The sequence below is a fragment of the Vipera berus genome (genome assembly GCF_964194415.1).
Source record: "Vipera berus genome assembly, chromosome: 4".
NCBI lineage: Eukaryota > Metazoa > Chordata > Lepidosauria > Squamata > Viperidae > Vipera > Vipera berus.
The window spans coordinates 81346510-81418598 of record NC_138206.1 but is presented as its reverse complement, the minus strand read 5'-3'; the positions used below and the strand labels follow the sequence as shown (position 1 = coordinate 81418598).

The window sequence follows — 72089 nt, the reverse complement described above, 5'->3', positions numbered from 1 at the left end:
TGAGCTGCTGGAATAGCTTAGAAAATGATTTTATTTACCATAACAATTCTCTGATCATTTTCTGGATCCTTTTAACTTAGTCTCTGTGGGTAGCTGCCATAATGATAAAAGGTAAAGGTAAAGGTTCCCCCGCACATGCGTGCTAGTCGTTTCCGACTCTAGGGGCCAGTGCTCATCTCCGTTTCAAAGCCGAAGAGCCAGCATTTGTCCAAGGACGTCTTCCGTGGTCATGTAGCCGGCATGACTAGACACCAAAGGCGCATGGAACGCTGTTACCTTCCCACCGCAGTGGTCCCTATTTTTCTACTTGCATTTTTACGTGCTTTCGAACTGCTAGGTTGGCAGAAGCTGGGACGAGTAACAGGCACTCACTCTGTTACACGGCACTCAGGATTCAACCCACCAAACTGCCGACCTTCTGATCGACAAGCTCAGCGTCCTAACCCACTGAGCCACCGTGTCCCTAGTGCCATAATACCAAAGTTATAATATGAAATTGCTATTTATTATGTACACTAACTGCTAGTTTTTTTTAAAAAAAGCCCCAACACCTAAGATATAAGAAATCCAATTTCAATAAGGTTTATTTCTAACAGATTTTGTTTTTAATTCCTAAACTCCTATAGATTATATATTTATAATTCACATTTTATTAAAGAAAAATAACACACATGTACTAGACTTAGAATATATCTATAAAGGTAAAGACTAAATGAAGTCAAATTGATGTATTTGGATTGTGGTGCTGGAGGAAATGAAAATTCTTGAGACCGGAAAAGAAGATATTGTTCAGAACACAAGAAAAACCAGACACACTAACAACAAAGCCAAAGTTTAAATATTTGGGACAGCTTATGATGCTTGGGGGAAAAAACAGGCCTAGAGGAGAGAAGATAGCTAAATGCTATCTGATGACACAAAACAAGAATTTTCAAGCACTCCCATAAACAGTTATTGGCAGACAGTTCTGGTGATGTGATGTTGATCAGGTCACCTAGAGTTGGAAGCAAATAAGCAACTGAACATCATCACCACCAAAATCTCAATAAAGTTGATGTGTCTCTCCAATGTTTTGGCAACAGCATGCACAAGACAAAGTTTAATATTTATTCTCTGCATGATTACTGATATTGTTAATAGTAGTATGAGCATAAATTTGACATGAAATTGAATTTTCTAAGTTTCACAAGTACAGATAGTCCTTGACTTACAACAGAGGCCAAAAATTGTTGCTAAAGCAAGGCAGTTGTTAAGTGAGTTGTACTTCATTTTATGACTTTTTTGCCACAGTTATTAAGCAAGTCACTACAGGTATTTATTTAGTGTATGGCATATCATACATGGACTAGCAATATATATTAACATTTCACCTAGATTAGTAAAACACACAAAAAATGAATGTTAAAAAGACCTATGTTCCAATACCAATGTCTAGAGAAGGGGTCCCCAACCCCTGGTCTGTGGACTGGCACTGGGCCATGGCATGAAACTGGACCAAGCAAACAAGCAAAGCCACATCCATAGGATGCAGGCAGCATGCAAAACCACGCCTCCTCTGGTCCATGGAAAAACCTGTCTCCATGGAAATGGTCCATGGTGCCTAAGAGGTTGGGGGCCACTGGTCTATACTCTAGACCATCTAACCATTGAAGTGCAGCATCATTTATATTAAAGAAATCAGATACTGAACTGTATATGCCCTCAGCTTACAGCCGGTCATGATGTGATCTACAGTTTAAATCACTGTAGTAGCACTACCCATTGACTTTGCTTGTTGGAAGCTGGCTGGAAAGGTTACAAATGGTGATCACATGATCCTGGGACAGTGCAACTGTCATAAATACAAGCCAGTTGCTAAGTGTCTGCAACAGTCATTAAGTGTGAAAATGATCATAGGGCACTTTTTTCAGTGCTGTTGTAACTTCAAATGGTCACCAAACAAGTAGTTGTAAGTCAAGGATTATCTGTACTTAAACTACCGTGTTTTCCTGAAAATAAGACCTGGTCTTTTTGTTTCCTCCATAAGAGGTACCAGGTGTTATTTTTGGGTTTGTGTGTGTGTGTGTCTTTTCCACTTAACCCCAGCACTGATTGCCCTGCCTAGCTGGCCCACTTCTGAAACTGAAGGAGCAGCTTCATTCTGCAGGTGAGAATAGAGCTCGGCTTGCATTTCCATTTCCAGTCCATAGCTTGGTTCTCGGCTGCAGTGGCCTTCCGGAAAGGCCTCCGACTGTGAAATGCAGGCCTGGGGATGCTGCAGCAGAGGTGGGCCAGTGAGGAGAGGCCTGGTTGCAAGGTAAGTGGGTGTGGGATGGGTGGGGCAGCTTCACTCTCCACCCCCACCCTAGCTTGATTTTTAGGTGTGTGCCTCGCCCCAAAACTAGGACTTATTTTGGGGGTAGGGCTTACATTAGGCCCATCCCCAAAAATCAAGCTAGGGCTTATTTTGGAGGTAGGTGTTACTTTCGGGGAAACATGGTATATCAATTATTTAGTTGAGGAACATCATAAATGGTTTAAATCAGGATCTGAGAGTAGATGAAAGCTGTTTGTGTGGTCAAGGGAAAACATTTGGATTATCATGACATTACAGCTCTGCTTTGAACTACAAGCAGAGAATTTCTGTAGGGATGTGTCCACAATTATAGTTCTCCAGATGAATGCATTATTTGTGATGAAAAAGCAGAGCCTACGCCAGATACTCTCAGCTATTGCCGTATCTCACAAAGTGTAGAAAGAAAACAGGCATATTGGAAAACAGAGCGAGAATTTAGTTTCGTAGATTGGGCTTGGTGCAATAGTAAACAGCTAATGGGACAGGGTCTATGTGTAGATACATAGTTCATGGGCATGCAAGTTCAACATGAATAAAGAAAAAGACAACAGACTTTTGGAGATATGAGTAATCTCTCTTCTTTTGGTCACTATACAATCTGCATGATGGCTTTTCCTGTTGCAGAAGTTTCTCTCTCCATTAGTGCTGTTTTTCCTACCAGCTACCTCCTCCATATACAGTACTTGAAGGGAGATAGGAAGAGACCTATAATAAAAAAGATATTCATTCATTCATTCATTCAGTATGGCCGCCCAGCTCCACCAATGACTCTGAGCAGCAAACAATATTAAAATAAATGTTAAAAATATATTGTGTAATTGTCACAATCAACAGTCACTAGCAGAGTCAGGAGATGGGACCCTTCACAACACTCAGAGCCCAGGACCTGGTTATTTTGAAAAATCAGGAGAATTGGGGCCATCTGATCAGAAATGCTCCATAGGGTGGGTGCTATGACAGAAAAGGCACATATTCTGGGGCCCACCAACCATCCATGTGACCTGGAACATGCCCTTCCTGCCATAGATTACATTGGGGAGAAACAATGGCTTTTTTACCAGTTTCTCTGTACTTGTCAGTTCCAATCACTTGACCCCAAAGAAAGAAACATACAGTCGGGCCAGTTTAAGTTCAACTACTGTATAGGACCTTGCTGTTTGTACAATCAGAACAGTTTGTCTCCCTCCTCACCAAGGCTATTTCTGCTTTAGTGTCCAGTCCACACTTATGTCACTTTGTTTTAAATTGGGAGGTGTCCAAACAGGACGTGCGAGGAGGCTTAAGCAAACCAGTCTAGAAAACTCCTGAAAAAACTCTTCCTCCCTATCCCATTCATCCTGCAGTGTCCCTCCACTTTTCCCTACTGGCTGGTGAAATCCCAAAAGTGGCCAGCAGCAAAGCCACAGGAGGCAGACACCCACCATTGCTTATTAGAGTGCTGTTTTTAATCCCAAATTATGGATTTGGGGAGTTTTCCACAGTATCTATAAACCTTGCAAATAAATAAATAAACTGGCACCGTCACCAACTCATTCGACAAGGATGAAAAATTTGGAACTGGCAACTGTAACCAGTGCTTTAATTTAATTGTGAGGAAATAATAGAGCAGGCAATCCCCACCTCACCTCTGCTCACCTGTCCAGCTGTTAGCTGCCTTTCATGCTCCTGACTAAGGAATTAGTGGGACTCCCCCACTTTCAATCTCCTGGATTCGACTTTGCACCATCCCAGAAAAGCGAGGTGAAGGTGTCCGCTGCCAAGACCTGGAAAGAGCAGGTCAGCAGGGCCTTTGGCAAAGGCGAGGATATGAAGTTTCTACCAGAAACAGGCATTTCGGGGGATTTTGAAACTAGCAAGGCCCCGAAAGAAAACTTCCACTTGACTGCCCTCCAACTATATCAAAAAGCCTGCTTTGGGGGGCGGGGGTGTCCTTCGGCTGCTTTAGAAGAGCCGGCGAGCTTTCTCCGTTCATTCGCTGGCAAAGGAATTCAGAAGAAAAACTCGCCCTGTTTTTTCCCGGGAGTGTCTGGCGGTTGTGGCAGTTCGATCCCATTGCCTTCATGAACACCTGGCGGCGGCTTAGAGTGCCGCGCGTGGAACTCGTTTGGCGGAGTGCGATAAAGCTACACGTTTGAATCAGGACTGAAGCGCGCTTTTGCTGCTCGGGTCCCAACACTACGGCGTCCTTGCTATCGTAGAGATGATAAAGAAAGGGCTTGGAGACTGGAGATACTCCAGGCAGAGCTGAATGCTGTACCAACAACTCTGCAGGCTTGATTGCAGTTACAAAAAAAAAGGACCATTACGATTCTTAACTAAGGAACACATTTCAGTGAAGTCTAAGTGAAGAGTAAGATATTATGGATATGAAGTAGATAAGGAAGCATTTTTTCCCCTACAATACTTCAAAGGTGTTTCAGAATTGTTTTTCTGGTATTGCAGATCTAATCTTAGAAGCCATGTCTATTCGCAAACAATTACTTGTTCAAGATCACAATTCCTACTGGTCGTCCGTATTAGTATGGCATCCATGGTCAGCATAAACAGTTTCTAAAACTAATAATTGTTAAAAATGTCTCAAGGCAGCTTGTATGGAAAACCTAATACAGAGGGGTTATTTCTACCTACAAGAATACAATAATCCCGAGCAATGTTCCTTATTTGTAGACATGGAAAGGATAGTTAATTAATTCTATGGGATGCAAATAGGGCATACATCCATTGGAATCAACAGGGCAAAGCTGTGATGTAACTAAGAGGTCCGTTGCTTTTAATGAGACTTATTTGAAAGTGATCTGGGTGGTTGTCCACATGTGTTGGAGACTAAAAAGAACTGGGACCAGTAAATTTTGAACCTAGAATTCTCACTTTCTTTTCTGAAAAAGGAAATGAACATTAAGTTTAAATTTATTTTTTTAAAAAAACATGCAGTGGCATTATTTCCTCAAATGTGCTGGTCTATTTATCCTGTCCAAATTGAATTCTGACTTAAAGAGAAGAAATCCAATTTGCAAACTCTTCCTAGCCAATACTCCCAGGAAATCGACAAAGCAGAAGGCACCCCCTAGAATATGCTAAACATGTCCTATTTGACTTTTGGCATTAAGAAGTCCTTTGGAAATATTTTGTGTCCTATAGTGATGGGTCTTCTTTTCTGAACTCCAAGTTCAGCTGACTTCAGGTGGCAGAAGGTTTGGTCAAAACAGAGGAATCCACATTGCTTAATTCCAATTCCTTTATTGTAGTATTTTTAGACAAGCGTTTTTTATCATACTGGCTAAAAATTAGAGTAGCACCTGTCTATGCATAAATCTGAAAGCTTAAAAATCCACCCTATTAACTAATGTCCAGGGCAATGAGATCCTGAACAACTCAGTACATGAGAAGTGCCCCTTTGCCTCAGTTTATGAACATTGAATGCTGCTTGCTGCTTCTCTCATTTCCTTCACCATCGCACAAAAGCATTCCAATAGAGCGACCAAGTTTCATGACCAAAATTATGCGGGTTCACCCAGAAGCAACTTTCAGTAAAGCTTAGAGTACTCCCATAATCTTTTGCATATTGGCTTGGAAGGAAGCCCCACTATGCTCAGCGGAAACTATTCCTATTCAGATCAGAACTAATTTCTTTAAATCTTCCCGACCCCAAAGACAAGGAGCAAGATCCCATTCTATGTTGTACTTAGTGGTCCTCTCCTCTGAATAGATGCTATGCCGAAATTTAAAACCGCTTGACCCATCTCCTTCTAAAAATACAGTTCCAGGGGAAGTCAGGATCCCCCAGAACGAATGGGACCCTTTGCTTCCAATAAAATAAAGATAGGATCAGGATCTTAAGAGATTTCCCTGAGCTCCCTTTTTTCGGCTGAGTTTTTATATTTCTTCATTCTTCTGTCAGCCAGAGAGGGGTCTCATTCGCTTGCCCTAATTTCAACAATGAAAAGCCTCGCTCTGTACTCTTTAACAGCACCATCTCTTCGTCTGGCAGAGCAACAGAAACCCTTAGGTTAAAGGGCAGAAAGGAACATACAAAACATCGAATAGAATTCTGAGTGCCATTCCCGATTCTAACAAGGCTGGACAGACTTTCGGTAGCAAGACTGCGTTCAGCTGACTTTCTCATCCCTCGCCCCAAGTGAAAAGGGCTGATCTCTCCTGGTTGAACTCAGTTCCGAGGCAGAAACCCCTTAATAATTCCAACGAACTATTATCTAATTTCAAGACAGCTTGCTTTAAACACACACACACACACACACACACACACAGAGAGAGAGAGAGAGAGAGAGAGAGAGAGAGAGAGAGAGAGAGAGAGAGAGAGAGAGAAACTAACAAGACCATTCAATACCCACACCTCCTTCGGTGAAGTTGATTGGTGAATATAATCATTCACCAATGTGAAATATAGCTATTTGGGAGGAGGAGGGAAGGTCAAACTGGCGAGGCAGCAAATTGTATACTGCCTAGGTATTGTGTATATGGGGGTGGGAACTCAAGGAGTTTCTTGAAGGGAAGATCCCTAGTTTAAGGTACAATTAAGTTTCTTTAAAAATCGAAGTCGCCCCCGGAGCAAATTTCTTCTCGTTTCTGGTGGATGCTACATTGGAAAGAACAGAAATTTATATGTGTATCCAAGGGTTAAGCACTACCTACAGGTATCCAAAGAGAGCTCTGAGAATGTCCTGGAGTTAAAAGCATTTTTTTGGCTGAGCCCATCTCATATTCATGTGTAGTCAGATGGATAGAGCCCTATTAGAAGGTGATTAGATTGACTTCTATGTAGCCAACCAACCTACTAAACCCATTTTCTTAAACTAGCTAAATTGTCAAATTGTTTATCTGGTTTGATTTCAGTATGCTGCAGTAGGAATCCAACAGTTGTGACATATACACAATAATTTGTAAGCTAGGGGTGGATGTTAATTCAATTAAGAGTTACTCAAACCTTAATGAAGCAAACTATAGAGGCTGTGTGAACCAGGTACCTGGTTATCATCCAGGAAGAGACAAAAAAGAGTTCTGTATCATTTTGAAGTTTAATTCAGAAGTATTGTTAACAGATTCTTAATGACAACAAGAAGTGAAGAACCACCAAACTGGTTTACTTAAACTTGATTTGGCTGTTGACCAAAACCATTACTTTTCAGGCCTATCATACCATGGTTAACAAAACTCTCCAGCAGTGTTAAATTCCACAATGTCATGTCTAAGCCAATCAACGTCTCTGGGAGGAGCAACCACCAATCCAGCTGCTTCTAGAATAGAGACAAAGTGCAAGACTGGACCTTAAAACCTGGCCATCTGGCTCATGAGAAAGGGAACTGGTGCTGGACAGGAATGTGGATGGTCCTCTCCCTTCAGTTAATTAAAACTTTCTTCTCCAGAGATTGTTATGAATTATTTCTGCATATATGAGCATTGACCTCTGCCCAGTCTACAAATGTATTTCCTGGAGGAATTGCATGGAAGATGATGTGGATGATGATAAAGACTATGTGTCATGTCCATTGTGATGGTTTTGCCTCTTGCAAAGAGGAATGTGGTGCATGAAGCTGTACTAACATACAGATAGCAATCAGTTTCTAGCAGATTTTTTTCATAACTTCTCACCCATCAAATTTGTATTGAGAAACATAAGAAAACCTGTTGCCCCAATATTAAAACTCCAAAGCTTGAGTCAAAGAGTGATGTTAGTGTAAATGGAACATTCATACTCAAAAGGACAGTTGGACAGAGGAGCTGTTGCTTTCATTTCCTTTCCAACCACTTTTGGAAACAGGATTGACTATCACTGACAAATCTTTCTATTGCAGAAATCAATGAATATTCCCACCATCCCTCCACTATTAAGAACAATAATACAGCATGTCTTCGTTTTTGTTCTTTGAGGTTAGGCTCAATCAAGAAAAGGCTGCCTTTCAATCTCTGTTAATTAATCTGTTCTTCCTGGCATTGGAAGGAGAATAGGGAGACTCTTAATGAGGATTCATCAGGTGAGCAGGAAAATGTGTGGAATACAATGGCTGTGTGTAATTAGAATTTTAAAGCATCTTAAAGATTTTAACATTGCCATTTCTGTGAACTGAAAGTCTATTTATACGATGCACTCCTCTGTACATTTCAGAACTAGCCACTCTGGTCATCATGGCTAATGCAGTCTTCTGGAAGTTGTAGTTATGAATGATATAGGGAACCTACAGGTTTGCCACATAAGTGTTTGTCATGCCAGTTTGTCGTGTCAGAATTTTTGAACCCCAATTAACCAATGGAAAGGGACTAAGAGATTTATAGTCCAAAACATCTGCAAGGCAGAGGTCACCCATCTGCAGTTAGAATGCTATATGGCGTTAGAACTGGTAATAAGGATTGGAATTCCCTGTCAGCCAGAGAACCTATTTGCTGATTAGAGACCAATTATTTCTCGCTAAGTTTTTTCCTTATGTTGTTGTAAGGTTTTCCTTATGTTGTTGTAGGGGTTATATAAAAAAACAGAAAACCCCTGTCTTGAAATCTTGGGGGAGAGAGCAAAACATAAGAGCAATTAATTGATTATGAAGTGGCTCTAGACAATTGCTGCCTTGGGTACCTTAGGGCTTACCCACAGTTAAATGAAAAATGGTTTGCTTCATCAAATTTTCTGATTAGCAGTTAGGCTAAAGTACTGCTGGTTTGTGGTTTACTGGCTGAAGGAAACCCAGCTCCTAGCTATCCCACTTGAATGGACATCAGGAAATTTTTCAGAGGAAGGAGAATGTGCAATGTCTTTGGCTCTTTAGAAGAAAGGTGCAAAGTGGAAGTAATAATCACGGCTTTAGCATGAAATAAATTCTAATACTAATAGTGATAGTGTGTCAATTTGCCTGCGGCAGAAGAGTAACATCTCCGTCTAGCTAGATTGAAGAGTTATGAGAGCTCAATTAAGGCTTAAAAGATTTGCTGTCTGGGATATATTTTTACTTTGGTTTCCAAGAAACCTCGAAAGCCAGGTCTGAATAGTCCTGGCAAAATCACTTAATCACTTTTATTAAATATTTCAATGGGCGCTCTGTTCTAGGAGACGGTGATTTCCTTGATAGCCAGAGCAAGACATCCCGAAGTGCTGAGTGGGTGACATCTGAATCTGGGGCGGAGCGCAACGCAAGATCATCTTCGGGGGACCTGATTCTCTCCTTCGCTCAACTGCAGAAAGAGGCCGGAGAACCCGAGAACTGTGCCAGAGCCTCGGGGAGAAGGAGCCAACCAGCCTCCCCGCTTTAGCAAACACCCGACCCTCCTCGCTAGAAGAGCTTCTCCCCCGGCCGGGCAAAGGAGGCTGCAGGGGGCGACGGACGCGTGAGCCGAGCCAAGCGGCCGTCTGTTTCTTTTCGCCCTGAGCTTCGCCTGAAGCCAGAAGCCCCTGAAGAGGGGGAGGAAAGGAGCGGCGCCCGAGCTCCGGCCGGCCAGTGGCTGCAGCTGGATCCCGGCGTCTCAATTAGATCGGCCGGAGGCCAAGCGAGCTCTCCCGCTGCCCCCGGCATTGACTGCGCCAGCCGAGGGAGATCGAAAGCAGATGGGCCGAGCCCCGCTGCCTCCTCGCCCGGCCCCGCCTCCTTGCCTTCCCGGCCGCTGCCGGTCCTCCGGGGCCGAGATAGACCTGCCGCGCCAGGCGCCGGACTTCTTCCCGCTGAGCCCCTACCACAAGCGAAGTAGCGAGGCCGGGGGCTAGCGCCCAAGAGTAGGCTCCTTACCGAAGGCTGGGCGGATGCACACCCGGGCTATCGCGGCTGGGTCATCGCCGCAGGGTAGCCTTACCGCACATCACGGGCGAGAGATGGGACCAGTTAAGTTGGAGCAAACTCAAAAGTGAGCTCCGGGAGAAGCAGGTGATGCCGGCGGACTGAGCAGGGAAAGACAACGAGCGCGTCCACTGGCAGCCTGTGGGACAATCAGCGCTTAGCGGCGATCCTAAATGCCTCAATAAAACCCAAACCATTAGTTTTTAGGGACGTCTTGAGTCAGCCTTTGGCTAAATTCTATACTGTAACCGCTTAAACCCAAAAGATTAACTGCAGAAGAGCTGGACTCCTGCGAAGGTATTTTTGCACAGTTTTCTTGCCAACAGTAATTAAGCGGTTTTTCCTCGAGTTCTTTCAGGAAGTTTTCGGAGCTCTCAGATTAACTCACAGACTGGGGTTTCCTCATGGTCTCCCATCCAAGTACTAATTAGGTCTAAGCCTGCTTAGCTTCTAAATCTAAGCTTGATCCATCAGGATCTTCTCCTTGCAAGATTGACACACTTGCCTGAGAGTAAGCCCTACTAAATTCATTAGACTGACTGCTGTATAAAACTTTCTGAGAGGGCACTGGTAAGTCCATAGCCATGATTTTTGTCTCCACATCCACAAACATAGGTGTGACTGGTTTGCGTTTTTGGTTTTCTGGTGAACCCTGACATTTGAGATTCATACTGCTACTGACTAAACGAGGGGTGGCTGGCTCAGGAATTCTGGGAGTTGAAGTCCACGAGTCATAAAAAAGCCAAGGTTGCCTACCCCTGGACTAAACAAACCCTACATAATTTGTATAAAAATTGTATGCATTGATTATGGGTGCTAAAATCTCCACTACTAAAATGAGGAATGAAAAGGTATCTCTACCATCTGTAAGGACCCACCCCAATCCACGTCTTAAGAAAGAAGAACTCTTGGAGACAGAATTGTCCAAAAAGGAACTTTTACTGAAACATAATTGTCAGTGGGAAATCTAGACAGGATCTGAAAACTGTGTTGCAGGTTGGTACTTTTAAAGTCTCCCCAAGTGAAACCCCCCTCCCCTCAGTCCATTTGGTCAGTTCCGGATCAATTAAAGTTCAGGTGTCAAAACCTTCCAAGGGAAAAGGGATCTTCCATGCCTTTACAACATTTCCTTCCTCCCTTTCAGATTCTAATCGGAGATACAAACCAGATCTCTTCCCCCCCCCCTTTCTTTCAAAGGTTCTTCCCCTGGTCTAATGACGGCCTCCAGGCAGGCTGAAATAAACACCCTTGCAACAAATGGATAAGGATAGCCAATTAACATCTTCTCTTCTCCTCCTTGGGAATGGCAGAATCCAGTGAGGGATGTAAGATTTTAGAACATACAGATAGAGATTATGAATGGGATATAAATGGATTCTGACACCATCATTGCCTTCCACCACATAATGATTTCAGTCCTATAATGTAGCCTGACATCATGTTAATGGTCCTACAAACAAGTAGTTGACTATCAGTTCTTATGCTTCACAGTTATATTGGACAAATGAGAAAGTCAGTAAGCAAGAAGCAAAAGGAAGTTATTCCCTGGTAACTCTAATGGCCTCTTTAGAAACAGTTCAGATTAGCACCATCTCTTCCCAATTGCAGTGACATAATCTGTCCATCCTTTCTAAAAATATATCATGCTTGTTTGTGTATCCTCAGTGGTATAAAGAACAAATACAGATCAACTTTTATAGCATCAATTCTACAGCCATGAAGGAGAGAGTGAGGTGGACTATCATTTTTACTGAACCAGATATAATAAGGAGTTTGATTTCAAATGTAAGTGCACAAGGCAGTGTAGGCTCTCCCCCACCCACATGGCCCATGGCAGATTTCTATTTTAGTGGGGATAGAGAAAGTCACCCATTTTACTTTGACTTAAATATCTGGAAAAGAGAATCCACTTCCCTAAAGCTGCTGGGAGGTCAGATCTTCCATACAAAAAATAACTATCCTGCCAAGAGAGTACCTTTCTCTTTGGGAGAGTAAAGGTAACTCTGACCAACCAAATTGTCAAGATCAGCTGGAATATCTGGTTTCAGCTTTTTGGTATCAACACCACTAAAACTTTCGGCTCCAGGGGAAACCGTCTTGGTCTGATAATGATAGGCATAATGTGGCCTTTCAGGTTTGCTACACGTTCTAAACTGAGAGAGGGGTATGGATTACAATTACAAGGATTTCCACATACTTTCTACATGGGAAAACTCTCTCTCCTCATCTCATAAATGTATGTGAAGAGGTAATTTTGTGGCCAAAGAAAGGCTACTGCAGTTGCTTTAAGTAACCTTTGTTGTGAGGTTCTCAGGGCTGGACCCAGTTCATGCTATGGAACTGAGCACAGAGTGGTTCTGCTCATAAGAAAGCAAAGGAATAAAATTAAGCTTTGTGGGTGTGCTGTCATATAATTACAAAATGGGCATGTGGATACTCACAAACTGATAGAAGTCCCTAGCAGAATTTTGAATTGGCTGCCTTCTAAATTAAATTAGATTTTCACAATCTAATTAAAATGAGGTGCCATTGGAAATGAAGGGAGTTCCATACAAGGCTCCTCAAATAATCAGCGACATTAACTACTATCTTAAACAGACTGTGACCAGGGAATAACATCTTGAAAACACTGTGTGGTTCTACCTGGGGCTCCTCAGCTTCCACCTTGTGATCTTCAACTCTTGGCCACATCTTTTCTACAGCAGAATATTGTTCCCCAGTCTGGATAAATAGTAGCCATACCAGATTGATCAACACACAGCTGAATCATACCATGTGCATCATATGGGGCACAATAAGGATTATCTCCACTTTCTGGTTACCAGTTTTGAGCCATATTCCTTCACCATGTCTACAAAGAGAAAATGCTTTACTGTAAGAGCATAAGAAAATAATTAGTAACATTCACCTGCCTATCAATGCAGATACTATGATGCTATGAATAAGGCCTTTGCTCTAGACATCCATCTATTAGGACAGCTAGAAACTTACAGATAACAACTTCAATCTGCTTCAGGTCTGGGCACAAGAATGGTCCTCTATTGCTCCTCTATTGCATTCTTCATAGTGACACAACATTCCCCACTTTACAGCCAAAACAAAAGAATCAATTTAGCTGATAAAACTAGACTGGCAATTTAATCTCAATCCTCAATAGGATTAAGACTAAACATGACAGGTGTGCTAATTCATAAATGGGAAAAACTCTCCTCTTTGGACTTCAGCAGTGGTGCTCCAAAGCAGACAGTGCAACCCTCTCAGCACATACCAGGGAAACCCTGGAGACTTTCTGTATGCAAGTCCATCATGAATTGACTATATAAATAGTCTACCTTTGAATTTATAAATAGAGTAAATAGTTTCATATTTGATCATTGGGAATGTAATTGTGATATGTTTTGTTAACATTTTCACCATATGCCAAACAAACAAACAAACTACCTTGGAAAAATACACAATTGATTGTTTATGATGATCCGTGTTTTCGTTGCCAGCCAAAACTAACTCTGGTGGTCCTGAGTGAAATGATTCCCATCCTGGTTTCCTCCTATATTCCTACATTTCGTGGAAAGAAAGTGTAGAATTTCAGACTTCAAAATAAATCCAAACCATTCACATTGCTTGGATCTCACCCTGCAGGCTAATATTTGCCAACAGGACATGTTGCACTCAGGTGATCCTCGAAACTTCTGGATAAATCCTCCTCCTGTACTTACGTTCTCCCTACAAAAAGAAAAAAAGAAAGCCCTGTGTATTGGTCATCTCAAGTTGCAGTAGATATCTCACAAGGCCTCAACTGTCTTTTTAAACAAGGAGGGGGCATCTGGTTATCTCCTAAAAGAAAGAAGATAAGGGGATAATGTTCCAAAAAAGAAAGAGAGAAACGACAAGTCAGCCAGAATTAAGTGTGATTCTGAGGGGAGAAAAATGTGCAAGAGCAAATTAGCTCCCTTTCAGGGGGAGACTGAGCTCCAGGCCTTCCCTGCCAGCTCCAGAGCATCCCCCCCCCCAACTTCACCTTGGGGCGTTGGTTCCTCCCACTGCATTTCCCTCCTGTGGTGATCACAGGATCACTCTGGGATCACAGAAATGGTTTAATTTGGGTTGTGGGGAGATTGAGAGGAGAGGAACCACAGGCGGAGGAAGACACATTTCGCTCTCTGTAATCGCACCTTCTTATTACATTTTATGGATGGGCAATGTGGCCGGGGTGGATCAATCCAATCCATTCATAATCAGGATTGAGGACACCTATTTGAATTAAAATCTATTAGCTCCTCCACGAGAGACGTGGCCCAGGCCCAAATCAATAAAACGCACAATAGAGTCTCACTTTCTATTTTTTTTAAACCCTCTCGTATAAAATGTGCTAAGAAAAAAAAACTTCTCTTGATCGATTCGATCCTTATAAATATTTAACCGGCCTAGAAAAAAAAGGGAGGGGGAAGGGGAGGCAATGAGAACTTAGCGGAGGAAACAGAAGGCTATCGTAATCAACATGCCAGGCGTTCAGATTATAAAACATATTGTCATAGGACTGATGCATTTTGGAAATGATGTGTGTGTGCGTGTGTGCGGCACTGGAGAGACAAGCTGGCTTTGGGAGAGTTGAGGATGACTTTTTTGAGAAAGACAATGACCCGGGTGTGTTAGTGTGTGTAAGCCAAAAAGGGTCAGGCGGAATCCACAGTGGGCCCAGTAATCCATTCAAGGTAAGCGAGATAGAAACAAATGCTGACTTGCCCAGCGTCGGGCAAAAGGTAAAAAGAGCATCTCTCAGCGCTCCACCCACTCACCACCGCTTCCCTGAATTAGCCCGGGATTGGGCTAGGGCAGAATTGGCCGTCCGGTCCTGTATGGCCGTTGCGTGGCAATCCTTTCTGAAGTCTAATCAATGAGAACATCGCCCGAGCAACGTCCGGGAAAGAGTAGGGAAGGCGAATGGAAGTGTGGGAAATAGTAGCGCTCTCTGGGAAAAAATTCCAGGCAAATCCCTGAGAGCTCCCTGAGATCTGGCCATTCTGCCGGGTGATGCACACACAGTTCCCACGTTCAGAGAAAAGATGGCCAATTCATTTGGGCATCCCTCGCCCGCATCTCCCAAACTGCAGAGCTTCTTTTCTCGGTAAAGACTCAGGGATGCCGAGGTGCGGATTGAACCGGCTATTTTTTTTGGGGGGGAACGCTCCCAGGGAAACGAGATTTTAGCCTGGAAGGTACCTGTGTAGACACACACAACCACACACCATTCCTGCCCTTACAAGAGGCCTATCGATCCTCCTCCTATGCCCACTGCCAAATGTCTGACCCGGAAAGCCGCAGCTAAGGACTAGAGACTTTTGGAGGCGAGGGGATTTAAAAGCCAGCTCTGAAACAGGCCCGAGATCCGAGGTGCAGAGACAAGGTCAAGTCCTTCCTCACCCGAAAAACCCTACAAAAGAAGAGGTTGCCATCTAGGGGCAGAGAAGCCACCAGGAAAGCAGAACAGCTGCAGGAAGGAGCAGCTTCTGTGCAGATGCTTCAATGTGTCCCTGCCTATTGAGGCCCCCATTTTTCTTCACAAAGCATCAGGGATTAGTTAAAATGTTAGGAATTCATATTTTGTTATCGCCCCATTGTTGCTTTTTTCAAAAATAGAGATTAATAATAATAGTGGGAGGGAGAATCCATCTTTAAATCCGGGTGAAAATGTCAGGAAGGCAAGCAGAGACTGTTTTAAATCTTCGTAGGGGAACAAGGCAGACGGAGGATCGCGTTTCTCCGACCGGTCCCAAATCTGGTGGAGCCTCTGTGTAACCTTTGAGGCTTGTCGTCAGAAAGTTTGCCACAAAGCAACCTTGTTAGAGGTCTCCATCAAGCGGGAGGTATCAAAACCAAGGGTAAAGGAATGGGGGCCGAATTTGATGACGGCTTTAAAGAGAACCGGTTGATTCGATTTCAGAGGGAAATAGACAAAATCAGGACTTAGCACACACACACACCCGCACCGACTGGTTTGCAAACTCGTTAAGTTGATCTGTTTCCAGATCTGAGTCTACCGGGGCGCCCCCATAAGAGGTAATGGTTCTCCAAGGACGGATCGCGGGAAAAGAGCGCCTGCGAACAGCCATTCTTTTTCCTTTTTGAATAGGAAAAGCTCCCGTCCCCACTCCCAGGGACATAGCCTAGGCAAAACAAAGAGACCCCAAAAGTGGATTCAGGGATTTCATCCAGTCTTGACCACGCGAAACAGGAAACGCGAAGAAAGTCCGCTCTTCCTACTCGGCGATTAAGATCACAAGCCATACTTCCGTTTCCAAACCGGTCCTCTCGGAAAGCAAAAGTTTGGGCATTTTTAAAAAACTTTTCTTTTGTGCCCCCTTCTTTCTCGCTCTACCATAGCTTAATTCGTCAACTGCTCCGAACGAATTCGCATTTGTGTTGAATATAGGCGAACCTGTCTTTGACATGGGATGTCGTAAAAACGTCAGGAGCAAAAATATGACAGTGGTTTGGCTTCACAGTTTAACAGGGCCCTGATAGGAAAGCAGCGATATGCTCCCAGCCTCCCAGCCCCGCTTTGAGATTGCTGCATAATTGGGAATGGCAGAATCCCTCTGCTCCCCAGGATCCGAAAATGTCCAAAAGAGAAGCGCTCTCTCTCTCTCTTCTTCTCTCCCCCCCTCTCTCTCAAAAAAGAGTTTAAACAACTCCCACCTACCAAGAAAAATTGGGCCCTGTCAAGCATACAGTGTGTGGTCATTTTCACACACACGTTTCTAAGCGCCCATGTCTGCACGGAATCTGAGGTTAAGGCGTCTTGTCCAATCGGTGGGCAGGCAGGGCAATTGGTGGGGACACAGGCATTATTGCTGAGAAGGAATGAGGAGACATTTTCAGGTATATCTTGGAGCACATTTCTTTTATGCTTGCCCTTCCCCCGTTTCTGATGACCCTAAGTAAATGTTTCTACAAGTAGGATCTATCTGGATGGTTAGGAAAATGATTAAACATCGTAACAGAATTTCAGCAAGAAATATAAAATATACACTCTGTACTAATGTTAGCTTGGGGTTTATCCTTTTCATGTAATTAATTCGGTTTAACATGAGGGATTCATTAATTTGGAATTTAGTCGGGGAAATTGTCCCCCGATTTGTTTGAAATATACTTCGACAGAAGATTGCCAAGGGTGTTTAAACTTTTCAAACACGCCCGGGGTACAGAGGGAAAGAAATCCAGGTGTCAGGAGATCACATCTGCATACCTTGCCAAGACCCAAGGTTGGAGCGAATAAGCACTTGACTTTATTCCTTGGGTGCAGGATTGTAGTATTTGATAGGGTCGGGAAGAGATCGCAACTGCACTTGCAAGTGGCGGGGAAGATGATTTAGGACGTTGTGCAGAAAGGCAGGAGGAAGAAAGGAACTCTCCCCCCTATTGGTGAGAAGGCTAATACCTCATTGAGCTCCAGCATTTCCCAATTTGGTGCTGTTCAGCTGCGCTGGAGGGTCACTGGGAGCCAAATAGCGGGATAGGGATGGTGGAAGTTGTGGTCTAACCCATCACCAGATTGAGGATTTCAGATTCCTTCTGGTGGTGTCTGTAGAGACGGCTAACAAAACAAAACAAAGATGAGAAGCAGCCGTGCAAGAAAGAAAACAGGAAAAATATCCCTAGGAACTGTTCCTCAAACAAGTACCCAGAAAACAAGCCAAGATTGACTGCTTAACATTTGGGGCCAGAACATGGCTTCTCTGTTTGATGAAATCTTTCTGAAATCACTGCTATCACCAAAGAACCACATGCCAGGTCCAAGGGCGATCTACATTTCTGATCACCTCTGGCTTTTTTAGTCGCTGCTCAGAATACTTGCCTAGAGGTCTTAATTCACTGGCTGGGTTGCCTTACTTTTCAATCACTTTTATTCTGCCTAAATTTGAACTTCCCGACCCCTGTCTCAGGTGCTGGTACTGTATGAAACCTGTGATGCGATTAATTTCTTCCTCTTGTATCAAGCAAACCCTGCGGGTAGATCTCTCTGTTTCTGACCAATCCGACAGAGTTGTTGCCGGGCCTAAAGTGAGATAATCACAATCTACACTGAGTTTCCTCCAAGGGATACAAAGGAAGTCACTAGACTATTGAGAAGGGTGGTGGTGGTAAAGTGAGATGGTGAGGAAAAAAGCCAGATCTGATCAGACAACAGGCCTCACACAGGCCCGGTGACTTCTCCGAAATGTCTGCTTTAGAAGCTTTCTCTCATCCGGTGCTGCCTTTAGGCTTTCCTTTAGGTTTACTGGCGCTCGATTGGCGCTGTCCTCAAGATAGGCTTCGGGGGCCTTCACTGACTGAACCCTCCTTGTACTCCTGGAGAAGGCGAGGCCCCTCGGAAACGTCCGGAGATTCACCGGCTGTACCCGAGATCAAACGGCCAATCTTAGTTCCTCCAGATAATTATTTTAAAATTTACGCCGGAATTGATCTCCTTTTAAAAAGCACTTTTATTGTTTCCTCTTCTTTTTCTCCCTCCTCCCTTCTCCCTTAGTGAAAACGCCAAGACTGCTGCTGCTGTGGGTATTTTAATTTTTTAATTAAAAAAAGGCCTTCAGAGAAACGGGGGAGAAAAGAAAGAAGAGGGAGGGGAAGATGCTCTTCCTTAGCCCGCTGCACTAAAGGAGATTCACTCCTAAAAGTGCACAGAATGGTATACTTAGTTTTGCAGAGTGAATTACAGCACTCAAAGATTCACTGAACTCGGGAGCAAAATTGTGTGTGTGTGGAGAGAGAGAGAGAGAGAGGGGGGGGGCGCTCCTGTGGAAAGGTTAAAATAAGATATACTAAAATATTGGCGCCCTGTCTGGCAGATAAAGAAGAGGTAGACCATGCCGAGGGATATTCCTGCCCTGTCAGGATCCAGTCTGCGAAGTTCCCAGTGGGTTTCTTCTTGGAAGTCCCGCGGATTTAGGTCGGGGAACTTCGAGAGCGCATGCACAGAGAGAAACAGCAGTTTAAGCTTGGTAGGGAGTTTTCCAAGCAAGAGGGAAGCGAGAACGTGACCTTCCAGACAAAAACCCCGAATAGGCGCTTTCCCCCAGGGACTGGAGTAACCCTTGAAGGGGGACAGCGGAACGCAAAATCGGAGCATTGTCCTTCAAACTCCGCTGACACCGGGTCTGCTCTGATCCAATTTCAGAGTGAGACTGAGGGAGTCTGTAGGAACGTTCTGCCAGCCCCTGAACCCAAAGGCCACCTCTTGATAGGAAGGGAGTTCAATTTTAAGCCGCGGTGTGAACTCAGCCTTAACCGGAGCGAAAGGGGGGGGGCAGTCAGGGAAGGAGAACAGCCAGCCAGCGCGGAGCTTTGCTGCCTTCGGTCTGGGCAAACCATCGTGGATTGGTTTTATTCTACCAGAGGTTATTTACCTCTGGTGCTGAATCCGACAGAGTAAAGAAAAGGGGGGGGGGGAATCCTTTCCACTTCTCATCCCCGCCTCTCATTCCCGCTTAGATGAATCTCCCTCCTTCTCTGGGGCGATCTGAAGACATCGCTTCGATCTACAAAGGGGGATCGATTCAATCGCCCCGGGTGTTGCTCTGGCAGATTGAGGGGCCGCAATAAGAAAGCTCAAGGGAAAGCCTTGTGGGGCCCCGAAAATGCAGGTTGCCTTCTGGGATCCGCTTTTGCCCGAAAGTTTCCTGGATCTCAGCGGGATTGCCTTTGGGGCGCGGGATTGCGATGCAAGACCCGCAAGGGGCCGTTAGGTTTTCTGGAGCAGGCCTCCGCTTGGTGAAATCCCGCAGCCCCAGGAAGCTCTTTTTCCTCCAGCAACTCGCTCATCTTCAGGCGGTTACGGAGCCCAGGGTTGCATTGCCCGCAAGGGCAAACTAGCCTGCAGTCTGTCAGGTGAGAATGGAAGCTGATGGGCTCTTTTTTTCTTGGACCCCGCCCCCCTCCCCTTTTGATACCTGAGGGCGGGGTCTCTCTCTTTCTCTCTCTGTATGTGTGTGTGTGTCTGTGTCTTGGCCTAACTTGTATCAGAGCGGCAAGAGAAACAAATGCTGTGAAGTCTCTCGACTCCTCGCTCAACCTCCTTGCCACCAAAAGTCTGTGGGGGCTCACAGCGAAACAGCCCCAAATTGAGAATTTAGGGAAGGGGGAGAAGATAAGGGCGACAAAAATCAAGAAAAATCTAACACACACACGCAAAATACTGATCTCCAGCTGGATCGGATTTACCTTTTTGGATTGAACCATCAGCTTATTTCTCTCTGGCTTCTCCTCCCCGGCCCGCTTGTCCGCCTCCTATAAGTCCACACGCACTTGTGAGCAGGCAGTAAAGTCTTCTTCGACTTTTGTCCCCCACCACACTCCCCTCATCGGTTAAGTTTCTGCAAACCTTGGCAAAGCACGCCGGCCACGACGTACCTGTTGGGGGGGAGGCTGGGAAGGGGAGGGGCTCGTTGGCTTTCTCCCTCCGCCTCTTTCTGCTCTTTGGCTCCCGAAATCAAGGTACAGCGGACGCCAGCGCGTAAAACGTAAAACAAGCCAATTGCTGGCCCGAGGAGGGGGGAAACGCTCTTCGGCGTCTGCCTGCGCCTGGGAAAGAGGCAGTAATTGCTGAAGACAGCGAGAGCTTGGGGGGGGGGGGGCTGGGCTGAAGTAGCCCAGTATAAATAGTGGGATCTCAATTGAAAGGCATAAATATCAGCGGGAGTGATCTAACCCCGATTCAGCCTCTTCTGTTTGTAGAGCTCCTGGGCAAGGGGTATCTGTCCGCGCGCCCGTGCACCCATACATTCACACATAGGCGGGAGCGCGTGCGCGCTTCTACACCCCCCTCCCCAGCCTGGACAAGAGGGACCCCACGGCCAGGACTCCCGAGCGGAGCCGTATCCGTCAAGTAGCGCAAAGCCCAAGAGCAGAATCGCTGGCGGTGGAACAAACTGGCTTGGCGGTTTGGTGGCGGCGGTTTTTTTCAAGGCCTGGGTTTTCCCTCTTCCCGGCCGGGTCGCCATGGAAGAACTTACGGCGTTTGTGTCCAAATCTTTTGACCAGAAAAGCAAAGAGAGCAGCGGTGGTGGTGGTGGTGGTGGTGGAGGAGGAGGAGGAGGAGGAGGAGGCGGCGGCGGCCACAAGAAGGAGTCCATTACGTACCGGGAAGTTTTGGAGAGCGGGCTGGCACGGACTCGGGAGCTGGGCGGCTCCGATGACACTGGCCTGCGGGAGCTGGCCGAGGGCGGCTCCCACTGCCCGGTCCACCTTTTCAAAGAGCCTGGGGAGAGCGACAAGGACAAGCTCAAGGACTTCAACCACGCCAACAGGACCTCGGAAGGTAAAGAGGAATCTGTCACCCCCCAGGCACCTAGCAGATACCTCTCTGCCGTCTTGGGCCGTCCCGTGCTTCCTCCGGGTGCCGCTTTGACGAAACTGTAGGGGACGAGGGGGATGGTAATAAGAGTAGAGATGGTGGTAGTGATAATAGCAGCAGAAACAGCAGCAGCGAAGAGCATTCAAATAGGAAAACGAATCTCAAACTTCAGCAATCCCGGCTCCTCTTTCCTTTCTTTAGGTGAATTTAAACAATAGAAGGGAAGAGCTTTCTTCATCCGCTACCGCGCGGCCCGTTTTCCTTCGCGATCAACTTAAAGTCGGAGCATTAGGCAGAATTGCTTCTGGGGCTAATCTCGGCGAATAGCTAGAATTATTGTAGTTAGGAGATGTGGGAAGCTTTGGGGTGGGTGTATGGACCTTTGGGGTGGGGAAGAGCTAATAAGCTCAAGATGAATTGGCCGGAGGCTTGTCAGGCAAAGGGAATAAGAATCCCCTCGTTTAGGATATTCTGCAAAGCTTTTTTGTTGGGTGGTGGGGATGGATGGGGATGATGTCCAAGCCTTTCACCTGAATACTGTACTGCGTTTGGTTCTGGCCTTTAAGGGTCTGTTGAACTGAATAAGGATCCCCTTTTTCAGTTAGGACTACAGTATAGGACACTATAAATACGGTCCAGAGAAAAGGGGGAAAAAAACAATATAGGAAGTTAAGCAAGCATTTCTTTAGCCAGTTAATTGGAGTTTCATGCCACTTCTGTTGCTGGGCAAACCCGATAGAATTAAATCCAAGTATCTCTTAGGTTCAAAACAGAAGCATCGCTGGCTCCTGGCAGTTTCGGCAGTGCACTCCTTTAAAAACTAATTCGTTTTCTTAAAGGAATCTTTTCCATTTTTCTTGTTTTCTAAAACAATGTGAGGCACTGCCATTATGGATATCTGGCAATTTATAGACGAACCTTGACTTGTCTGTTGAAAAGTAAATCCAACTAACTGTATTTTAGGGGGTTCTTCTGTTCTAAATAGGTTCAGATATGCAGATATTCAATCATTGTCAGAAAGACCCTTTCACTAAAGTCTCATGTAGTAGCAGCTGGACTTGCCCTATGCTTTTTATTTATTAGATCTGTTGTGATCTAAAAAAGATTGGCTTTAGGATGAAGTGATAGTTTATATTCCCTGTAATGATTTTAAGATCGATCGATCTCTAGCTATCTGTTTATCAGTTCAAGAATGACTCAATATAAAGTTATAACGATTATCCAGGATACTCAGGTGCTAATAAACCCAAAGCACCCGTATTATTTAGAAAACACTGTAAAGATTAAAGTTTTACAACATGCATGTGTGCATAACCTCCCAAAATGCATGAATCCACGTAGTCTGTATATAACAACTTGTACTATATACAAATTATCTATCTATCTATCTATCTATCTATCTATCTATCTATCTATCTATCTATCTATCTATCTATCGAAAAATGTAATGTTTACCAAATGTGCTGTTTATCCACAATATCCAAATCTCCCCTATCCAGCGGCATAATAAACATCGTGGATAAAACACCCAAAACGTGCTTGTAAGGAAGGGCAGCTGTGTGGAAAATGGGGAAATTCTGGGCTGGAAGTCGGTGCCACACAACTCGATGAAAATCCCTGGATTGAGACTTGACGGTTTAAAAAGATTCGAGTATTCGGGACCATAGTTGCTTAGATTTCTATAGCTTTTCTGGTAGTGCAAAAAAATAATAATCTAACTACAGTCTCTAACGCTGATAGTCTGAAAGTATTTTTTTAAAAATCGGTAGTATGGGTGCACCCCCCTCCCACGCCGCCGCTTTTATGCTCCTTGGGAGACTTGGGCTGGGAATTCAAGTAGGCTAAAGCTCTGAAAAAATCCCCACTACAATTTTCGTGGGCTGAAACAATTAAATCCTCTTCGAAATGACTTTTCACTGTGTCTCCTAAAATGAATAATCTCCGAATTTTAACTTTACAGTATAGTGAACTAATTTCATTGAATAGGGGGGCGGAAGTTAAAGGAAATTAGCAGCCGGTTTCCAATGCAGCCATTTTTTTAGGGTGCAGTTATGGAAATCCGTCTTTAAGGAACACATCTTTTGGGGCAGCTAAAAGAGAAATCCGGGAGCTTCCTTTGCTGCACGTGCCAAGAGAAAACTATTGCTAGAAAAGGGAGCCAACAGGGCTCAATCACGCTCATTTTCCAAAAATGGTTTTTTTTAACCTGGGAATCTAATCCTGAGCTTTCCAGAGCAGCCCCTCAAAATCAAGACGGAGGTCCCTCTCCTTATGCCTTCGGAGACCCACTGCTTTCCCAAGACAGAACCAGGGCAGAGGGCTCCATTCCACCAGCCACCTTTCATACTCCTGGCCCGAACCTGCCCTATTCCTCCTTGGCGGGGTGCCCTCTTGCCAACAAGAGCGCCTTGGGCAATTACTTTTCTTTCTAGCTTGCCAACTTATGCCCACACATTTTTCTTTCTCCCTGAATTTGGAGAAAAGAACGCTCTCCTCTCTCCTCCCCGATCCGGCTAAAATTCTCCTGCGTCCTTCCCTGTTCCTCCTACGGTTAGTGGTCCTCCACAAGCTCCTTGAGCTCGGGTGGGCTATGCATGTGCTGGTGTGTTTCTCATGGTAGCAGGCCCTTTGGTGTCTAGCGAGGACTCTTTCTCATTGCCAATAGCTCTGAAGAGGGGGCACACGTAGAGCGAAATCCTTGGGGTCTGTAAATATTTGTACAAAGTGGTATAGAGGAGGGTCTCCCTGCGTCTCCCACGTGCTTATATTCTAAGCAGGCGAGTTTCTCAAATATTTAAACGAATCTCCTCCCCCCCCCCTTCCAGGTTTCAAGCGTATAAGAGCAAGTTAAGGACATTTCCCACCGCCTCTTCGTGAATGAAGATGTGGTCCTCCCTTCATGTTATGGTCTTTTAACATCCCCCTCCCCATAGCTGACGGTATGGAACAACTTTTAACTCTGATCCGAAGGTCTGTCCATCCCTAAGCTTTTGCTGAGCCTCTGCTAGCCCATTTCTCTTATCTAGCAGAACTGGACTGGTCTTAACGCACAACCAAGCCTAAGAACACTTAGTAATTGGATAAGACACCATCTCTGTCTGTAGACTAAACGAGAAAGTTGAAAACTTTCTACAGATCACTTCCACATGTTTGCTAAGAATACTATTACATGGACCTGTCTTTAAAGTTAATAGGCAACAAACTCATGTATATATGGAGAAAATGCATCGCTTATAATAAGTGATGGGGCTTAAATTGATTTCTTATTACCAGTTCCCTGAATTGTTTACAGTATCATGAAGGGCAGACTGTGTTCTGATTATCGAGATTTGGCTTAATTCTACATCGAATACCAGAGCTAACATTATAACACTTCGACTGGTAGAGTTGATTCAGTCTTTTGAATTGCCCACAAGAAAGGATTGGAAAAAGTAGCGACTTTTAAAACAGGCAGATGGCAAGGTTAAGGCAACCCCAGTTGTCCAGCGTATCTGTCTGCAGACTACCATCCGGTCTCCTATCAAAGGAAAGAAATCCCACGAGACCCTGGAAGTATCTTTGCGAGAGAAGAAGTCTGCTTAAATCCTCCCTTAGACTCCTTAACAAATATTGACCGAACCCTATCTGAGTAACTCTCTCGTTTTTTCTTATTCTGGGCTCGTGGGTCAATAGCCTGTTCTATTAGTTAGGAAATTTTCTCCCCCTTTGGAAGAGGCTTCCGATGTCCAGATCTGATGTTTTTTCCTTTCTCCTTCTCTTCGTCTCCCCACCCTAGGGATCTATGAATGCAAAGACAAGAGGGAGGAGGTGAAATCCGAGGACGAGGACGGTCAGACTAAATTGAAACAGCGGAGAAGCAGAACGAATTTCACCCTGGAACAGCTGAACGAGCTGGAGAGGCTATTCGACGAGACGCACTATCCGGATGCCTTCATGAGGGAGGAGCTGAGCCAAAGGCTTGGACTGTCTGAAGCTAGGGTGCAGGTAAGGAGGAAGAGAGGTCGTCCGTCCTCTGTTCTGGACTTTTAGTTCAGACGCTGGTTTCCTTGCCGAATAATATCAGGTAAACGCGTCCTGGAAGCTGGGGAGAGGATTGTAGCCTGGGCTACTGTGGTCGGTTGCTTGCCTCCTCGGAGCCCTTCGTTTCCACCGAACGCTCGGCCTCTCTTGATCCCACTTCCAACGAATCAGCTGCTTGATTTAATAGATCCAGCCAGGAAAGAAAAAAACCTTTCACTTTTTTCTTTTGTTTTTGTTGCTCTCTGTGGTGAGGCGGGGACAACGGGTATGGAAAAACCTGGGTGCTTTGGGAGTAGATAATCCAGAGGGGGGGGGAATGTTTGACTTGCATAACAAGAGCATGAATTCATAGGGCCCCATCTGCTCTTCCCTCCCCGATGCCCCTTAAAATATAACGTCTCTAAATCCTTAAGAATAGGTTTGAATTATGTACTGATAATTCGCCAAGGCATCTGTGACCTGTGTGCATCTCTGTCTCTATCTCCTATCATCTTCTCCCTGTCTCTTTCCACCCACCCATCCATCTCTGGGGTTGCCATATTAGGGCAATAGAAATCTGGGCGACCACTACATGGCAGAAAAAAGCACTGAAGACGTCCCCCCCCCCCCCCCGCCCCATGGAGATGAAACGTTTGCAGCCAAATCGCCAAGCTCGGAGATCAAACCAACAGCCCAACTTGTAATCACTTATTAGTAATTAGACCTACTAGCTATCTGGACTTCAGTTCTTGAAACTGTTAAGCCTAGGGTTTTATATAAAAGCTACTGGTCACCGTCTTCTGAAATACTGTAGTAGATGAACAAATGGACTCCAAAGCTAAAGTAATGCCAGTATTTCTAACAGTGACACATTAACAATGATACTTAATATTGGTCAGATATTAAATAAGGAAAGGGATTTTGATAAAATCATCTTGTGGGATTATAGGACAAGGTTTTAAAGTCAAAAACAGGTGAAGAAAAATTATGCCCGGGAGTTTACTGTCCTTTCACAAAACCGATTTTCCTTGCCTATTTTATGAGATGAGGGAGGAAGAGAAGACATCCTTAGGAGAATCTCAACGGGATGTTTTGGTTTCAGACTCAGACTTAGTTTCCATCAGATCGACTTCCTCCTGGATTTAATATTATTGAGTATGTTCTAAACTAATAGCCAGAGTTAGATCTATAGAGACCAGCATATACTCCTGGGGAAACAAGATTGTTGTTTAGATTGTAATAAATAATTCTTTCGTTGTAATTTCCCCCCTTCAAATAACTGATACTTGTTCTTTTTCTTTTTTTATGACAAGTAATGGGAATATTTCATATACATTTGTCGATTTTGGAAAAGAAACAGTAGTAGGGAAAATGACCAAGAAGGTTGCAGTGGTTTCAGTTGTCTCACACTCTTTCCTTCCCCTCATATAATCGGCTACAATAAAGAGATTAAACTTTGGCTGAAGGCGACCTAACTTTTATGTCATGATTTCCAGTTTCTTACAAGAGAAAGGCTCCTGTAGATATAAACTTTCCATTAAAATAAATTACTTGTAATTGAATTCTGCACTCCTTCTTTAAAACAGTTTATTACTGGGGTTAGTCCAGCACCCTAACAGGATATTATTCATAGTTACAGGAAAATTGGCGTTCCAGGTGTTTGCAGGTTTTTGAAATAGTTCTCCGCTCCCCTTAGCCGTTCCCCTCTTTCCCGCTCTTTCACACGAAACCCATAAAAGCCATATACCCCGAAAGAGATCAGCCTAATAGAAAAGAAATATTTAAAATATTTAAAAGAGAACGGGCCGCCGAGAAAACCGACAGTCCTTAATTAAAGCATAAACAAGGTTTGATGTGCCTGATAGGAGATGTTCAAGACCTTATTCTTGTTTGGTAAAACGAAGGAACGGAAGAGACTAGGTAGACCCCCACCCCCTCGTCCATTCCCAAACAGATATTTTAGTACTTCCAGAATTCTCTTCTAATCCCAGTCAACAGCGCCTGTCCCTTGTTGTTAAAGGATCTAGTTTCAATTTAGTGTGGAAATCTGCTGCAAATAAATTGGAGCTCCTACGGTAGCTACTCCTTATTAACCTTTTATTTTTAGTGTTGTACCAGCAACTCATATCGTCCAGCTGTCAGTGTTATAATTGAAAGTTATGAGACCGTAGTGAAGGGTAGGCAGTAATTCAATTACCAGCAAATATCTTTGGGTTTTATGGCGCAGGGCTAAATTAAATGTCATTATTCACTGTCTCTAATGGAAATCAAAAGGAAATCAGATTAAAGCATTTGTGAAAGAAATCACTGAGTGATCCTTAATGAAGAAATAACTGTCCAAAACACTGTCCTGCGCTTTACTTAGCATATTCATGACTAGTTGGAATTGATCGGGAATCACACCCGGGCTGATTTATGAAGACACTGCGCTTGGACTAATTCATCACTTCCACGCCTCCTCCTCACTTTCTCCTTCGCCTCTTCCGGAGCTAAAAAGGGAAGGGGCGTTTTGCCATGTCGAGCTGGAAGAGCCCTTGGGCTTAAGTGGACGGGGCCGAGGGCAAGAGCGGGGGGCTCACGGCCGGAGAGTCAGAGAAGTGTAGTAAGGTATCAGTAAGGTGTCAGGCTTCTAACCCGAAGCAGAGAAAATCAGGTTGCTCTTGGGTGCATAAAAAGGAAGGATCCGCGTCATTTCACGTCAAACCTCTAGAATTTAGCTACTTTTCCTCCTCGGCGAAGGAAGCTAAAAGCTTTTAAAAAACACGTAAACAAATTAGACTTTTTCAATAATTGCCGATTAATTGACCTGGCTTTATAAGATCAATAATTTATCTTGGTGGATATTATCACTTATTTTTATGTCAAAGCTGTGGTTGATGACGGTTATGGTTGGAGTTTTCGTTTCAAGGGAGATTCGTTTTGCTCTGGGTCAAAACAAAATCCAGTTAAATCCGAAACTCTCCGCCTGAAATTGATTAAAGCTGTTAGTCTGAAGACACGCCTATGAGAAATCCAGTTGCCTTCTGCTAATTTTTAAGCAGAAAGAGTAGAGGAGAACCACGGAGAGAAAAAGAAAAGCTCTTCTTTATAAAGTTTCAGGACCCTCAAAAATTCTTTTTTTATTAATTTTAATTTGGCTACTCGGTTACATTAATTCCAGCTCTCGCATGTTGGTGACTGGGGGTGCCGTGGGGAGAGGGAGAATATCCCACGTGCTGCAGTGTAAAGACAGCCGATTCCTGTTCAAAAGACCATTCCAGTAGCTCTGGATAATTAATGTCTTTGGAAGCCTTTCTTTGCACTAATTACTCCGTTGTAAATGGCCATCATTAAGGCAATTGAAGAAAGCTTGGAGGCGAAATGTGATGTAGGAAGTGCAGTTAGTATTAATTAAGCGTATGATCAACTTGGCAAGCCGAAAACCTCGGCAGGGGGTGGGGCAAAGGGCACAGACTCAACTCTTAGATTTGATCTGTCTCCATCACAAGCAGTGGCTGGTAGGCTGGCTGGCTAGGGAAGCAAAGGGTGGGCTTTGCAGGGAAGCTGTATCTTTCCAAACAGGTTTGAAACATTTCTAGCGGGGTGGAGTGAGGGGAATAAACTCTTTGGCTACTAGTAGGCCAGTGAGATACAGTGTCAATCCAGCTTCACAAGAAGGCACTTCCAGAAGTAGGAAGGGCAGATTTTCTGGATTGCAGCAATTTTAAAGTAAAATACAAAAAATCAGCTGGGAGGGCAGGATTTATATTAAACTGTTAAACCCAAATCTGGAAATGTTTTGATTGCCTGCTGGAAGCAATGCTTGTTTCAACAGCCAGAAAGAATGTCAAAAAGACACATTTACATGGACTGATTGTGGATTTAGCCTCATATCCTCAACCTAATTAAAGCAGAAGTTTAAAAGCACAACTGAAAATCAGCCAGACTTGGTATTTTCCCTAGTGCCTTGTGTTTTAATCACAACCAGAATTGCATCTTCCCTAACTACAACATTCATGAATGATGCAAAGGCCAGGGGTGTCAAACTGCCGGCCCCGCGGGCCAGATGCATCATGCCAAAACTGTGCCCACCCCATTGCCGGCAATGGGAAAAAAGTCACATGCAAACTCAATCCATGTGATTTTAGGGTTCATTGGGTTATAAAAAGATAGGCTTCCCTCAGTCCAGTTCATCTCCTCTTCCTACTTGGACATGTTTATGTTCTCAGTAATGGTATGGAAATACTTCATCTTTGCCTTCTTCTGAGATTGTAACTTCCTACTGCCCTCAGATTTCCAATGTTCTCCCTTCTAAATACAGTAACTAACCAAGTACAACTTGGCTTAGCTTTTTCCTGATCAGCCAAGTTTATCTAGATGCTGCCACCTAGCTATAAGAATATGTGTGGGAATCCCAAAAACTCAGTTGAGAAAAACATGATTCAGTGAATCCTAGCTAAGCTTGTTCAAAGAAGATAACTAAAGTGTTGCAAGTTGAATTAGTTTTCAGGAAGGTGGATGTGACACTCAGAACTGAATTCACACTTCATAACTGGAAGACTTGCAATCTCAAGTTTCTTCATATTATTATTTTTGTGTGTGTCTAAGTCAGTGTTGACTCCTGGCAACTGTCTGGACGAATCCCTGCAGTTTTCTTAGCAAATTTTCCAGGAGTGGTTTGCATTTGCCTTCTTCCAGGGACAGAGAGAATGACTGGCCCAAGGTGACACAGCTGCTTTTATGGGATTCATGGTCTCTCACTTTCTAGCCAGGTGTTTTAACCACTACCTCTCAAAAAATAAGCCCTTCAAATTGCCAGACAAGTTCCTCCATGTATTTAGGAAGAAGAATCACATCTCAAACAGTACCCTGGCCTTTATAGAAACCTTTCCTAACCTGGTGCCAGTTAAGATATGTAGGATCTAATCTTCCTTAATCAATCCTCAAACAACATGGCTACTTTGGTTAGGAATGTTTGGAGCACAAAGCCAGTCCACCACATCTTGAAATTCTAGACTAAAAGAGAATGCTTTATGGTAGCACTATTATTCTAATTTTTTTCATGTAATAAATGATGATAGAAGTTACTTTTTAGAAGGACTTTCTAGGAAATGTTTTGAACTTTATTGAGAACAGGTCTATTGGAATGCTATTTATTCTGCAGTTAGGTTCACTTCACCCAGACTTTTATAGACCTAGCATAACGCTTTTTTCAGGGAAAGATTGCCAAATAAGCAACATTTAACTGTGGTCAAACTGGAATGTAAATCAGTGATTAGATAAGTTAAATACCCCAAATCATAGAGAATGGTAGAAATCCTATTAGAAGAGTGTGTTTAGCAATGACAATACTTGAAGACATAATTCAGTTTTCTCAGTAGGAGGAATTGCGTCATGCTATTCTTTCCAGAATTCACTAGTTGGATAAAATAGCAGTTCCTATATAAGATGCTCAGCCCTGAGGCCAAAGACAAAATTTTCTTTGTCTTAAAAAAAGAAAGCAGCAAATTGACAAAGATGTGTATATACCATCCATATGGTTCACATTATTATTTTGGGATACTGAAGTGATAGGAAAACTGGGATTCTTAGGCAGTCCCATGCTACTCCAGGAAAGTGAATAAGTTCTAAAATTTGGAACGACAAGAACAAGGGTTTGTACTGTATTCTTGAAATCCAGACTGAGACATTTCAGGGTGTTTTCCTAGCTTGGAAATTTCCATAGAACGTTGAATTACAAATCCCAGCATGCACCACCCCAGAAAGGAATGTTGGGCTCAAGATTAACAAGTCAAAAATACTCCAGCATAATTTTTGCTATATAATGAATTTTCCTTTTCAATTTCCATGATGCTTTAAGCTTGTAAATGTGGGCTCCCAGCATGTGCGAAGGCAGCTAGGATTGTCACATTATTGAAGGTGGTTGTTTGATTTGGAGAACCCAGCCATTGGGTTGGAAAGGCAGCTTGCTTTTCTTCTTAGGCCCTTCAGAGGCAGCAACCTCAGTGGGAATGGATCTGGTCTCCAAGCAGGTTTGTGTATGTAAGCTCAAGAGAGGCTGCAAAGTGATTTTGAATTGGATTTTACCTCCTTGTAAAGAAACTTCTTATGGCTCTTAAAAGTCCTTACAGTATTTAGGTGCATCAAGGAAAGATCTCTGCAGTGATCCAGGCACATGATGGAGGTGTAACCTACTCTTTGCAGAAGGGGATACTGGTGATCTATTCATAGCAGCAGCAGTGAGTCCAATCCCACTTTCCCCCACTTGTAGACTTTTTAATTGGATTTCCCTTTTGGAAGGAGCTAAAACTATTTGCACCTGTAGCCCTTTCATGGAAAACTGTCTCAGGCCTTGTATCATTTTGATCCAATTGCTTTAGTAATCATAGGGTTATTAAGACTCAGAATGCTAGTTAAGGGGGTGGGCAAGGCATATGCAGCCCATTTTAGCACAAAACTGGGACAGTTAAGTAGGTGTGTGGATGCAAATAACTTTATGCAGTGAATGTCCTGCATCCTTCCAACTCTTACAAAAAAAATCACATCTGGATGGTTTGAAGCACATCCCCTTAATCTGCATTATACAGGCAGCTTTTCCCACTCAGATGCCACACTGATGTGTTGGACTATAACTTCCAACATCCCCAGTGACCCAGCCCTGGCTATTGTCATTTGCAGCTGAAGGGTGAAGCATTTTAACACATATGGAAAACAGGAGATTGGGAAAGGCAGATCCACAACTGAGTAACGTTGGAAAAATGGAGGGGAGTCAAGATCCCATTAAATTTTAAAATTATAATCTGCTGAAATGTTGCTTGAACTCAGTGGGATTAATTATGAGTAGAACCTCAAGGGACTGTACTGTACTACTATTCTATTATTACCTATTTTTTTCTTGACTTAATTTGGCCATGAAGAATAGGTTTTTATCCTGTGAGCTCTATTGTGTATGGCTTTTCTAAAAACCATTTCTTGATATCAAACAAGCAAACTGAAATGAAAAGATTCTCTGCTCAGGAACTTATTCTGAGTATTAGAACTCAACAAAAGTTACGTGAGATATTTGTCCTCACCTGCTCATCCCAACCAACAACAATTTTAGATCTTCCTTCTCGTAGTAGCATTTCTGTAACCACATTTTTTCCAGCTTTCTAGCTTTTAAGAAAGTTTGGGGAGTCATAGGGTGATTTCTTTTAGCTCAAGGCTGCTGCTGTCTGCTTTTATTACTGCTAGCATCTTTTCTCCTCTTGGCAGGTTTGGTTCCAGAACAGAAGAGCCAAATGCCGAAAACAGGAGAACCAGATGCATAAAGGTAGGTCCTGGAAGGAAGTGGGGGCAGGCTCTGACCTTTCTGAAGACTCTTTCCTGACCCTATACTTTTGCTTGCAGGTGTGATCTTGGGGACAGCCAGCCATTTAGATGCCTGCCGAGTGGCCCCCTACGTGAACATGGGAGCCCTACGGATGCCTTTCCAGCAGGTAGCTTATTTGAATTTTCATCTCCAGGCTGACCTATCTAAGATAGCTGTTAAGTTAGCATTTGGACAGAGGAAGAGAAGAAATGTGTGACAGAAGGACATATTCTGCACATCTGTACACAGAAGGGTTTTCATTTCCAATAGTTCCTGGTGCCTTGGCTCCCTGGCCTTGAAAATAGAATTCCAAAATGTTTTTAGCAGAGTAGGTTTATTTAAAAGTCCCTTCAATATTCTGTAGAATTCTAATAAGCAGGCTTAAATCTCTGTCATACTCTTGTAACATAATCACTGTGTGGATGGGATGGCCGGTCTCTAAATTTGACATATAAATAAATAAGAATAAAATAAAACTATATACCTATTGATTGTGACCATCATCTCAGTTTGATTCCAAAATACTTGCTAATAGGTAAAACTCCAGCCAAAAGAAGATGTTGCTGAAGTGCATTAGTTGAATTTCAGCTTTTTGAGCACTTTGAAAAGGCACACATCCAAAACAAGTTATTGCAATGAATGCAAAGTGAGAAATCTTTCCAGTTGTGTGGGATACATCCTTAGCATGTAGTCTCAGCAAGTGGAAAATAGGATTTGGTTATTTTCTTTCCTTCCAAATCCACACATTGTATTTCTTCAGTAGGGCTGGTTTTCTCTAGATATGAAGAATAAGCAGCTTTGAGTCTGGTTAGTACTTGAATTGGAGAGCTCCAGGAAATACAAGGATTAGGAAGTTGAAATTGAAAAAAAAAATTCAGAAAAGGAAATGGCAAACTACAGGGTAGGATGTATCGTTGAAGTAAAGCTCAGTCAAATTCAACTCAATGAAAATGTTTTACATGATGTATGATGGATCTTTAGCAGAGCTAAACTCTTGTGGCATCAAAGCTTAGTGGAATAGCCTGTTATACTCTGCTGGTTGGAAAAGAAGCACACTGTGAGCTGCTGATTGGCTAATCAGTAGTTAGCAGCATGTATTTTGTGCTGAAAATTTAGGCACCCCCCCCCCTGAAATCTGTCGATGACTGATGAAGGCTACATTGTACACACACATATCTCTGTGTGGGAAATATATATTCCTGGTAGATTAATCAGGAATTTCTAGCTACTTCCCAAAATTCAAAGGTGCTATAAAGTAGAGTTCCAGAAAAACATCTACTTCTGCTTCATTGACTATGCTAAAGCCTTTGATTGTGTGGATCATAACAAACTGTGGCAAGTTCTTAAAGAGATGGGAGTACCAGACCATCTTATTTGTCTCTTGAGAAACCTATATGCGGGTCAAGAAGCAACAGTGAGAACTGGACACGGAACCACTGATTGGTTCAAAATTGGGAAAGGAGTCCGGCAAGGCTGTATACTGTCGCCCTGCCTATTTAACTTATATGCAGAGCACATCATGAGAAAGGCAGGGCTAGATGAATCAAAAGTTGGAATTAAGATTGCCGGAAGAAATATCAACAACCTAAGATACGCAGATGATACCACTCTAATGGCAGAAAGTGAAGAAGAACTAAAGAGCCTCTTGTTGCGGGTGAAGAAGGAGAGTGCAAAACTTGGGTTGAAACTTAACATTAAGAAAACCAAGATCATGGCATCTGGCCCTCTCAATTCCTGGCAAATAGATGGGGAAGAAATGGAGGTAGTGACAGATTTTGTTTTCCTGGGCTCCAAGATCACTGCAGATGGGGACTGTAGCCAAGAAATTAAAAGACGCTTGCTCCTGGGAAGGAAAGCCATGGCAAATCTAGACAGCACACTAAAAAGCAGAGACATCACCCTGTCAACAAAAGTGCGTATAGTCAAGGCTATGGTCTTCCCAGTTGCAATGTATGGCAGTGAAAGTTGGACCATAAGAAAGGCTGAGCGCCAAAGAATTGAGGCCTTTGAACTATGGTGCTGGAGAAGACTCCTGCGAGTCCCTTGGACTGCAAGGCGATCAAACCGGTCAGTCCTAGAGGAGATCAATCCTGACTGCTCTTTAGAAGGCCAGATCCTGAAGCTAAAACTCAAATACTTTGGCCACCTAATGAGAAGGAAGGACTCACTGGAGAAGAGCCTAATGCTGGGAAAGATCGAGGGCAATAGAAGAAGGGGACGACAGAGAATGAGGTGGCTGGATGGAGTCACTGAAGCAGTAGGCGTGAGCTTAAATGGACTCCAGAAGATGGTAGAAGACAGGAAGGCCTGGAGGAATGTTGTCCATAGGGTCGCGATGAGTCGGACACGACTTCGCAGCTAACAACAACAACAACATAAAGTTGTTTAAAATAGGGAAGAAGATAAGGGCAGCATAACACAGGGGAAGCAATGGAGGATTTTTGTGACAATAATAACTGAGAGGAAAAGACTAACATAGTGTTGTACTACCCTATCACAGGATGTTATCTATATCTTTAATACTTTCACAATTATTACAGATGTAGCTTCTGTTAAGGATGAACATGGAACATCTTGATTTCAAATAGCATAAAGAAGGCAGTTTTGCTCATGACAAGGGAAAATAAAACTAATGGGGACAGAGGCAGCTATGTTAGCATTTGAACATGGATCCTGTATTCTTGAGTGCTAACATTTTTCCTTCCCATCTCCTTCTACTACTTTTCTTTCTTCTTAATGTCAATATTTTCTAGGTTACATCACTATCTAAAATCAAGTATATTCATAACATTAAAAAAAGTTTATGTGTAACACTGCTATTGAGTTTATTTTCTGCATAAGATTTTTTTTATGTTAAAAAAGCCTAAGTAATAACATCAGTTCTGCTGGGCTTCTTTTGAAGCTATTGTTTAACTTCTTTTTTAAAATTAAAAAAGTATCATCATTTTTGGCATTTTGGAGTAAGGAATTTAGTGGGTCAATGAAATAAGCCTATCTGTGTTTTTCCTATTTTAATTCATCAGAGGAGTAGTGGTAAAAAAATTAACTTCCTCTTTTTCCCAAGAAACATTTTTATTAGCTATTTTGTAAAAGTCTTGTAGGGAAAAGTGGCAGTCTGAATAAGTTGTTATGGAACCATTGTCCAGCTTTACTTGTGAATTTTTTTTGTAGAATTTTAGGACTGTCTCTAGACTTCCCTGCATGGTATTTGTAATTTTTATATTTTCATATCAGATCCTATATCATTTCTCTTTTGAGAGAAAACCTATTAAAGGGAAAATGAAATGTGCTTTAGTGGAAAGCATGTTTTTATATGTAATGGCAGAAAGGTAAGAGAATTTGGAGTCAACACTGTAAAAAAGAGCCACATTGATCACGGACAATTAGAGCTGAAGGCTGCATAGGAGGCATAGAGAAGCCAAATGACTCTAAAGCAGCATTTTCCCCGATCACATTTTGGGTGCTTGGCAACTGACCTTCATATATGGCTTTTTGCAGGATCCCATAGTCACGTCACAGCAATTTATGACTGGCGGCTACCGGTTTCCACAAAAAAGTCCATTGTGGACAATGGGTTTGCTTAACAATCCTGTTGATTTGCTTAAGGACGTACACAAAAAATGTTCTAAAATTGGGTTGGTCACTTGATGACTGTTTAACCAGCATGACCTATGACTGTAATTCTGGGTTCAGTGATGTTCATAAATCAAGAACTACCTATACTGTACTTTTATCAAGGTCATCTTCCTTATCCTCTACATTTTTATTCTCCAAATAAACTCCTAGGTAAATAAACCTGGTTTTGGCACATGTGATAGATAAACAGTACAATACAAATTCCAGAAAGAAGAATTTGCCTGAAGGAAAATAAGACCAGAATCAAAATTAAAAGGGAATGAAGGGAAAAAGCAGTGGGAGGAGATGAGAAGAAATATATAGTAGATAACTATACAGGAAAAAAGAAAGAAAAATAAATGATGTAAGCAGAAATGATTGCCAGATACTGGACCTTTGGAGCAAACCAAAGGAATGCAGGGATTGGAATATTCAGCAGGAGAGAGATTGTGGAAAAAGGAGACTGTTACTGATTAAAAAAGAAAATGAAATTCCAACTCAGCATAGTATCTTGTATTTTAGATTTTAGGGGGCAAAATAGGGTAATAGAATCGATATGAAAAAGTCTTGCAGTCAGCATGAAAAGGAAATATTGCAGGTTAAAGCTGAAGTACATTTTTACTCCTAAGGACTGTGACTGTGATTTTCCAGGAGAAGATCTCTCCATTTTTGTGTTAATTGCTGAAAGGTAGAATTTGGGAGCAGAAGACTTTGTGAAATTCATTTCCAGTTTCACTAAAGCAGGTCCAATGAGCTCCACAATAATTTTCCTGAAAAACAAGTCGTTCCATATACAGCTTTTAAACAAACTGTATATAGATGTTAGTTAAAGGACCTGATTTTTTTTCAGGAATATGTTTAGATCTTTATACGAAAGCCAGAGAACTCTTGTGGAGTTTTGCCCCTAGTATCTTGTATATATCACTCAACTCTTTATATTCTATCCTCCAGTGCTTGGTGTTGATTGCCCTACTATATCCCAAGAGATCCAATATTACCTATAGGGATCATCCTAATGGGAAATCCTCCATTAGATGTGGTCACCAGCCATCCATAGCCTTGTAAGAGCAGCTGAAAATCACAATTCTATCCATCTTGCTGTTCTGAACCATTCCATTTTGATACGTTCATCATTCTCTGTTACAGCATTTGTTTTCAACTGCAGGAATATCTGTTGTATTGTGAGTCTGCTATCTCTTTAGCCTGTCCTTGGTATGAAAACAATAAACTTATTTTGGACTGCAAGAAACCTAGGAATAGTATGCTTTAAATTGCCTTGAAATAGGATATAAATATTTTTCAGGAGAACAGTACAGTTGGTACATTTCTAAAGGAATGCAGATGGCCTGAGATTAACAATCCAGAGAAAAGGATGGAATTAATACATGTGGACTAATTTTATTTCCCATGAGTTAAAGATTAAAAATAAAAGAAAGGAGGCCAAAGTCAGTAATTGGAAGTACTAAATAAAGAGGAGTTTCTATTCAAATTTGGCAGAGTTATTTTTAGTCCACTCTGAAAAAACTGTACACAAGAAAGAAACCTGTTTTGGTCTGATGAGCTGGATTATAAATTAAGAGAGCCTGTGAGTTTGAGTTATGGTAATAAAACCTTTTTTTGACAATGGTAGACCATGATGTTTCCTTAGTTGTTATAAAATTAGAACTAATGGATGGAATAAATATTATTCCTTACCAATATGTAACTTTACAAGGGCTTGGAAGCAAAGATCCTTATTAATTACCAGTGACCAGAGTGTTAATAAAGTAGATGTATTATGATTTGAAATAGGTGCAATGGAACATTAATTCATGCCCTTTATTAGAGAAAGGGATAACATGGTCCTGATATTCAGGTTCATATTTGTACTAGAAGTATCCCTTGCCATCATTCAGAAGAAAGGGCTGTAAAGAGTGTGGAAGGGAAATCCATAATAGCAGAAGAGGCCGCAGGAAGCATTGGGGACAACACTCTGTAAGCACAAGTCTCTGTAAAAGAAGTAATAGAAGAGTGAAGAGGTTTGAAGAAGATAGAAGAGAATGCAGAATAGCTGCAGTTTTGGCTGTTGAAAAGCATGAAGATGCAATAGCAGAAAATTAAGGAGAAACATTTGTAGAAGCTTCAGATGGAGTACTAGAAAAAGGTCACTTGAGACAGCTGTTTAGGAAGTCTAATGAAAGGCAAAGCAGAAAAACAGCTACAGCAACTTTTGCTCAGAAAAAAGGAAAATACTACAGAAGTGGCAGTAATGGATTTGCAAAAATAATGCATAAATTCTTGGACTCAAGGTGGCACAGTGGTTAGAATGCAGTATTGCAAGCCAACTGCCAGCAGTTCGATCCTGACCAGCTCAAGATTGACTCAGCCCTCCATCCTTCCGAGCCCAGGAAAATGAGGCCCCAGATTGTTGGGAGCAACATGCTGACATTTGTAAACCACTCAGAGAGTGCTATAAAGCACTATGGAGCAGTATATAAGTCTAAGTGTTAATGCTATGCAAGAAAAACAAAAAAGAAATTCTTACTCAAATGATACTGAGTGGTCACCTGAAATAAAAACTGAAAAACAGTGTTGAAGTTGCTAGTAACATATAAAAAGAGGAAGAAATTAATGGTGAAAAGGTAGAGAAATCAGTGGAACTCAACAATTGAAGGAGGATTCAACTGGATCTGAAAGCAAGTCTGGTGCTGAATGTTTTAGCTGGTCACAATGGACTGAAAGTGATATAGTTTCAACTATTCCTATTGAGCAAAAAGTTGCTGGAGTTGCAGACATTTCCCATCTTATTAGGAAAAGAGGAAATTAAAAGAAAAAATTTAACACATACCAAAAATCAGTAAAAGTAAAGGTAAAGGTTCCCCCGCACATGTGTACTAGTCATTTCCAACTCTAGGGGCCGGTGCTCATCTCTGTTTCAAAGCCAAAGAGCCAGCGCTTGTCTGAGGACGTCTCCATGGTCATGTGGCCGGCATGACTAGACGCCAAAGGCATACGGAACGCTGTTACCTTCCCACCGTAGTGGTCCCTATTTTTCTACTTGCATTTTTATGTGCTTTCGAACTGCTAGGTTGGCAGAAGCTGGGACGAGTAACAGGCGCTCACTCTGTTACACGGCACTTGGGATTCGACCCACCAAACTGCCGACTTTCTGACTGACAAGCTCAGCGTCCTAACCCACTGAGCCACCACGTCCCTCAAAAATCAGTAAACCAGTCTAAACCAGAACTGGATATCATTTGTGGAAGTAAGGTTGCAAAGATGATAAAGCAATAAATAATAATAATAATAATAATAATAATAATAATAATAATAATAATAATAATAATAATAATAATAATAATAATAATAATAATAATAATAATAATAATAATAATAATAATAATAATAATACTGTTAGGAATAGCACTTAGATTTATATACCGCTTCACTCTCTAAGCAGTTTACAGAGTCAGCATATTGCCCCCAACAATCTGGGTCCTCATTTTTTCGACCTTGGAAGGATGGAAGGCTGAGACAACCTTGTGTCAGTGAGAATTGAACTGCTGAACTGCTGGCAGCCAGTAATCAGCAGAAGTAGCCTGCAGTACTGCATTCTAACCACTGCGCCACCATGGCTTATGGTGTAATGTAATGTAACAGAAAATACATAATTGAAAAGAAAAAAAATGAGATTGTAGATATTTTATAAAGACAGTAAGGGGAAAAAAGAATTGTTTTATATATTTAAAGTGAAGTAAGTTCTTATGTTTAAATCCTGTATCCCAGAATGATAACAATGCTAAGCTGGAAAAGAAGGAAAGATGTCTTGAAATGATCGATGCTTGCTTTAACTTGAATGTTAAGATGCTTCTTTATAGGAAAAAGAGACAGAGGCTAAGAAGAGGTTAAGAATCTGGGGAGAATGTAGAACAGATTAAAGAATGAAAACACAGAAAGGAAAGGGACACAATCAATATATTAAAAGAAACAGAAAAAGAAAGCGCTCTTGTGATAAAGTAAATAACCCATAAATATGCCACTTCTAAATATTCTATATCTTATCCTGGCTGTCTTTATGAAATTATTATTAAAGTTTTTATTGTTTAAATAACCCAACATGCTATACCTGAGGCATCATGCTTCCATTAAGTGAGGCAAGGAGAGATTTTGAATTGAGGTCAAATTCATCATTATATTATTTCTGCTGAAATAAACCTAGTTTTATCATAATATGCACACTATCTTTTGACTGGTAAATCCTTAAGAATCTGTCCAACCACATCAAATGCCAGACTGGGCATGACTGTGGCATGGGGGAGGCAATAGGAGGGACAAGAGGTTTTGTATGGAAAAGCTAGTTGGCAATAGTTCCAGAAAAGGACTCTCTTAGTAACTAATATAAATAGGTTAATGCAGCAAGAAAGAGAATGCTGTCAGTTTGAGTGGTATATTCACACAGTGGCATTATTCAATGGTAGATTAAATTCTGGGTTATAAGAAAACATAAATGAATCTTGATTGTGAGTTTTTTATTTTTAATCTGTGAGTACCTGTTTATCTATTTTTGAATATTAGTGTTAAAAACAAAAATGGAAATCAAAAAGACTAATAGCATAACTGTGGTAGGGTGTTAGTTTATGAATATCCTGGTCATTTAAAAATGTGGCATTTTTTTTGTCTGTAGACCATTTTTAAAAGACCTGGACTGCAGCTGTGATACCTGGGGGAGGGTGGAGTTAAACCTTTCAGCCTGTTTTGTAGGAGTGGTTTAAGGGACAAGATTTAACACACCCGTTTTGCTCTTTATTTTATGGAAAATTACTACTGTATAAACAGCATCAAAAATCAGTATGATCTTGGGGCTGTTCTCACATCCAATTAAGAGTTACAAGATAGTCTCCCTACCTGTAAATTACCACAATTTGAGAAGAAGAGACACTTATTTTGTCAAAATCGTGCCCAGCAAGTCTTGATTTTTAAAGCAGAAATGGAAAACTTTTTTCAGTAAATGGCTCTTGAAATATTGGAAGATGACCTGAGTTTATGATGGGTGGAACCAGATTTTAATAGAAGATGGATCTAGATGAAGGAGAGGATGAACCCATTTTTTAGTGTGAGTGAATCTTGCATCATTACTTCCCTCTGCCTTATTTTGTGCTCCTCAGTCCCGTCTCTGTCTCCCTTTCTACTTCAAGCACTTCAAGCTGAAGAGTTAACTATTTCCAAAATGCAAGAATGGACCAATAGGAATTACTTAGATGATTCTAAGTACGGTATCACATGAAGTTAATTAAAATGTTGTAGACAGTGCTTTTTTGTAAAAGAAAAAGGTGCCAGAACTCACACATGTCATACAGCCCACCTTGCCTACCCTACAAGGTTCCATCCAAAAAAGGTGCTGGAACTCCGTTCTGAGTGTTCTATGAGAAAAAATGCCCTGGTTGTAGAGTCCTTACTCAGCCATAGATTTTTTTTCTCAACTATTTATTTCATACTTGTGTGCCCCAGACAGATAAATGGTAAATACTGAACCTTCACAGAATTACAATTACTTAAATAAGTAATCATTTACAAAGCCACAGAGTAATGCCTGGTAAAGAGTAAGGGAGATGACCTTGACAAAAATGTGCAAGAACCATTACCTAGACAAAGAGAGCTGAAAGAGGGTGGAAGCCCTGAGAAGCAGGACCAAGCATATGCCACTCTGATTCACTGTGGCATGAGAAAAAGGGGATGACATAAACGGCCTTGCAATATTCTATTATCATGCCCATCTCAATAAGGTATAGTCTCCTTGTGGAATTGTTTTCTTGGTCTGGTATGGCTGACACGCCCATTTGTCCTATTGGAATATCTGTTGGAATATCTCCTGTTAATCTATTTTCTTTATGGTTCTTTTATTTCCCCTCCAGGTCCAAGCTCAGTTGCAGTTGGAGGGGGTCACCCATGCTCACCCTCACCTCCATCCTCACCTAGCTGCTCATGCTCCTTATTTGATGTTTCCTCCCCCTCCCTTTGGACTCCCAATCGCCTCCTTGGCTGATTCTGCCTCTGCAGCTGCAGTTGTGGCTGCAGCCGCCAAGAGCAACAGCAAGAATTCTAGTATTGCTGACTTGAGGCTCAAGGCCCGGAAACATGCTGAGGCCCTGGGACTTTGACATTTCCTTTCTGGAAGCAGTTTTATTGCCAGGATGGACAATAGTTTCCTTTTCTCCAGTTGTCATCCGTGCTTGGCTGAGACAAGGACAAGTGCTAGATTTTGAAAAGCTTGGGAGTCCTTATAGATGCACAATCTGCACTGGCCTGCTTTTTCTTCCTTTCTTCTCTCTCTTTTTCATCTTCCTATTTTGTTCCAAGAGGTAAGAAGTGATTCAATTGATCTGAGGATCGAAGGACCCACCTGTCTACCTTCTTGATTTTGGCCAAGTGCTTAGTGCTGCTAATTGCAGTCAAACTTTTTCACTCCCACCAGATGTACACTGGGTCTGAATTTTAGGTAAAATAACAACTTTACAAAAGAAAAATAAACAAGAATACTCTGGAGGGATAATTCTCCAAATTATGTGGCATCTTTGAATGTTGGAACAACTGGTGCTTGACCATGGCCAAAGTGATCATTGTGTCAGCCTAAAACTGTTCACTGCTATCAGTTTTGAAAGTTGTGCATGTGCCTAACATCTAACACCATTTGGAAATCCTAGACTCTACTGAAACAAAACCCAAGCTTGAAACAATTCCAGGGGCTGGTCTCTATTACCATGACATTTCTCCTTAGTTGCCAAGTATACTTTAGCTTTTTCACAAATTGCTCATGAACTAAGGAGCTGCTTTTGCAAAAGTGGCTTAAATTTAAAACATGGAATTTCAAATCACAGATAAGGTAGTTTAATCTGGACATAGCTGTATATTTTACAAGGAGCTACAACAACGCAAAAGTTTGAGAGACAAAATTACACAAAAATCAGAGGTGATCTAAATGATAGAAACAATGAAAATGAACAGAATAATATTTAATCATCTGAACAAGCAGATATGCTTGTAAGACAAGGACAGGTTTACTTCCTTGCTTTGCTTTCCAGATGTCTGGATTTCTCAGAAAAAAAAATCTCCTTGGCTTGCTCTTGAGAGATTGATTCAGCTATCAAAGATGGACATGCAGTTTTAAAAGCATTATACTGATACAGTGCTACATTTAGTGAAATGCAATTGAGTGCAGTAAAGTGCAATACTGTAAATATTTTAGATTAAAAGTGAAAAATAGCAGCACATTCTTATTCTGTTGGTAACCTACTCTATAGAAACTGTTACCTGGTCCTTGGTGCTCAGACTTAAGAATGATCATTTATTGCCAAAATTAGATAGCCCGGTTTTTCTATGGTATGGTGAAGAAATATGAATTGCTTATATAAAGGGAATTGCCATTATTTTGATCCGGTTTATGTCCCATATTTCTGGGAACTAAGCTCAACTGCCTGTTTTAATTATTATAATTTTAATTAGTGTTATTATTTGGCAAATTGTTTTAAAATAAGGAGAAACAATCAAGAAAATGTTATATACAGGTGGATAAATTCACCATGTGAATTGTATAAATGCATAGAAATAAATCCAGTTTTAGGCACATTAAATACAACCTCATTGGAGTTTTCTAATGAGTCAAATCTGTAATGTCCATCATAGAGAAAAAGGGAAATCAACTGAAATTGTATTACCAAACTGGCTGGGATTATTATGTCTATGTTTCTCACTCGCATGTAAATTTCTTTAACCAACTCATTAATTTGGTGCATGATCTGAGGAGAAATATCCATCTACTTCTATAGCTGTTTGCATTTGATACCAACATTTCACTGATGGAATCTTTGCTTCTTAACAGCATCCAATCATCCAATCTGTTGCCCTCAAATGTATTTGTTTTTAAAGCAATTAGTAATTGAATATTTTGTTATTTTTAATCAATTTATAAGATATATTTCATTTGTTAGTTCATATTTTCAAACTTTGCTCCTAATGTTGATATTTTCTATTGAACACTCACTCTTAACTGTTGGCATATTTCCTTTCACTATTCATTTATTTGGTGTAAATTATATTTTGAATATACTTAAGAACAGATACATTTACCTGACTTTCCTATCTTTTTGCAAAAGCCCCAGTATCTCTTTGTGGCAAGACTATAATAAAAGCATAACATTAAATATATATGCAATCTTGGACACAGGTATACATAGGACTGCCACATTTGAGCTGTAAAAATCTGGATGTGATTAGATGACAGCAAAGAGGCACAGAAAACACTGTTGCCATCTAGTAATCTGGATTTGCAGCCTAGATATGGTATGCTCTTATGTCACATAGAAATACGGTATGTATGGTTAATTGCAATTTTAAAACTAGTAATAGAGAAATCAGAAGTCATGACATTTTTTCTTTGTGAATTATAATGTAAAGCTTTAATGGAACTTTTCATGTAGCATGATGAAAACCCTTTCAAAATTATAATTCTTTGGATGCCTTGGATAAAGCAAAGTTAAACTCGTGGGAGTTGAAATCCAACTAACCTGTAAGGCACCAGGTTGAGGAAGACTACTAGAGAGCTATGGAAACCTATCAGCAAATGTTTTCTGTATGCAATGCCAATGCAAGCTAGAGAAGGGTTTATGATATGTAATAGTAGAACAACAGCAAGATGGCAGATATTTCTCCACTCTGAATACAGATGGAATTAATTAATTTCAGTGCAATCAATCATTTCCCTTTATCACAAAGAACTAATCTACTTCAGTGCATAGTTTCATGGGAGATTCACTGTCCTCTGCCTATTATATTGATTTGCTCTAAATTCATGCTCTAGTTCATGCTCAATTCACTTAAAGTGGAACCCAATTCACCCTAGGATAGGAATAATGGAAATTGTATTTATGAAAAGTTTGATTAATGCATTATCTTGTTATGAACCTGTTTTCAATAATTATCTCTCATAATTTGATTCTGGTTTTAGAATTGAATCTCCTCTAAATCAATTCAAGAGCCATTGGTAAATTTATGGGATTTTCAGATTATTTAATGGACTTCTATGGTTTCTATATATCTTCAGATCAGATATTTTGGGAATATTTGCCAAAGTATAAAAAGCATGTGATTAGCACAAATGAAATGGAGTTGTGCTTTCTTGCTCTTTTGTGTCTTCAAATCTCTTTGTATACATATGTTTTCTTAATAGGCAAATTCTTGGACACCATAACTTCTTTGTAGCATAATTAGTCTTATAACAGACTTACATTTTGTTTGGCCTATTAGATTTTGAAATATTTACTATATTTGATTGATCTCAAAGGTGTTTTTAATGAAGCAACTGGACTTTCTTGTTTTTCTTTGAAGATGTTTCGCTTCTCATCCAAGACGTTTTTCAGCTCTGACTGGATGATAGGGAAGGATTTATACTTCTTGCAGACAGCTGGTCATTTGCATTCTTTTAGAGAGTCATTGAGGCCACCTGGAGGTTTATCTGTGTCATCAGGGTCAACTTAGTAATGCAAATGGGTATGGAGCCTTCTTGGTACTGCTGAAAGGACTGTTTTGTAGACAGGATATAGATGATGTCATATCTCTCCCCCTCTGTTGAGAGAGGGCTGTTCAGTTTTGACATAGATGGCCTCTTTGACTCCTCTTTCAAACCAGTGGTCCTCTCTGTCCAAAATGTGGACTTTTCTATCTTCAAAAGAGTGGCCTTTGTCTTTTAAATGCAGATGGACTTCTGAATCTTGTCCTGTTGGGTTTGTTCTCCTATGTTGTACCATGTGTTTATGAAGTGGTTGTTTTGTTTCCCCAATGTACAGATCTGCACATGATTCACTGCATATACTGCATATACCACATTGCTCAGTTTGTGTCTGGGTGTTTTATCCTTGGGGTGGACAAGCTTCTGCCTTAGTGTATTCGTGGGGTTGGAGTTGTATATATGTTGAGTTGGCTAAAAATCCTCCTGAGCTTTTCCAATATTCCTGTAATGTATGGAATTGACAACATTGCTTCATTTATTCTTTTCTTATTTGTCTGTTATGGAGGAGCTCTTGTTGGTCTTTTTTGGGATTTGATGAAAGCCCACTTGAGATAGCCACATGTCTGAGGGCTTCCTTGATGTTTTAGTTCTTTTTCTTTCCCATCTTTGCTAGTAAGCAGACCTTCAGTTCTGTAGTGTAGGGTTCTGGTAACTCCCATTTTGTGCTCCAGTGGATGGTAAGAATCAAAATGTAAATATTGATCTCTGTGTGTGGTGTTTTTTTTGTAAACTTCAGTGTTAAGACTTCGGTCTTCCTTACTGTGTACTGCACAGTCCAGGAAGGCCAGACTATTTTCCTTAACATTTTCCTGCGTGAATTTGATGTATCTGTCCACCGAGTTTATATGTTTGGTGAATGTTTCCAATTCAAAGAAAAACAAGAAAGTACAGTTGCCTTGTGAAAAAGCACCATTGGGATAACTATGACCTGAATGACTGAGAACCTCCTTAGATATATTTGATTGATACTTTCATTTTCATAAAATATGTACCCATGCCATATAAACAGTTTCATATAATTTAACATTTCTTTATACTTTCTAACAAAAGCTACTGCTTGAGACCACAGATGATATTGAATGTAACTACTTACTATAGTAAAATGAATTGGAATTTTAATAACTTACTATCCAGATGATTTAACAGTTGATGGATAACTTGCTTATAAAGCAAGGAAAAGCAACTTTACATTGTATGTGTGACCAATGGTGAAGATTTGCTTATTCTTGTTTTAAACTACAGTATGGAACCTCTGAGAAATGGTGGCAGTTTGGTGTACAGTTATAGACACAGGTCTATTCTTATCTCTCACAGGTTTTTTGGGGAGACCTTTAAAGAGTTACAAAATGTCAGCAAGTGCCCCCAAAGTTTTCTGAATTCCCATATTTTGATATTTTTGATAGGTAACAGATTTTTTTCTGTGCTTTTTCTTTTAAAGATTTTACTTCAGTTTGAGGTGGTCAGTGAGAGATTTTGGTGAGTTTGGCAAATGCTCTAGAATCTAAATGTACTACACTGCCTATTTCTGGCTATCTTTATGTAAGAAAAATATGTCCAGTATGAAATTTTCATTTTAGAATGGCTTCACTTGCTTCTGGTGAAGACAGCTTGAAATAATGTTTGGATTAACAAGGAATTAAAATGCAAATGCTACTTTTATGAAGACTGGAGAAAGATGGTTTGTGAGTTAAAATGGTGTGAAAATAATAATGCTGCTTGGGGAAGGTAAATTCATCTTTGTGTTCTTTTTATTCCAAGACTTTTTCCCCATTCTTGCAATGTTTTAAAAAAACTCATTTAATGCTTTACAAACCTATCTGATTAAAGTAAGGGAATGGCACCATTCAGTAAATGGATTGCAGCCAGATTTACTTAATGTATAGCTATTAAAATAGATACCCTTTAATTCTAGTTTTAGTGACCTATTCTAAATATTCCTAATTTGAAATTCAATGCATAAACTACTTTAGGTTCACTTTCAATTTTTTTAAAAAAACTGTTTTTATAGATGAAAATTCTGGTACAACTTATTTTATCTTGATATGAAGAAAGACACAAGACAGAATGTTGTGCTTAAAATTACAGTTTCTTTTCTTGGTGGTCAGCTTCTAAAATCCAGGTGGTTTGTAAGAATATAGGAAAAATTGTGACTGGGAGATGTTCATATTACTAGCCAAGGAAATGAGCTGAAATCATTGCTCCAATTAGAACAAAAATTCTGGTATAAATGGAGGAGTTCATTGAATCCTGCCACATCCCAATCACTTTTCACATGCAGCCACATTTTTCAATTAGTAAAAAACTTTCAACAAGTGATCTGTCAAACTCATTGTGAGATGATTTCTGCATATAAGATGACTATGCTACATGTTCCTCTTCCTGTCTAAAATGGTTCAGTAACTTAGATAATTATTACCACCTCTCAAGCTTGAGTTAGTTAGGAATTCATCAAAAAGGTTCTGGAATCTCTTGCTATGATGGCTTCACCAGTTCCATTTTGCAGCAGGTCATGTCCTATGAGGTAAGAGCTGCATCAAAGGTAGTAAGTTAGGGCTAGATTTGTTTATGTCTGGATCTTCTGCTGGAACATGCATGTTTTGAGTACTATTCCACTTCCTTTAGAACCTTTGGTTTTGAGGAACATACAACTGTACAGGCCATTCAGACTTCAATTTGCTTTGTGAACTGGCTATCCAAATGAAGTGGTGACAGGATAAGAGCAAGTCATATAGTCAATTTCTGATTACTGTTGTCCATGTAGTAGGGATGGACAATCCACTATCTATATACTTTTTCTTAATAGAATTGGCTTCTAGCAGCCCAAGCAGACATGGCCAAGGGAAGATGGATAGATGAAAGTTGCAGTTTAACCATATCTGGAGGGTGATGTGGGTCCTATGTTTATCTTGCATTAGAATGATATAAGAACAGGTGATAACACTATATTTACCCTATGTGGTACAGTTATAATCTCTGAGAGGCTGACCATGGAATACTCATTTGAAGAAAAGTTATATTTAACATTTGGGTGCTGGTGGCGAGGAAAAAAGAGTTGCAGTAAGTGATGTGGTGATGCAAAGTGAGAAGGCTGTGTCACGCATGTGGTTGGAGCCTGGATTTTCTGATTCCCCTTTATCTTGTGGGGAAGAGATTTCTTTTTAAAGACACTACACTACAGGTTTTGTGCATTTTTGATGCAAAATGGGGGAGAAGCTGTGCAGCTTATTTTGGACAGTTGTGGCTGAAGAGAACTCAAAGGCAATATAGAGGTTGGGGCCAGATATGGTGATGAAGGCCTGCTTTTATCTGTCCCTGATATAAGTACAGATTGAAATCAATTAAGCTGCATTAAATTGTGGTTAGATTGTGGTCTCACTGTTTTCCTCCTTTTTAAAACTATTCTGCCTGCAGTACTGTGCTATGTTAGACTTTTCTTGTGAACTTATATCTCAAATATATCCAGCGGTATGTAATATATTTTTCTTTGTAATAGTGACCTTTTTTTGAAATCCTACAAAATGAGGATTCTAATTGGTTATATATTCTATCTCTTTTCAATTTGACTGTGGGTTATTCATCTGAAATAAATGTGGGAACATGTTGGTAGGGAGGTTCAAGATCTGTACTACAAATCAACTGTTGTTTATCCAAAGTCACCCTAATAGCTATGGTTGTCAGGTGGGAAATTCAGGTCCACACATGAAGGTTCAATTAAACTGATTTCTTGTTAATCATGCTTATCCATAGGAATCTACTCAACTAATGGTTAATTAGCTAAAGGTCAACAGGATTCAAGGGAGGTTGGACTTAGTTTTCTTGTGGCTAGGCAGGGATTCTAGACTGATCCCATTTTAACTGCCCCAAGTTCTGCCAGTCCTTCTCCTACAATGGTGAAGGTCAGAAGATAGAACATCAAAATTATTTGAGGTGCACTATTTGCTAACATGGCATATTTAACAGGAAACAAAGAACATAGACAATATCAACTTAGGCCTGGAAAAAGGATTTATTGAATGCTGCATTTTGTTTTTTATATTAATATAGGTGAATATTTTATTTATTTATTTTTAAATGTTAAGCATATGATACTTTAATTCTGTTGAGTAAAAACTGGAGAATGCCTTCTATTTTCAAATTAATTACAATGAAATTGCTTTCCTGAACTATGAACAGCCTCACATTATCAGATTCACATTATCAATTTTTATCCTGGATTGATTCTGTATACACAGTTTACAGATGTATCAGGGATTTCTGTAATGGTAGTAGTAGTGGTGGGAATCCTATCCAAAACCAATGGCTCTTCAATTATGTAGCCCTGTATTATTGTGGAATTAAAAAGAAAGAAAGTTGGACACCTTTTATAATTTGAGATATTTCAGAAGACTCCTTTATCAGACAGATAGGATCTCAATCTCAAAGTGTTATTATGCTGATTCACTTCATATGAATGTATATCCTGTAAAAATGATATGTGAATAAACTTATAAATATTTGTAATCCTATGTTAAAGGAAAACTTGAAAAGAATGATGCTAAAGGAACTCTTTCATAATGGGAATCTTTTCACTGAATACATAAACAGATAGTTTATTTTTTTTCTCCTGTGTGCTTGTGTGAAAGGGAAGGGACAGAGCATGTTGTATAATATAGAGGTATATTTATATATAATATAAATGCCTATGTAAAGGGTTGCACAAAGTGGATTGATCTTTTAAATACCACAGAACCAAAGTAACACATTGAATGAGAGATACAAGAAGTGGGATAGAAGAAGTGGGAAGATTATTACAAGGTAATAATGATTTTCCCAATGAATTCCAAGTATTGTGATTTTCAGATGATATCAAAATATTTGAAAATTTCATTCACGCCCACCATGACTGAAAATATTAAGAAGTTTCCAAGGTTCCTCAAAATTTCTAGGAACACTGAAAACCACCATTTAAAAATAATGACTTAGTTTAAGTAGGACTGAGCAATTGGTTTATCTCACTGTAAAGTCCCCTGGCTTTCCCAGTTTGCATTGATTTTTTAAATATCAAAATATCTGTGAACTGAACATATCATACACATTCAGCTGTCTCAAAAAATGTAGAGTGTGTCTCCTAATTATTTGTCTGAAAATTCACTGAAGCATACAAATGACAAATGGACTGAAGTTTTGGCATGGTCACTGGGAATGTTTTTAACCAGATAATAATCTTTTGATTATATTTACAGAGCCTGAAAACAAGTGATTTCCTGAGGGAATGTAATAACGAGAATGGTTCTTTTGATTCAGGCTTGAAGATGAATACCATCTCACATAAATAATCTAAAAATAACTTCTGAATTAAGTTAAATTGACAAAGAGGATTAACTAGGCTGCCATAAGCAATTCATATTCTTTCATTTGGATCAGATTCTATTCCTAACTTATATTTCAAATCCTGGGTTACTTAATGAAAGCTGATTAAATATTTAATACTTTCAATCTTGTAAGATAGATAAAATCCAGAAAAATAATATTTATTTATTTATTAAATTCTATTCTGCCATAAAAGGTACAGAGGCTCCCTTGACTTGGGCTTAACCATAGCAACAATAGATTGTAATTACCTTGTCTCAGAATACACCCTGAATTTCCAGTCAAATCAATAAGTCTTGAATTTTCTTTCAGGCTCTTGTTCATGAAGTAATGTGGTCAGACTGTCCTTAGCCTTTTTAAAGATCTTCCAAGGTTGGTGGGTGCTTCCACCTAGTGTAAGACATAAATGAAAATTGTTTCATTAAATAATAAAAAGAAGTAATAGTGAATAAATCTTTGCTAATGTTGAAGGAAAAGTCTTCATCATGGTTCAGTCCAAGCTGGGAATAAACAACAAGGTGACTGCTTTAGGAAGAAGGTTGCAGTTTATTGAAGAGGAGAGCCAGACAGAAAGATGGCTCTGGAAGAAAGAGAGCAAGCACATGTAGGGAGTGGGTTTTTATACTCTCTGGGGCTCTTGAGGTTGTTTCCTGTTCCTGTTTGAGGCTTTGTATTTCCTGTGTCATGTATTTTGACCTGAGTCTGGGTGTGCCCTTCTGGTATTCTTATGGTGGTAGGTTAATCCTATTATGTCCCAAGGGTCATATCATGCTTCCCTGGGGCTGGGGTTGATGACTCTTAGATTTTTGGTGTTGATTCTAGGGATCTTTCTTCCTAATCCCAGTTTCCTGATTCCAGTCTTTCTGACAAGATTATCATCTGCATTTCTGCAGAGCTGGTTTCTGCTTGGGACAGAGAGACATGGGGGCAGGGTTGGTTTCTGCTTTTAAAATCTTTTAGGGAAATATATTCTGCTCTTTTAATATTTCCTTCTCTGGGGGGGCTGACTTCCCACACTAATGTTCAGCAAAATCGGCTTTAAAGCCAAAGTCATGTTAAAAAAAACATTTTTCTGTTGCTAGAGCCAAGCACTAGATATGGGAGAACATAAAGCCATGAACAGTACTTGTTCTTGACAATAATGGCACAGTGGAAGAAAAAGGCCTTGTCAGACTTGCCTTAGCTTGAGCCTCTAGTTAAGAACGATTCTCAACTCCATTTGTTGAGAAAAGTATAGTTTACTAGAAGTCAAGTGAACTACAGTAGTGCAAAGCCAGAATTGAAATTTGCACACTGAAATCACCACATCTAACTTTTCCCTCCTGTAGTTGCCTCCCATCTCTGCCCCCCCCACCATGTCCAATCAAATTCAAACAAGATGTTTTTAAAACAGTCACTTCAGGCATAGGTTTGGTATGCAGCTGCATTCCATTCCCAACCGTCTGACCTTGAAGCTCCTCTGGGAGAGATGCAGTGAACTTTTATTTCTCTTGAAGCCTTCCCCCTCCCATCTAGCCTCCCCCCTTGTATTCATGGTAGCTGAAACTGAATGGTTGCAAAAAGAGAAGAACAAGCATGAGATGGCAGCTCTAAAAAACTTAAAAATGGTCATGCTTGTTAGTGAGAACTGTCTTTCAAATAGTTTGGTCTCAAACAGTACAGGTTTTTATAATTGTGACTAGTACTTTGAATTGTATCTGAAAATGGACTGAGCCAGTGAAGCTGATTTTTTTTTAAGAAGGAAGTTTTATGTTTCCAATCTTGGTTAATAGTGAGGCTGCAACAATATGGAATGAAATATATTTAAATATATTGAAATCCCTTGGATCTCCCATGTTTGCTTTATTTCAATGAAATTATGTGACAATCTAATAAAAATATATGCAGTCAGATTTTCAGAGATTTTTTTAAAAAAAGAATTGTACTGTTATTTGGAACTCCAATTTTAATTAGCCTTCAACAAAAAGAATTGATAAATACGAACTCCCTGCCCTTGTTCTAAGTGGTAAATATGGATGGCATATTTACCTAGTTTGGTGAAGAGATTAGAGTACCAGAATAGAAACCAGGAGACTGTGAATTCTTGTCCTGCCTTAGCCACAAAGTCAGCTGAGTGACCATGGGCCAGTTACTTCCTCTCATCCATAGGAAGTAGGCAATGGCAAATCTCTTTTGAAAATCTTGACAAAAAACCTGCAAGAACTTGTCCAGGCAGTCACCAGGAAGGTTCACACACCAAACAAATAACAAAACATGATAAACAATCAAATTAACATGGTAGCTATAGATATTCTGTGTAATAATATGTAAGCCTATCTCATTGGTGTGAAAAATAAAGAGTAGCCTAAATGAGCAGCTATAGAACCCATTAATTTACACATTGATTAATAACTTATTTCATTTATCACATCTAAAAGAATCACAGGGCTGGAAAGGACCTTAGAGTTCTTCTAGTCCAACTCCTTGACCATGGCAGCAGACCTTATATCATCATGAACAAATTATTTCCTGAAAATCCTTTCTTGAAATTTTCCAGCAATGGTCCACTCACAACTTATGGAAGCAAGCTCTTCTATTGGTTAATTGTTCTTACTGTTAGGAAGTTTCTCAGTTCCAGGCTGGGTCTCTCTTTAATAAGTTTCCACCCATTGCTGCTTGTCCTACCCTCAGTAGCTTTGGAAAATATTTTGACCCCAATCTCTGTGGTAGCTCCTCATGTACCGGAAGACAGCTATCATTCTGACCTATTTTTTTTCTTTGTTGGGCTAGACATACCTAGTTCCCTTAACTGTGCCTCATATGATTTATTCCACAGACCATTTATCACCTTAGTTGCTCTTCTTTGCACTCTTTCTAGGGTCTCAGCAAAAAAAAAAATTGTATCCCGGTGACCAAAATTGGATGCAGTATTCCAACTGTGGCCTCACTAGTACAGTATAAAGTGATACTATCACATCTCTTGATCTTAATGTATGATCTTGGTAAATCATCCAACATGATCTTGAGAAATTAATCCTCTGTTGTTACAGTCTAAGGCTGCATTGGCTTTTTGGCAGCTACAGCACATTTCTGGGTCATACTTGTTAGCTGGAGCCCAATGCTCAGGTCTGTGAAGATTCTTTTGAATCTTGAGTCTGTTTACCAAAGTGTTAGCAATTTCTCAAGCTTGGTGTTGTCTGCAAATGCTTGATGAGCTCCCTTTCCATCTCCTCATCTAGGTCATTTATGAAGATGTTGCAGCACTGGTTCCCAACAGAACCTTGAGGTACCCCATTGCATGCTTTCTGCCATGTAGGTGTACTGTAGTTCCATTGAGAACTACCCACTGAGTGTGGTTGGCCAGCCAACTGTGAATCCATTTGGTGGTGATACTCTCTATATCACATTGTTTTATCTCATTAAGAAGTAGGTTGTGGTCTATTTTATCAAATGCTTTACTGATGTTTAAGTAAACTATATCCACAGTGTTTCCCTTCTCCACTAATTTAGTCACTTCATCAAAGAAGGCAATAAAGTTTGTCTGGAATGATCTGTTTCTGAGAAACCCATGCTGATATCTGGTAATCACTTTGTTCATTTCTAGATGCTCACAAATCTACTGCTTAATTATTTTTTCCACGATTTTCCTGTGTCAAACTTATTGTTCTGTAGTTTCCTGGACCCACTTTCCTCCTTTTTTTATAGATTGTAACCACATCAGCTCTTTTCCAGTCCTTTGGCAGTTCCCCCATGCTCCAGGAGTTGTGAAATATTTTGCTCTGTGGTTCTGAGATCACATCTGCCAGCTTCTTTAGAACCCTGGGATGAGAAATGAGCATAGCTGAAAAGAGTAATCAAAAGAAGTTTAACAATTAAAACAACAACTGTGTCACATAAATAAGTAATTTCCCACTCTCATTTATACTTTGAAATAAGCATCCATTGCCAAAGGTTACATATCTCCTCTGGTTTTCAGAAGCTTATTGGTTTTGAGGCTATTCATTCCTGCAATTTTATCTATTCATGTTTTGTGTTCAAGGCGAGAATCTCTTTTTCATTCTAAAAACTTATGCCACAGGCAATCTGGATAGGCATCTCTCTATTTTACTTAGTAGATTTTGCATTAAATTAAATACAAATAAATGCAATAACAGAAGACAGCCATTATATATTGACAGGTTTTTTTTATCATGTTATTTCATCACTGGAAGAATTTGTCTCTCTGATTTTTTTTATTCTTCCAGTAGCAAATAATTTCAAATATTTTTACATTGTCTGGTGAATATCTTGTATTTTAAAAAGCTGATTGCTGATAAATACTTATAAAATTTGGGATGTGGTATGTCTCAAGGGCTGCTATGTTAAGTGGGCAAGAAAGCAGTGATTCCCCTCACAATCTCTTCTAGAAATATCTAGAAAGCATTTAGAAATAGGGAGGGAAGTCAGTGGAATAAGGGGTATTTTAATTCCTTCTCTGGCCCATCAATTTTTCCCTTGAATTTTTTTCCTATTGCTTATAGCAGTTTTGTTCTGAACTGCATTCTGAAAAAAAGTCTGTACTATAACATTCATTTATTTAATCAACTTTTTAATGAAGTCCCCTTTTATGATCAAGGTCTCATTAAGCAACATTCAAGAGATGCAGTAGCATATATGCGCTACATATATTCAGTACCTCTGCAGCAGGGTACAAGTACCCATTGAATCATTGAGATCAGGATATAACCTGCACACCCAAATCTTAACATTGATCAGCCTTTCTTACCTATCAATCTTTATGGTAATGTAATCCTTGTTAAATTTGCTATCTTGTTATTCATTGCTTTTAACTGGCTAACAAATTGTATTTCTTCATTATTAATATGTGTAAATGATAATAGTCAATGAAATATATTTCCATGCTCAAGATACAGGTAGTAGCTGTTGTTGTTAGCTGCAAAGTCATTTCCAACCCATCGCAACCCCATGGAGAATGTTCCTCCAGGCCTTCCTGTCCTCTACCATCTTCTGGAGTCCATTTAAGCTCACACCTACTGCTTCAGTGACTCCATCCAGCCATCTCATTCTCTGTCATCCTCTTCTTCTATTGCCCTCAATCTTTCCCAGCATTAGGCTCTTCTCCATTGAGTCCTTCCTTCTCATTAGGTGGCCAAAGTATTTGAGTTTCAACTTCAGGATCTGGCCTTCTAAAGAGCAGTCAGGGTTGATCTCCTCTAGGACTGACCGGTTTGATTGCCTTGCAGTCCAAGGGACTCACAGGAGTCTTCTCCAGCACCATAGTTCAAAGGCCTCAATTCTTTGGTGCTCAGATTTTCTTATGGTCCAACTTTCACAGCTATACATTGCAACTGTATAGCCTTAACTATACACACTTTTGTTGGCAGGGTGATGTCTCTGCTTTTTAGTGTGCTGTCTAGATTTGCCATGGCTTTCTTTCTCAGGAGCAAACATCTTTTATTTTCTTGGCTACAGTAACCCATCTGCAGTGATTTTGGAGCCCAGGAAAATAAAATCTGTCACTACCTCCATTTCTTCCCCATCTATTTGCCAGGAATTGAGAGGGCCAGATGCCATGATCTTGGTTTTCTTAATGTTAAGTTTCAACCCATGTTTTGCAGTCTCCTTCTTCACCTGCAAGAAGATGCTCTTTAGTTCTTCTTCACTTTCTGCCATTAGAGTGGTATCATCTGCATATCTTAGGTTGTTGATATTTCTTCCAGCAATCTTAATTCCAACTTTTGATTCATCTAGCCCTGCCTTTCTCATGATGTGCTCTGCATATAAGTTAAATAGGGAGGGCAACAGCCTTGCTGGACTCCTTTCCCAATTTTGAACCAATCAGTGGTTCCGTGTCCAGTTCTCACTGTTGCTTCTTGACCCGCATATAGGTTTCTCAAGAGACAAATAAGATGGTCTGGTATGCCCATCTCTTTAAGAACTTGCCACAGTTTGTTGTGATCCACACAATCAACGGCTTTAGCATAGTCAATGAAGCAGAAGTAGTTTTTTTTGGAACTCTGTAGCTTTCTCCATGATCCAGCATATGTTGGCAATTTGATCTCTAGTTCCTCTGCCTCTTCGAAATCCTGCCTGTACTTCTGGTAGTTCTTGATCCACATACTGCTGGAGTCTAGCTTGTAGGATTTTAAGCATAACCTTACTAGCATGTGAAATGAGTGCAATGGTGTGATAGTTTGAACATTCTTTGGCACTGTCTTTCTTTGGAATTGGAATGTAAACTGATCTTTTCCAATCCTGTGGCCACTCTTGAGTTTTCCAAATTTGCTGGCAAATTGAGTGTAGGACTTTTACTGCATTGTCTTTTAAGATTTTGAATAGCTCAGCTGGAATACTGTCACCTCCACTAGCTTTGTTGTTGCTCAGTTTTTCTAAGGCCCACTTCACTTCACATTCTAGGATGTCTGGCTTGAGGTCAATGACCACCTCATCATGGTTATCAGGGACGTTAAGCTCATTTTTGTATAGTTCTTCTCTGTAATTTTGCCACCTCTTCTTAATCTCTTCTGCCTCTGTTAGGTCCCTTCCATTTTGGTCCTTTATCATGCCCATTTTTGCATTAAACGTTCCCTTCATCTCTCCAATTTTCTTGAAGAGATTTCTGGTCCTCCTTATTCTATTGTTTTCTTCTATTTCTTTGCACTGTTCATTTAAGAAGGCATTCTTATCTCTTCTAGCTATTCTCTGGAATTCTGCATTCAATTGGATGTATCTTTCTTTTTCTCCCTTGCCTTTCGCTTCCCTCCTTTCCTCAGCTATTTGCAAAGCTTCCTCAGACAGCCATTTTGCTTTCTTGCATTTCTTTTTCTTTGGGATGGTTCTAGTTGCTACCACTTGTACAATGTTACGAACCTCCGTCCATTGTTCTTCAGGCACTCTGTCTATCAGATCTAATTCCTTAAATCTACTTGTCACCTCTACTGTATATTCAACGGGGATATGATTTAATTCATACCTGATTGGCCTAGTGCTTTTCCCTGCTGTCTTCAGTTTAAGTCTAAACTTTGCAATGAGAAGCTCATGGTCTGAGCCACAGTCAGCTCCTGGTCTTGTTTTTACTGACTGTATAGAGCTTCTCCATCTTTGGCTGCAGAGCACATAGTCAATCTGATTTCTGTGTTGACCGTCTGGTGATGTCCATGTGTAGAGCCGTCTCTTGGGTTGTTGGAAAAGAGTATTTGCTATCATCATCATATTCTCTTGACAAAATTCTATCAGGCTGTGCCCTGCTTTATTTTGTACTCCAAGGCCAAACTTGCCTGTTATTCCGGTTATCTTTTGGCTTCCTACTTTAGCATCCCAATCTCCCATGATGATAAGGACATCAATTTTTGGTGTTAGTTCTATAAGGTGCTGTAGGGCTTCATAGAACCAATCAATTTCATCCTCTTCAGCACTGGTGGTTAGGGCATAGACTTGGACTACTATGATATTGAATGGTTTGCCTTGGATTCAAACTGAGATCATTCTGTCATTTTGAGGATTGTATCCCAGTATTGCTTTTCCTACTCTTTTATTGACTACGAAGGCTACTCCATTTCTTCTGAGGGATTCTTGCCCACGGTAGTATACCTGATGGTCATCTGAATTAAATTCACCCATTCCTGTCCATTTTAGCTCGCTGATACCTAAGATGTCGATGTTCAGTCTTGTCATCTCTTGTTTGACCATGTCCAGCTTGCCTTGATTCATGGATCTTACCTTCCAGGTTCCTATGGAGAAAAAATCTGTACAGCATTGGACTTTCCTTTCACCACCAGATACATCCACAGCTGAGCGTCCTTTTGGCTTTGACCCAGTTGCTTCATTCTTTTTGGTGCTACTAGTACTAGCCCTCTGCTCTTCCCCAGTAGCATATTGGACACCTTCTGACCTGAGGGGCTCATCTTCCAGCGTCATATCATTTTGCCTTTTGGTACTGTCCATAGGGTTTTAATGGCAAAGATACTGGAGTGGGTTGCCATTTCCTTCTCCAGTGGATCACGATTTGTCAGAACTCTCTGCTATGACCTGTACATCTTGGGTGGCCCTGCACGGCATAGCTCATAGCTTCATTGAATTACGCAAGCCCCTTCACCACAACAAGGCAGTAATCCATGAAGGGGAAGATACAAGTACATCCCCTCATAAACCACCACCAATGATCAAGGAAGTGTTAACTGCACAAATACATATCCTTAAAATGGGGGAAATAGATAAAGTTTACAGTCTGTCATGGATTAAATTTTTAATTCATGGCAATATTCCTTAACTTGAAGGACTGGCTTGAAGCAGTTTAAAATAAAAGTTAGAGTCAAATTAAAGCCAATGTAGTATGTTTTAGGGAACAATGATAAAGCGAGGCATTCTGGTACCAACATAAACTGCCAGTTACAGAAGTTATATATAACTGGGACAAGTTATGGTGAATGATTTTTCCTGTATCAAGTGTCATATTAGATTTTGAGAACACACTCCAAAATGCAGGAAACAGGGAACTAAAATCTAACCCATTTTACCTTTCTGCATTTTTGCAGAGGCCAAGATGTAAATACAAATCTGTTAAGATAAAAAAGCATTTGACATTCATTGTTATGGATAGGATAACTCTTGCGCTGAAGTAGCAATCATTAGTGTCCTAAATATTTAATATTAACTTAGCAAACTTTCAAAGCAGTTTACATCTGCTTTTTATTAGATACTCAATCCACATGTGCAGAAAACATCACAAAACATAACTTATGATTAATTGGAATAATAACTTGAATCAGCAGTGATTACCCAAAAGGGGAAAAACATAGTGAAGAAGACACAGATAGGGAAGACTACTAAATGCCACTTGGATATCAAAAACATTGCAATCAAACTTTTAAGCCATACATTTTTATTTCTATACTTGTTAAAGGATTACACTTTGCTATGGCTCCTAAGAGGATTTGGAAGAAAGAAGTAATTGGTGGAGACAGCAATTTGAACTGCTGATGCAGAGGAAATCTGTTTAGAGATTTGCCAAATATTAAAAAGATTAATACCACCAAAATCAAATATCACCAAGGAAGAAGAAAATATCATTAGGGACTTGAGAAGAAATGAAAATGTTCTTGTTCTTGGAACAAAGGAAATACTGGAGTTGTAACAGACAGGACAAATTACAAAGATAAAAAGTAAAGTTTGCTGGATTCTGATTTATACAAAATAATCCCAAAAGTGTTGGAATCCCCAAGGATTGTTGGCATGAACTAGACAGGCATGAACAAGGCAGAGGCTTTCGAGAAACTTTAACAACATAACCAGGAGCTAAATGTTTACTGTAATTCAGAATGGTGGCCATTTCAAATAGATAAAAATAACTGAACAGATTGTGCCTGGCTTGGAAAATGTACTCTGGACAGCATACATGATACTGTACAAATCTAAGAAACAAATAACATGACCAACTAAAATAATAACATAAAACATATGATTTTTACAAGATTAATAAAATTGAAATCTCATACCTTCTTGTTAACAATATTGGAGCATCCACTTATAGAGTGATATGATACATTACAAAATGTATTCAACTTTGCATTGGAAAAGCAACATGTTTTGTTTAAAAACACCTCACAGCACTTAATTGATTTGATGAAAATTGAGAATCAACAAGGGAGTTTTGTTGTTACATCATTCTTCTTTTATGCCATGGTGGAAGATTCACTGCCAGTGATTCACCAGGTATACAGTTTGGGAAACAATAAGATAATTGTCAGAATCCAGTTTCCTATCTATCTGATATAAAACCAATTCTTACTATCTCCTGGATTCCGTCATACTACTAAGAGGGAGGGGGTATGCATGGGGGTTTTACTACTTCCACTTCCTCTATTCACTACAAAGTAACTTTTTGTTGATTCACTTCGGGTCTGCCAACCATAACAATGTGGCCATCTGCCTTTCATCCTATGCCCCTCTGAACTTCTCTTTACTGGCAGTGAGGGAAAAGGAAGGGGGAAAGATGCAACACGTGGGATCTGGGTAAAGAGAGGATTGAATGATCATGCAGACGGAGCCAGACTGATGTTATTTTTCCTGGAGTTAACACCTAGAAATCTGCTGGTTTGAATCACCCAGAAGAACTGCGGAGTGGGGGGCTGCTTGGGAACATTTTAAAACATTGAATGGTGGGGGGGGGGAATCCCTCAGATCCTGTCCAGCATGCCTACTATCAATTTCTCTTAATAAAAAATTCCTGTTGGAAGAGACCGTTTCCAAGAGTTCTTTTTTCTTAAGATGTAGATTGAAGTGGGTCCTTACATTACACAGGATCTGCAATAATAGTCAACCTGGAAGGGAGAACCTTGCTGGGGGACTTTGCAAAAAATACAGAGGGAACCTTTTCCCTGACCGAAAACCTGCCAGCTGTCATGAACTGAAATATCTTACTCCTCAGGAGAAGAGGTTGTGGAGAGCGTAACCACAAACCTCAGTGGTCAATGGGTGTTGGAAAGAAAAGTGAGTGGGAAAAGAAATCAAGAATGGTGACCCTGGGATGGGGGCCCAACCAAACAGGATGGAAGCAGGAGATGGAGAAATCCCTGCATGTAAGCGAAGAGGAAGGAAGTTGGGCACAGTACTTGAACTGGATCCTAGAGAAAGCTATTGATCTGATGAAAAGAACGCTCGGCTCCCTAGAGGAGGAGAAACAACAGCCTTGGTGGAGCAGTGGGCTAATGCCTCCTTAAGTAACACCAGATGCCTGCAATTAGTGCAGGTTCGCATCCCACCAGGCTCAAGGTTGACTCAGCCTTCCATCATTCTGAGGTAGGTAAAATGAGGACCCAGATTGTTGGGGGCAATTAAGCTGACTTTGTAATAATGCCTCTTGGGGTGTGTGTGTGAAAGCCCTAATAAGCAGGCATATACATAGAATGAAGGCTACTGCTAAGCTTGTAAGCCGCCCTGAGTCTTCTGAGAAGGGCGGGATATAAATGGAATTAAAATAAAATAAAATAAATAAATTCTGAGCCCCACAGCCACACCAGCACCTGGAGCTGCAGTTGGAGAAACACTGAGGGGGAATTGGAACCTGCAGTCCCGGGGACATCCACTGATCCAGTAGCAACCACTTCAGCAGACCCCACTGCCTGCCGACCTGCAGATGGCGATCCGGATGGAAGACAATACCACCGACAATGAAGGCACTGATCCATTCAAAGACTCCCACCACTGGATGCAAAATTCAAGGGAGAGCCGACACGCTTGGGGTTTTTCCTAATCTAAGTCCTCGACTACATGGAAGAATGCGGCTGGCACATCCTTAGCAACAAAGCCCGTATCCCGATTGTGCAATCTGCTCTGGACAGACCAGCCACTGATTGGGTGGTGAATTTGCATGACTCCAATGCCCCAGAGCAAAATGACTTCAACTGTTTCTCTCTGAGAAGGCAATTTGAGGACCCCCTGGCTGATTGCAAAGCCCACCAAAGAATCAAAATGATGAGGCAAGGCAGATGCCCAGTAGCCAAATATATGCAAGAATTCTGGGCCATTGCCAGCAAGCTGAACTGGCCGGAAGATATCCTCCTTAGCCATTTCAAAGATGGCCTAAATTATGACCTATACGATGCTTGCCTGCCCCAGGGGGGACCCACGCCAACTCAACGAATGGTACATCCATGAAGTGGACAGGATCATGGGGAGGCTGAGCACCACCACATGTTTATTGGACCCGTGCCCTTCCTGGCTGGTCTATGCAGCCCGGGAGAGGACACGCAGCTGGTTCCAGGCAGTTATATCGGCTTCTTTGAGTGAGGGTAGCTTCCCCGCCGTCTTGAAAGAGGCGGTGGTGAGGCCTCTCCTCAAGAAGCCTGCCTTGGACCCAGCTGTATTGAACAACTTTCGTCCTGTCTCCAACCTCCGCTTTCTTGCGAAGGTTGTTGAGAGTGTGGTGGCACATCAGCTCCCTCTGGTCCTGGATGAAGCGGATTATCTAGACCCGTACCAATCGGGTTTCAGGCCCGGGTACAGCACGGAGACGGCATTGGTCGCGCTGGTGAATGATCTCTGGAGGGCCCGGGACAGGGGGCATTCCTCTGTTCTGGTCCTATTAGACCTCTCAGCGGCTTTCGATACCATCGACCATGGTATCTTGCTGCGGCGTCTTGGGGGATTGGGAGTGGGAGGCACGGTTTTACAGTGGTTCTCCTCCTATCTCCAGGGACGCTCGCAGTCGGTGTTGGCAGGAGGGCAGAGGTCGACCGCGAGGTCTCTCATTTGTGGAGTTCCTCAGGGGTCGGTCCTCTCGCCTCTCCTGTTCAACATCTATATGAAACCGCTGGGTGAGATCATTCGTGGTTTTGGAGTTGGGTATCATCAGTATGCTGATGATACCCAGCTTTTCTTTTCGACCCCAAACCACCCCAGTGATGCCCTCACCGTGATGTCCCGTTGCCTGGAGGCGGTTCGGGTCTGGATGGGGAGGAACAGACTTCAACTCAACCCCGACAAGACCGAGTGGCTTTGCATACCTTCATCCCGGGTTTATTCGGACATTCCACCTCTTACTATGGGGGGCGAATTATTACCCCCCGTAGATAGGGCTCGCAACTTGGGAGTCCTCCTAGATTCACGGCTCACCCTGGAAGACCACATAGGAGCTGTGACTAGGGGGGCTTTCGCCCAGGTTCGCCTGGTGCGCCAGTTGCGGCCCTATCTAAGCCGGGATGATCTATGCACAGTCACTCACGCGCTCGTGACCTCTCGACTAGACTACTGCAACGCTCTCTACATGGGGCTGCCCTTGAGGACCACCCGGAGGCTCCAACTGGCACAGAATGCAGCCGCGAGAGTTGTGTTGGGAGTTTCCCGATACTCCCATGTCACACCTCTGCTCCGTGAGCTGCATTGGTTGCCAGTTGTCTTCCGGGTGAGATTCAAGGTACTAGTCATGGTGTTTAAAGCCCTACATGGCAGGGGTCCGGAGTACCTCAGGGAACACCTGCTGCCGGCGTCAACTTCCCTCCGCCCTGTGCGTTCCCACAGAGAGGGCCTCCTCAGGGTGCCACCGGTCAGAGAATGTAGATTGGTGGCCCCCAGGGGGAGGTCTTTCTCTGTGGGCGCCCCGGAGCTATGGAACCAGTTACCGGTTGAGCTCCGGACGGCGCCCGATCTTCGCTCCTTTCGCCGCGATCTGAAAACATACCTGTTCGAACAAGCCGGCCTGGCCTGAGGGGGGATTGGTGGGGTTTTTACTATCATTTTATTGGGGTTTTATTAATGTATTTATTGTTTTTTATGGGCATGTATTTAATTACTTTTTAATTTTTGTAGCTTTGTGTTTTATTCTTGCCTTGTACACCGCCCTGAGTCCTTCGGGAGAAGGGCGGTATAGAAATATTAATAAATTAAATTAAATTAAATCCTGGCAGAGAAAGCAGAGATCGACCTACTGAAGAGGCATCGCTGAGGAAAACAATGAAGCTGCTCAATGCCTGAGCCGACGTGCGAGCCAGCGAAGCCTCCAGCTATGGCCAAGAAGCCAACAGGCTGTTTCAAATGTGGGAGAGAGGGTCATCGGGCCATAGAATGCCACTTGAAAGCCCCACAGCACAACCCAGACAGATCACCAGCCAGCAAACCCAGGAAATCCCCAGCTAAGCCAAAAGAATCTGCCATGAGAGTGATAGAGGCTGTGGAATCCCCAACCTCTGCCCAATGTGGGGAAGGAACTCCAGCCTACACCGCAGGGCTGGTGGATGCCTCAGATGACAGTTCGGAGGGTGAACCTCTGGTAAGTGGACCTATTGCACCCATCTTCAAGACAGTGACTACATTAATTCCCTCCGTGTCTGAAGCTGTCAAGGTGATAGCCTTAATAGACTCTGGTTGCACCCGCTGCCTCATTAGCCTGACGCTAGTGGGGAATCTGGGCATTCCATTGAGGAGGCTAGAACAACCAATCTCATTTGGCCAGTTAGATGGTCCATAACAGGGGTGTGTGCCAGCTACCCTAGCCACTTTACCAGTCCACCTATCCCTGGGGAACCATGAGGAAGACGTAATGTTTGTAGTGACCCCAGGCATGGAATGCCCAATGATCCTAGGGATGGAATGGTTAAAGAAATGGAACCCCTGGGTAAATTGGAGGATGGCAGAAATCAATTTCCTGAAGGGGGACCCTAAGGACTTAAAACCCCAAGGGGATCTACCAAAATTAAGAACGGAAAAAGCATCCATGGGAGAAGAAAAGGGGCTACCTGAAATACCAGAGGAATACAGAGATCTTGCTGAAATTTGCAGTGAGGAGAGGGCAGATGAGCTCCCCCTCCACCAAACCATGGACTGTGCCATAGAATTCAAGCCCGGGGCAAGACTCCTGAAGTCCAGATTATACTCCATGAGCCCAAAGGAGAAGGAGGAAATGGAAAGATTCATAAATAAAAACCTAGAAAGGGGGTTCATTGAGCCAGCCAAGCCTAGAGTGGCCACTGTGGTCCTCTTTAGAGAGAAGAAGGACGGCTCTTTAAGCTTATGCGTTGACTATCGCCTACTGAACACAATCAGTGAAAGCAACCTATACCCCTTACCCCTCATGAAGGACATGTTATCACACCTCTCGAAAGGATTTTTTTTTACTAAACTTGATCTAAGGGAAGCATATTACCGTGTTAGAATTAAGGAAGGGGATGAATGGAAAACCACATTTAATTGCCCAATGGGGTGCTACCAATTCAAAGTTTTACCATTTGGATTACAAGGGGGCCCTGCAGTATTTATGCAATTAATCAACGAGGTACTAAGGAAGCACCTATTTAAAGGGGTCCTGGTTTATTTAGACGACATCCTTATCTTCACCGAAACAAAAGAGGAACATGTCAACTTAGTCAGAGCAGTTTTAAAGAAACTGCGAGCTGCCCACCTATATGCCAAATTATCGAAATGCGAATTCCACCAGGAAAGAATAGACTACCTGGATTATCGCATATCCCCACAGGGCATAGAAATGGACCCAGAGAAGGTCAGAGCAGTATTAGAATGAGCACCACCTTGCACAAGAAAGCAACTGCAAATTTTCCTGGGCTTTGCAAACTTTTACCACCAATTCATCCCCTCATTTGCCCAGATAGCCCTGCCCCTCACGAAATTATTAAAAATGAATGGATTATCCTCAGTAAAACCTAGCCAGCCACTAAAATGAACAATGAAATGCCAAGCGGTATTTGAGAGATTAAAGAGACTCTTTTCTGCAGAACAAATACTGAGGCACCCAGACATGGATAAGCCTTCGTAATACAGGCAGATGCAAGTGATGTGGCAGTGGGGGCTGTACTATTATAAGAAAACGATGAAGGGGTATTGCAACCCTGCATGTATACAGCCAAGAAACTCACCGAAACGGAACAGCACTGGACCATGTGGGAGAAAGAGGCATACGGGATATGTTGGTCATTACTTACATGGCGCCAGTTCTTTGAAGGGAATAAAATCCCTTTTCAGGTGTGGACAGACCACAAAAATCTGGAAGCCTTGAAAGCACCCAGGAAGCTCAATCCCAAGCAAGCCCGCTGGTCCCAACATTTTTACCAATTCCGCTTTATGCTCAAGCATTTGCTGGGGGAAAGAACTTCCTGGCAGATGCACTATCCCGCATGTCCCAATATATCAGCACGTGAGCCACCGATTCTAAAGCAGTTATGGTAAAATCACAACTGGCAGCACCAGTAACTACCAGAGCCCAAGCTAAATTAAAACTGCAGCTAGGTAGCCAAATCAGAATTGAATTCCGGAAAACTTTGGAAACAGATGAATGGTTCCAGAAAAATAGACACATGTGCACAATGAAGGACGGACTGCCTTGGGTCGGGAAAAAGTTATATATACCAATCACCCAGAGGGTCACATTCATGCAGCTTTGCCATGACACAAAATCAACAGGGCATTTTGGATTTGTAAAAACATTACACTTAATTAAAAGGCAATTTTGGTGGTCATCCATGAAAAAGGACATAGAAAGTTACGTGGCCAGCTGCCCAACATGTGCAACTGCAAAGAGATTGCAAGGGAAATAGCCCGGACTGTTACAAACAGTGGCAAATCTCTCAGCCCCTTGGAGGGAAATAGCCATGGATTTCATAGTGGAATTACCAGAAAGCAATGGGAATACTGTAATCTGGACACTCATGGACTTGTTTTCCAAACAGGTGCACTTCATCCCTTGCCAAGATATTACCACTGCAAAAGCCTTAGTGAAACTTTTCATGCAGCATATTTACAGATTGTATGGGGCACCCCAATGCATCATATCTGATAGGGAAGTGCAATTTACGTCAGCATTCTGGAAGGAATTTTTTATCCCTTTTAGGGACCACTCAGGGACTGACATCTAGTCATCATCCTCAAGGGAACGGTCAATCAGAAAAATCTAACTCAGTACTTGAGCAATATTTAAGATGCTTTATTAATTTCCAGCAGACAAATTGGATGGACCTACTCCCTTTCACAGAAGTTGCCTATAATAATGCAGTCACTCCAGCACAGGTTACACTCCCTTTTCGAATAGCTACCAGTCAAAGTTTCAACCCCATGTCAGAACTAATCCCAAATGAACCAGTAATCCCATCACTGAAAGAATGGATAGAACAATTACAAAACACCTGGCTAATAGTTAGAAAAGCCCTAGACGAAGCTAGGCAAGCATATAAAGCACAAGCAGATAAAAAAGGAATTGAACCCACACCATTCATTATAGGTGAAATGGTATATTTGTCTACAAAATATCTAAAATCCTTACAACCTTGTAAAAACTTGGACCAAAATATATAGGACCTTTTCCAATGAAAAGAATCATAAACCCAGTAACAGTAGAATTAGAATTACCCAAAAATCTTAGATAAATACACCCAATTTTTCACTACATTTTGCTGAAAAGAGAACAACAGTCACCATTATGGCCAAAAATCCTCCCCCCCACCTCCAGTGATGGTGGAAGGAGAACAACACTTTGAAATAAAGGAAATCCTAGACTCTAAAAGATATCATGGGACAACTCAATACTTAGTAGCATGGAAACACCTCCCCTCGTCACAAAACGAGTGGGCCTATAAACGTCATGTAAAAGCCCTGAATCTATTAAAGAAGTTTCATACAGAGCATCCTAACAAGCCAGACTAACTTTTATTTATTTTTTTTTCTTTACAGGTGGATCTCTCTTATTTTTAAGGGGGGGGGCGGATGTCAGAATCCAGTTATATTTCATTTCTATCTAGCTTCTCTGATATAAAACCAATTCTTACTATTTCCTGGATTCCGTCATACTACTAAGGGGGAGGGTGGTATACATGGGGTTTTTACTACTTTCACTTCCTCTATTCACTACGAAGTAACCTTTTGTTGATTCATTTCAGGTCTGCTAACCATAACAATGTGGCCATCTGCCTTTCATCCTATGCCCCTCTGAACTTCTCCTCTTTACCGACAGCGAGGGAAAATATTAGGGTGAAAGATGCAACACCTGGGATCTGGGTAAAGAGAGGATTGAATGATTGCTGACGGAGCTGGACTGATGTTATTTTTCCTGGAGTTAACACCTAGAAATCTGCTGGTTTGAATCGCCCAGAAGAACTGCAGGGTGGGGGGCTGCTTGGGAACACTTTAAAACATTGAATGGTGGATAGATCCCTCAGATCCTGTCCATCATGCCTACTATCAATTTCTCTTAATAAAAATTCCTGTTGGAAGAGACTGTTTCCAAGAGTTCTATTTTCTTAAGATGTAGATTGAAGTGGGTCCTTACAGAGAAAAAATATCACATACCTGATAAACTTCTGTTTGAAAATACCACATTTCCTAGAGACCCCTGTGAACAGAAATATGGAGCAGTTATAGAAATGCCATTGTCATTAGTTAATGCCAATATCTAAATAAACATTGAGGATGTTACCTTCTTGAGAGCAGCAAATAATTCTTACATAGCCAATAAAAAGTCACACATACAAATAAGAAAGAGCATCATCAGTTCTCATCTACATGGTGATTAATGCTTACTATATCATAGGCAATATCTAAGAAAATGGCATTTGCTGCTGAGGTGAATTAATGACTGAGTTGCCGCTTCCAATTGTGATTGCTAAACGAGAATTACCTGTGCTTAAATTTGTTTCCCTAATCATAGCTTATTAAATGTGGCATTTAAAAAGTCTATTTAAAGGAATAATTTGCCAGTACCTAATTTAAGTACTGCCAATCTGATGCTAGCATTACTTAAATTATTATTATTATTCCCTCCTCCTTTATCTTAAGTTATAATTTAAAGCGATCAGACGTTTTTATCACTCAATCTATCACTTTCAAAGTATAAATAACTCAGATTTTAAAACATCTTTGATACAGTTATGGAGATAACTTTTAGTATGACTATCAGTGCTCTTATTTCTACATGTATGTGGTAGTTTTGAACAGTTTTCAAAAACAGTATTATGTTGCTTCTGCTTTCAGCAAGATCTTAAATGTATGGTGGTCTTACACCTGGTAACGTATAACCTGGACAAAGGCTCCCCTGGTCACGGCTCCTATATGGTCTTCAAAACTGAGCGGTGAGTCCAGGAGGACACCCAAGTTGCGAGCCCTATCGATGGGGGGTAACACCTCACCCTCCATCATTAAAGGTGGAATAGACTGGTTAGTCCGAGATGCCGGTATGCACAGCCACTCAGTCTTGGCAGGATTGAGATGAAGCCTGTTTCTCCCCATCCAGACCCGGACCACCTCCAGGTGAGGGCATCATGGCGAGGGCATCACTGGGTTGGTTCGGGGTGGAAAGAAAAAGTTGGGTATCATCGGCATACTGATGATACCCCACCCCGAAACCATGAATGATCTCGCCCAGCGGCTTCATATAGATGTTGAACAGGAGGGGAGAGAGAACCGACCCCTGAGGGACTCCACAAACGAGAGGCCTCGGGGAAGACCTCAGCCCTCCCGTCAACACCGATTGCGAACGGCCCAGGAGATAGGAGGAGAACCACTGCAAAACAGTGCCTTCCACTCCCAACCCCCTGAGATGCCGCAATAGGATACCATGGTTGATGGTATCAAAAGCCGCTGAGAGATCTAATAGGACTAGGACAGAGGAGCAACCCCTGTCCCGAGCCCGCCAGAGATCATTCACCAGTGCGACCAATGCCGTCTCCATGCTGTACCCGGGCCTAAAACCCGATTGGTACGGGTCCAGATAATCTGTTTCCTCCAGGAACAGAGGAAGCTGATGCACCACCACACTCTCCACAACCTTCGCCAAAAAGCGAAGGTTGGAGACAGGATGATAGTTATTTAAAACCGCTGGGTCCAGGGCAGGCTTCTTGAGAAGGGGCCTCACCACCGCCTCCTTCAAAGTGGCGGGGAAGACACCCTCACTCAAAGAGGCAGATATTACTGCCTGGAACCAGCTTCATGTCTCCTCCCGAGCCGCATAAATCAGCCAAGAGGGACACGGGTCCAATAAACAGGTGGTGGAACTCAGCGTCCCCATAATCCTGTCCACATCATCAGGGGAAACAGGATCGAACTCAGTCCAGATAACATGCTCAAGACCGTCCGATTCCTCCACATCCGACTCTGCCCAGTTAGAGTCCAAACCGGCCCGGATCTGAGCGATTTTGTCCATCAGATGATGACTAAACTCCTCGGCCCACCCCTGCAAGGGCTCCTCTCACACCTCCTGATTAAGGAGGGAGCAAGTCCCCCTAAACAGGGCAGCCGGGCGATTATCTGCGGACGTGATGAGGGCAGCGAAGTAATTAGCCCTCGCCGTCCTCATCGCAGCAAGATAAGACCTTATAAAGGTTCTTAGCTGCAATCGGTCAGATTCGGAATGGCGGGACCTCCAACCGCTCTCTAGACCATCCCAATTTAGATTTTATCTGGCCTGAGCTGTGATTTTTCTCACATGACTGTTGTGGTCTGTTTCCAAAAACTGTACTATGAAACCTGATAAAAGTCTCTCAGCTTTGTTTAGAAAACAGAGAACCTAATATATACTTTAATGAACTTGATATTATTGAATATAAAAGCTTTCAGATTGTTGAAACAGAGTATAGGAAGGAAAAAACATTCCTTGAATACTGTCCAAAACAGCAGATTATAAAGCAATGATATTATTGTAACTTTAAGAGGAAGGAAGATCAGCATAGGGGGTATTGGTGGTAAGAACTGATATGCAACCTTTATTTTTCATTAATCCAAATAAATTATGTCTTAAAAATATTGATCAATTTGTATATTTTCCTAAGATACAGTATAAGAGAAGATACTGATTATATACTCTCCCTATTGCCTTTATTAAATGCATCTTTTAAACACAGAGCAAAAGACAGTTAAAAAAATGTCCTACATTACAATATTAGATAGCTCTAATGAATTATTTTTCTTTAATAATTACCTTTGTTTTGTTCTGCTTTGCTTTTTATTTCCTGTTGTTTTGTAAGGCATGGCATAGTAAATATTAGAAAGTATTGCAGATGGCATTTTGGATTTAATGTTGGCTTTCAGGATTTTTTCCTGCACCCTCAAGATATTAATATCCAATTAAAACAGGACAATTTTGCCTTAAAGATACTTTTTTAAAAATGATTGGCATATGTACAGTGTGTAATAAAAAAGTTGAATAATTTAGGCCTTTCTGCCGCTAGTATTCATACTTCTTTTCTTTTGTTAGTGTTGCCTTCCTCTCTGGAAAAGATTGATTCAACATTTTTTTTTGGGGGGGGGACATTGCTTTTTCTTACCAAATTGATATGTTTATATATAAATACAGTGTAATTTGCAGCCAAATAGTTCACATTAGAGTT

The 72089-nt window shown here is 41.4% G+C and overlaps 1 protein-coding gene across 1 annotated transcript; it reads left to right on the top strand.

Annotated features, from left to right (window-relative positions):
• Window positions 1-21102: 21102 nt before the first annotated feature.
• On the top strand, window positions 21103-42538 carry SHOX (SHOX homeobox; the record flags this gene model as incomplete). The annotated part of the gene is made up of 5 exons (XM_081326646.1): window positions 21103-21421; window positions 25233-25441; window positions 32690-32747; window positions 32825-32913; window positions 42293-42538. The coding sequence occupies 5 exons, from the start codon at window positions 21103-21105 to the stop codon at window positions 42536-42538; spliced, it is 921 nt and encodes a 306-aa protein (XP_081182772.1).
• Window positions 42539-72089: the final 29551 nt, after the last annotated feature.